The 72089-nt window shown below is 37.3% G+C and overlaps 4 protein-coding genes across 17 annotated transcripts; all 4 read right to left on the minus strand.

Moving 5' to 3' along the window:
- Positions 1-3412: 3412 nt before the first annotated feature.
- Positions 3413-8701, minus strand: LOC141691843 (uncharacterized). Its single transcript, XM_074496595.1, has 5 exons — positions 8476-8701; positions 7981-8419; positions 6804-7103; positions 5276-6725; positions 3413-4747 (listed from the first exon to the last, which is right to left on the minus strand). Exons 1-5 carry the CDS (start codon positions 8699-8701, stop codon positions 3413-3415), a joined length of 3750 nt encoding a protein of 1249 aa, XP_074352696.1.
- Positions 8702-9922: 1221 nt separating this feature from the next.
- On the minus strand, positions 9923-18629 carry LOC141693298 (uncharacterized). Of its 13 annotated transcripts, none has more exons than XM_074498355.1 (14): positions 18494-18629; positions 18142-18233; positions 17660-17716; positions 17445-17538; positions 16874-16931; positions 16075-16196; positions 15665-15956; positions 15095-15165; positions 13948-14022; positions 12706-13758; positions 11963-12262; positions 10867-11064; positions 10699-10787; positions 9923-10413 (listed from the first exon to the last, which is right to left on the minus strand). In XM_074498355.1, the coding sequence occupies exons 4-14, from the start codon at positions 17517-17519 to the stop codon at positions 10206-10208; spliced, it is 2541 nt and encodes an 846-aa protein (XP_074354456.1). In that variant the 5' UTR covers positions 17520-17538; positions 17660-17716; positions 18142-18233; positions 18494-18629; the 3' UTR covers positions 9923-10205. The 13 variants fall into 13 exon arrangements, with proteins under 13 accessions (XP_074354456.1, XP_074354448.1, XP_074354455.1 ...); XM_074498347.1 differs by having other exon boundaries at positions 17427-17538; XM_074498354.1 differs by having other exon boundaries at positions 17445-17556.
- A 777-nt stretch (positions 18630-19406) lies between these two features.
- On the minus strand, positions 19407-27087 carry LOC141690077 (protein kinase and PP2C-like domain-containing protein). 2 transcript variants are annotated; one of them, XM_074494682.1, is made up of 12 exons: positions 26859-27087; positions 26656-26773; positions 26123-26289; positions 24944-25011; positions 24562-24785; positions 23989-24040; positions 22765-23308; positions 22049-22118; positions 21726-21945; positions 21517-21621; positions 20118-20213; positions 19407-19806 (listed from the first exon to the last, which is right to left on the minus strand). In XM_074494682.1, the coding sequence occupies exons 1-12, from the start codon at positions 26965-26967 to the stop codon at positions 19612-19614; spliced, it is 1968 nt and encodes a 655-aa protein (XP_074350783.1). In that variant the 5' UTR covers positions 26968-27087; the 3' UTR covers positions 19407-19611. The 2 variants fall into 2 exon arrangements, with proteins under 2 accessions (XP_074350783.1, XP_074350782.1); XM_074494681.1 differs by having other exon boundaries at positions 26656-26776.
- A 1168-nt stretch (positions 27088-28255) lies between these two features.
- On the minus strand, positions 28256-31175 carry LOC141690168 (cytochrome P450 98A2-like). The gene is made up of 3 exons (XM_074494833.1): positions 30502-31175; positions 29231-29628; positions 28256-29031 (listed from the first exon to the last, which is right to left on the minus strand). Exons 1-3 carry the CDS (start codon positions 30986-30988, stop codon positions 28387-28389), a joined length of 1530 nt encoding a protein of 509 aa, XP_074350934.1. The 5' UTR covers positions 30989-31175; the 3' UTR covers positions 28256-28386.
- Positions 31176-72089: the final 40914 nt, after the last annotated feature.

Below are 72089 nucleotides of genomic sequence, written 5' to 3' on the forward strand. Positions count from 1 at the left end.
TAATCTGAAGCATTCCCCTAATGACTTTGGATATTTCTATTTTTCTGTCTGGCCGTGCTTTAATAAAAAGAACCTCATCCACAACGGGCCGAGCAACTCAGGGTAGTGGAAGGGCCCTTATTTCTATATCCATGAGGTGCCTCGAGTCCAGACCCATTTTTATTACAATCCATGTAAGTCTTCCCTGACCGCTCTCGTCTTTCCTACCATAATTCTTTCCTTTAACAAGAAACATTTTTATTTTTCTTATCTCCAGCCACCCCGCCTCACACTATCCTTGTGGGACAAGAAAAAATAAATGCCAACAGCCTGCTAGATCTTCCTAAGGCAGACAGGGATATTCGAAAGCTCATAACGACCTCGAACCTGGTCACGTGTGGATTTTTGAAGGCAGGGGTGAGGCAGACTCCTCAAAAGAAGAAATCTAAGAAGAGGGCCAGAAAGGGTAAGTACGTTAGGGTCGCATGCGCGAGCCTGTCTGCTCGCATGTTCGAGCTCGTGTTCCCGCATTTTTACATTTCCTACATACATCTCACCTCGCATTACACTTTATTTGTCTGTATTTATCTCCTGCTCGCATTTTCTTCTTTCCATTGAATCTTGTTGTGACTAATATATCACTTTACTGTTTTTTTCTTCAGAAATGGCCATCTCCCCTATCCCCTTTATGGAAGAGGCTGAGCAAGCCGCGGCCTCGGGCTCAGTTCAGCCCGCTGCGGTGACCACAGGGGCTCACTCTCAAGTCCCCCTTCAGCTCGCATGAAGACCCTCACTGAGCATTTCAAAGGCTCAGGGCCTTCTCCTCGGCTAAAAAAGGCATCGAGGTCACAAAGAGGGAAAAACCGTCGAGCCATACCCGAAAAAGGCTGCTCCATCTGAAGCCCCTCTCCCTACTTCTTCTTCTGCCAACATGGTCGCGGCCATCTTTGGCCGGCTCACTCAAGCTCACATCACCGACCAGGATATGAAGGATTGGTCTTCTTCTGCTCTCGTGGTTAATCAGAACGCACTGTCTCGGGCCGCAGCTGAGGTGTATTACCGTCAGCTGTCTAAGGCTCGAGAGATACGAGTCCTCAGCCAGACCAACACAAATCTCGAGTCTAAAGTCAAATCTCTTCAGAGCAAGGTCGCTGAGCATGGGCAGAAAAAAGTTACGCTGGTGAACAACTATAATCAGAAGATACTTAACCTGAACGCTGCTAATGACAAGTCTTTAAGGGAGCAGAAGGAAGCTCATGACCTGGCCACTGAGGCTGGAAGAAGGAGAAGGATAGCCTCGAGGGTAGGGTGCTCGAGCTGGAAGGGTCAGTTTCTGCCCTGACCGAGGGCCGCGAGGCCGCCCTCGCTGATGCTAGGAACCTGGGGCCAGGAATTTCATGAAAATCTTTATCAAGAAGGTTCCTGGTTTTAATTGGGCAGCTCTGGGTACGGGCACAGCTAGGCATGCCGAGAAACTGAAGCTGGAGATGGAGCGGGAGCCCAGATTGCCGAGGAGGCCCGACTCGCAGCCAAACAGGCCCGAGTCGTTGATGATGAAGTTAGGGAGGCAGAGATTGATAAGCCTTAGTGTAATTTTATTTTAGAACTAGACTTTTGACTGGGTAAGCGGCCACCCTTCTCGCCTCATATTTATATTTGAAGTATTTCGCCTTGGGGCATAACTTATTTACCTTTTGTATGTATAAAATACCAAATATTTTGTGCCTATTCCTCTTTACTATGCTATCTGGTTTTCTTTATCTTCTGTAAACTTACCATGCCCATACTGACCAAAAGTTATCATAACCCTGGCCGCGTATGGCGGGCGTTACACCTTCACAGCGGGCCTAATTAATCAGCTCACGTCATTTGTTCAATCAGAAAAAATTAACAAAGAATGCTAAGTGGAACAGGCTCGCATCATTACTAACTCACAAGTTTTGCACACGTTCTTGCACTGGAAAGCCGGGCACATAGGCTCGCCACTTGCTCAAGTATCATCTCTTCGCATAATGCGACCTGAGCTATGCTTGATGGAGGGCTGGGCTCCCTGGGTCGTATTTGTGGTCCTGCGGGCCGGGGTATAGGCTCGCATCGCGGGCCTATACCTCTTTTTATCTTCATCTTTCATCTATTTCGTGCTCATATCTTTCTAAGCGGGTCGTGGCCCAGCTCGTTTCCCATATTTATTGTCAAGCGGGCTGGGGCCCGACCTGACTTGTGATTTTATCATGTTAATAAAATAATCGTTCTATCCTCACATGGGTTCCTAAGGATGGGCTCCCCTACTGGGTATTTAATCTATTAACAGAAGTTAAAGTATCAAGTGCACAAAGTAGATATCAATCGTTCATTCATAGATAATGAAAAGTGAAAGGAGTACATATTTTTGGTCTCAGAGGCCTCCTATATGGCACTACCCCCCGAGACTTAGGAGTATTGTAAGATAGTACTAATTCTGAAAAGAATAATATTACTGATAATATTTGCGGAGGTGCTCCGCGTTCCAGGCTCTCGGGATCAACTTGTCTTGCATATCATTGAGGTGGTAGGTTCCCTCCCAGAGGACCGACTTTATCTTGTAGGGGCCTTCCCAATTCACTCCAAAGACTCCATGACTCACCACCTTGGTGTTTGGCATGACCCGGCACAGAACCAAATCTCCCACCTTGAAATTCGGGCTCTAACCTTACTGTTGTCGTGCCTAGTTGTCCTTTGCTGATATACTGCTACCCTGATCTGAGCATCCTCCCGAGTTTCTTCGATCATGTCCAAATAGAGCCGATGATTGACCTCATTTGCCTCTGAGTCATAGTTGTCCCTCCGAAAAGATCATGCCCCCACTTCAACGGGCACCATAGCTTCACACCCATACACCAGAGAGAAAGGGGTCTCTTCAGTTGTAGTTTGGGGTGTCATGTTGTAAGACCATAGGACCTGGGCAAGCTCTTCTGGCCATGTCCCTTTCTTTTCTTCAAGCTTTGCCTTCATGGTATGCTTAATGATTTTATTAACAGCCTCCGTCTGCCCGTTACTCTGGGGGTGGCAAACTGCGCTAAAGCTCTTCTGAATCCCCAACTGCTCACAAAATTCTTGCGTTTCCTTGCTATCGAATTATTTCCCATTGTCAGATATCAACTTATAAGGGATGCCATAGCGGCACACAATAGCCCTGTGTACAAACTCCCTGGGTTTTTTTGCCGTGATAGTGGCTAGAGGCTCGGCCTCTGCCCACTTAGTGAAGTAGTCTACCGCAACAACCGCATACTTGACACCTCCCCTGGCCTTCAGGAGTTCCCCAATCAGATCAATTCCCCATATAGAGAATAGCCAAGGGCTCATGAGGGATGTGAGAGAGGCCACGGGGCTGTTGTAATAATTGGCATATTGCTGACATTATCACAAGCTCGGGAGAATTCGAAGGCGTCTTTTTTCAGCGTTGGCCAGTAGTAGCCTTGATGGAGGATTTTCTGAGCCAGAGAGCTACCCCCGAGTGATTGCCATAAATGCCCTCGTGTACTTCCCTTAGGATATAATTGCATTCATCCCCATCTATGCACTTGGGGAGAGGCACACTGAACCCTCTTCTGTATAGGATCCCATCGTATATCATATAACGGGATCCTTTGTATCTTACCCTCCTTGCCTCATTCATTTCATCCGGAAGTGAAGCTTTCTTTATATATGCTAAGATGGGTGTCATCCATGTGGGGCCGAGGTCATCACTGAGGTTGCCCACCTCGTGCTCGGGCATACTAGGCTGCCTCTGTATGTTAAGGGGCACGACCCCTAGAATAGTGGCCTCACGGTGTGAGCCGAGCTTAGTTAGCTCGTCCGCGCCTTCATTCTGCCCATGCGGGATTAGTTCCAGCCTCACCTCGTTGAACTTCGCGAGTATCCTCTGCGCACACTTCAGGTAAAGCTCTGTTCTCGGCCCCTTAACTTGGTACCCTCCGTTTATCTGATATACCACAATCATGGAGTCACTAAACACATTCAAATTCTCCACCTTCATTTCCAAAGCTAGCTTGAGACCGTTGATCAGGGCCTCATACTCAGCATTATTGTTGGTTGCGTGAAAGGCCAGGTTGGTCATGCGTCTGATCTTGTGTGTCTCTGGGCTGATTAACTCAATTCCAGCTCCTGCACCATCCCCATTAGAGGCTCCATCCACAAATAGGCTCCACCATGGGGCACTATTTTGGCTCTCCAGCCCGACTTCTTTTGTTCTAGGAATGACAACAAGGGCTCCCGACTCTACTTCTTGATGTGGAGGAAATTCCAGCAAAAAATCAGTCAAGGCTTGGCCTTTGATTGCGGTCCTTGGCTTATAATCTACCTCGAATTGGCCGAGCTCAACCGTCCACTTCAGCATTCGACTAGAAGACTCCGGTTTATACATTACTTGCCTGAGAGGGTAGGAGGTTCGCACTTCTATCCTGTGCGCCTGAAAATAGGGCCTGAGCTTTCGGGAGGCCAGGATTAGAGCATATGCTAATTTCTCGAGGCTCGTGTACCGAGTCTCCGCGTCAGCCAACCTTTTACTCACATAATATACCGGGAGATAGATAGAATCCTCCTCTCGAACCAATACCGCACTTACTGCAAAGTCAGAGACGGCCAAGTATAGGACCAGAGTCTCTCCCTCCTTTGGGTTGGACAATATTGGAGGGCTGCTGAGATGCTTCTTTATATTCTGGAAGGCTTCTTCACATTTTTCTGTCCACTCAAAATTCCTCCCCACTCCTTTAATTGCGTTGAAGAACTCCTGACATTTGTCGGAGGACTTTGAGACGAAGCGGTTTAAGGCGGCCACTCACCCCGTTAAGCTTTGGACGTCGTTCACCCGTCGGGGGGATCTCATCTCGAATAGGGCTCGTGTCTTGGCGGGGTTGGCCTCAATGCCCCTGTGGTTGACAATAAACCCCAAAAATTTCCCTGACTCAACCCCGAACACACACTTCTATGGGTTGAGCTTCATCCTGTACTCTCTTAGGATCTGGAACATTTTTGATAGGTGGCGGACATGATCCTTTACTTTTTTTGACTTCACAAGCATATCATCTACGTAGGCCTCCATGGTTTTTCCCAACTGATATTTGAACATCTTGGTCACCAGCCTTTGATACGTTTCCCCAGTGTTAAGGAGCCTGAAGGGCATCCCGATATAACAGTAGAGGCCCCGATCAGTAATAAAAGAGGTGTGCTCCTGATCTAGCCCATACATGGGGATTTGGTTATATCCCGAATAAGCATCCATAAATCTAAGCAGTGCGTGCCCGGCTGTGGAATCAACCAGCTGGTCGATTCGGGGTAGAGGAAAACTATCCTTCGGGCAAGCTTTGTTCAGGTCGGTGAAGTCCACACACGTCCTCCATTTGCCGTTGAGCTTCTTGACAAGAACGGGGTTGGCCGGCCACATGGGGTAGAAGGCTTCCCTTACAAGCCCCGCCTCCATTAGTCTATCTACTTCTTCTCTGAGGGCCTCTGCCCTCTCTCCACTAATTGACCATCTCTTCTGTCTCACCCCCTTCTTTTTGGGGTCCAAGTTGAGCCGGTGGCATATGACATTCGGGTCAATCCCTATCATATCAGAGTGTGACCATGCAAAGACATCCAAATTTCTCCTCAGGAATCGGGCTAGATCATCCCTCAAGTCAGGACTTAAGTTAGAGCCTATTATGTGTACCTTGGAGGGATCATTTGGGTCCACCAAGATCGGGATTATGTCCTCTGCGGCCCCAGCCCTCTCAACCATTGGGGGCATTCTCGGGTCTAAGTCTGCTCGAGCCTCACTAGATTCTCCCACTTCCGTGATCATCAAACCTTCCGTATCCTCGAGCTCAGGCTGGTGATCTCGGGCCGGGTTTATCAAGCGTTCAGAGGTCGTAGTAACAGTGCGAGTGATTTTGTTAGGCAGATCCATAGTGGTTGTTGTTTCTTCGCGTGCCCACTTCCCTTTCCTGAGTCTTACAGCGATTTGTTCTGGTCTCTCTTCTTCATCACTTGCCTCTTCCATAATTCCTTCTTGTATCAACATGATGTGCTGAGAGGCTTCTATTAGCAAGGCCCCTGTGTGCGGTTCCACCTGAATCCCCATGTGCTCGAAATAGTTCTCGGACAATTCCTCAATTGAAATTAGGTTACAAGTCTCGTGTCCCTCAAGGCGTACTCTCTTCCTGCCCTCTGCCTCTTCCATGAGGACATCGTCTTCACCCGGTTGGACCATTTCCTTTGATGCATTTTCTGACTCAGCCACCCTGAGTGCCTGGTTGTAGCAGACCCTCGATTCGTATTGACAGCTTTTCAAGAAGCCTACCCCTGTGGGGGTTGGGAATTTTACCGTCATGTGATGGATCGAGGTCACCATCCTCATTGCCCTCATAAGGGGTCTACCTACTATAACATTGTAGGCACAAGGCCGATCTACAACCGTAAACATAGCGATATGGGTGGCCACATAGGGCTCTTCTCCTATGATAACCAGAAGCCGAATTGTCCCTTTCACCCCGATTGAGTTCCCTGTGAACCCGTATAGATGTCCACCCATCGAGGTTAATTCTCTATCCAACAATCCCAGCTTCTTGTAGGTATCATAGGTTAAAACATTAGCAGAGCTCCCGGTATCCACCATTGCTTGATGGACATTCACCATCCCAATCTTCATTTTTATAACCAGGGCATCTGTATGAGGGTAATGCACCCATTTGGCATCGTTCTCCCTAAACACGATGTCATCAGCCTCCCTTTCAAAGAGCTCCGGGGGCCTTTAGCTCAGATGGTTGACGTTGGTGAGGGGCTTGTCCTTTGCTTCTCGGGCATACCTATCCATCGCCTTCCGGCTGTTTCCGCCAATGTGAGACCTGCCTAGAATAATATGAATGCTTTCGGCCCGAGGTACCCTCTCTTTATCTTCTGGGGGTGGAGGAGGGACGGTGTGATAATCAGTTTTGTGCCTTTGAACCTCCTTGATAATCCATTCTGTAAGCTTCCCTTGCCTTATCAATGTCTCAATTTCATCCTTCAATTGTCTGCAATCAGCTGTATCGTGCTCCGTGGCCTCATGGTATGCGCAATACTTCGAAGTGTCCCTCTTGTTATAGTCTGTGAGAGGGGTTGCCTTCCTGTGTCCCTCTTGTTATAGTCTGTGAGAGGGGTTGCCTTCCTGAATACCCCCTTCCCAGCATAGGTAGCATATATGTGGTCGATAGAGGCTACTAGAGGGGTGTGTGTCTGCCATTTGCTTGTATAAGGTCTCCCCGAATCTTTGTTTGTCTCTTTATCTCGGGCAGACTTTTTGGGGCTTGAGCTACGCCGTTACGTCTTTCTCCTCTCATCAGGGCTCGAAGACCGGTCTCTCTTATCTCGATAGTTCTCACTTATTTTCAGCTCTCTCATCGACTTCTCTACCCTCTTAAAGGGTTAAGCTTGCTCATAGAATTCGGCCAAGGTTCTCGGATCACTCGCTTGGAGGCTCTTCCAGAATTTTGACCCTTCTTTCAACCCTGCAATCAAGAAATTCTTGATAGTCTCCTCACTGGCTCCCCTCATTTTGGGGACTTCGGCGTTGAACCGTCGAAAGTATTCTGCCAGGGGCTCCCCTTCCCTTTGCTTGATGTTGGCTAACGTGGCCACAAGAGGTGAGTAGTGGAGGGTGGACTGAAATTATCTGACGAACAGGTCCTCCAATTGATGCCATGTCCTTATGCTAGCAGGCCCCAACTTGGAGAACCATTGTTGGGCACTACCACTGAGTGATGCCGCGAAGAGTCTGCAGCGGGTCATCTCCGGCACCTGATAGACTTCCATCTCAGTGTTAAATTGTATAAGGTATTTCGCTGAGTCGGCTTCACCGTTGAATAGAAGGTCGGGGTTGAGCCTAAATACCCGAGGCAGGGGGGATGATCGGATGGCAACCGTGAACGGAGAAGGGGCATCCGAGCTTGGGGGTCCCCTCTTCTCTCGCTCAATCTCATCTAAGATCCTCCTCAGGTCTCTTACTCTAACAACTTCTCCCTCTCTGTCACCACCCGCGTTACTAGAATGGTATGAGCCCTGAGGTCGCTCGCGGTGTCTCCCTCCTCCTGCTCGCACTTGTGACTCCTCTTCATTATTGTCTCTGCGCCTACGTCGCTCCTCCCTCCTGGGCGAGGTGTGTTGACGTCTTTCCGGAGGAGTCGTTGTTTGTTCTTTCTTTGAGCCTCTCTGATCCACGGGTTCTTTCTCTTCTCTCTCTCCTTCTTGCAATTCTCTAATTTAAGCCTGAGATCATGCTCACTTAGCTTTTTACCCACATGGTCTAGCACGCTAGTCGACCTTGCCTTAGACGAAGCTGGCTTCTGCCCCGATCCCTTAGAGATCCGGCTGCCCCGCTCATCATGACCTTGTGGTATGTCTTTCTCTCCATGCGACGTCCCCTTCCTCTGCTTAGTCTCAGTCACTGCGTCATCAAAATCGTGGATCAACGCTGAGAGACCTTGAGGCGGCGCGCCTTACGCTTGTCGTTCTGAACCGAGCTTCTCTCTACCCTTGACATCCGGGCGTTGATCTGATTCATCTGATCAGCTAGCCCTTCGAGATACGTCATGACCGCCTGCCCATCCACGGTTGCGATTGGTGGAGGTGGCGCCTGGTTCACTGGGGGCGTGTGTTCGACCTCGTCCTGGTCCTTCTTCTTGCCCCCGCTTCCTGGTGTCGCCGCTTGTTTGCCTTCTTTGGTCATCTCTTCTCCCTAAGATGAAACGCCCTCCTTCTAGCACAAATTGTTATAGGGATAATTTCGTATAACAGTGTTGTGGAGGTTAATGGGCGGAACAAAGATCAAGGACGGTGTTTGAGGGCGGAGGAAGGTTGTTTGGTGGTGGCTGAGGTTGTATGTTGACTACTTAAGAAAGAATAGGGTTTGTTATTCTCTATCAAGTGTTGACTCATGTCTCATACAAGTGCCTACGTACCCTATTTATAGGGATCAAGCCTCACGTAGTTCTTGGGGAACAAGTCACATAGGCTAGGGTTAAGACTCTTCAGCCCGTGCAGCCCAAGCCCATGATAGAGTCAGGCCTTCAGCCAATTAGTCACGTAAATCTCAACCGGCTCCACACGCTTCCTACAATCTCGCGGCACCTCCGCAATCTTTTCCATGATTGTAGGAACAACCCGTGTCGGCCCCGATATCTACGAGCAACTCAATCATCTATGAGTTACTTTCCATGTCGAACACAAAGTCCTCTAATGCGGGCCGGCCCGGCGGCCTCGGCCCGCACCGCCTTCCTTTTCAATCAATAAATACAATATTACCTTTGATTTCATAAGATGTGGGCTCATGAGCCCAGTCCGCGTGTGGGCAACCAAGCCCAGCTCGAGTATTATCACCTGAGCCCATCTCGCATGAAGTCACCTGAGCCTACCTCGCGCGTAGACACCAGATGGCAAATGTGAGCCCATCTCGCATATCATGAGCCCAGCTCGCATGCCATGAGCCCAGCTCATATGCCAAGAGCCCAGCTCGCATGTTACAAGGTCAGCCTGCATATGCTGGCCCAAATCATATTAATCCATGATTATAGCCCACATATGGGAGTCCAGCTATTTAATGCACCTATGGGGACCTGTTTAGGGCTATGACCGAAAGCGGGCATAATAGTTTCTTTACAACATCTTTTACAGTCACAAGTCACAAATTTCATACATCATATATCACATCTATCTAAGTGTATGTATAGCACTAAATTACAAACTATCAAAAAACCTTGATCGAAACTAATCTTGTATTATGTTTGCGTCTGTCACACCGAAATGGTTTTAGAAAAAGTATTATCTTACGAGTTATACAACTTAATTTTTAATTTCGCAACACGTGTCGTGAATATTTAGTGATGATATTTCGAGTATTAGAATTATGTTAACGAGGGCACCGTGTATACGAGTTCGGATAAGTCTCGTATAAAGTAAAACATGATCTCATATATTGTCTCGGTCAACTTACAACTTAAATCATCAAATTTATATTTTTTCTAAAACTGTTACTTGATTTTTATGACATCCTTAATGCATCTTTGAGTAACATGTAGCCTTCATACAGAGCAATTGTCATAAATTTCTAATATAACATCTGATATCTATATGGACACTAAAAACCGCGCTCCTGAATTTCTAGGCTTGGGCTATATATATAGGTACTGTAGTTGATAAGTAACTGATGGAACATTACAATTTGGCATGTCGGATCACGAAGTAGTTATGCTCTTCTCCCACGTTCCTAAATCTGAGCGCAGCGATTTTCCCACTACGCCCTCGACAAACTCGGTGAAAACTGCCCGTGCTGAAGCATCCCAGATTCTAATCATCTCTTCCAGAGATATTGGGTGTGAAAGTGTACGGATTGACTGATTAAGTTTCGACACTAGCTTCTCTGACATGTCTTCGGAGGCTTCACTGCATCACAAACACAAAAACCTATATTAGCACAGCTGAAAGGCTCCCGCAGACATAGATTTTTACAGTTTCAGTTCAACTATCAGGCTAAGATAATTTCGAATCCTTATATGTTTTGATTTTTAAGCAGATAGCATCATCACGTGATTCATATCTTGCCAAAATGAGGAGAAAAGAGTTCCACTAATATCAGGTGTGATTGAACTAGTGCATTCTTGTATCTACTATATGTTTTAGGCAGTTCATCATCGGAAAGGCAAAACTTGTAATTCTATAATTTCTAACCTCCACCCGTCAGGCAACGTGTCTAGTAGCATAGGCGAAGAGTGAGGATAATCAGCAGGAACAAGCCATCGCATGATAAAGTCCGGCTGCTGAGATACATGCAAAACAACTCAATATATGGTATAAATAATTATGAAGTTCCGGATCTAGCAAACGTGTGAATCTCACCGTTTGTGAGGACGCATATTGCATTCTTAAGCATCTAGCAAGAGTGCCCAGAGCATTATATGAACACTTAATAATTGTTCCACCACCAAATCCAACAGCATCAGCAGCATCTTCAGGCAAGTGTAAGTCCACATCTAACGAGGTTTCAATTAGCTGCAAGTTTATTGCTCTAATCTCCCCTATAATATCTCTATTTTTCTGCAGAAAAGGAGATGACATACCTTCTATAAAGAAATCACCCAGCATAAAAGAAGGAAAAAAACAGTCGTTAAACAATACAACTAATAACTATATAGTAGGAAGTAGTTGAAACACTAATCTTGGGAAACCTGTTGACAAGGATAAAAGGAACTATGCATGCTTAACTGGAATGGTAGAAAAGACACCAGGAATACCAGATACTATGTCGTTACCTCACTCTATTAGAAAAAGAGAGAAAGCAGAACATGATAGGACTTGTAACATAAAAGAGCTGAATATAGTAGACATCGGCATTCTGTTTGAATAACCATGATCACTAATCAAATAGTATCACGCTATTACTTGTCGATCAACTTTCATTTTCTCTATTCCGATGCATTTAGGTTCACACTCTGTTCTTCTGATTTCAACCATGAAGGTCACAACATATTCTGACTTCTAGACTATAATATTTATCATTATATGCATGCACAAGTAAATATGTGTACCCAGCAAAAAATAGATAAATATGTGCAACATATTTATCTATTTTTTGATATAGTTTTAAAGTGATCTGCATAACAGATGACTCAGATCCATATTCTGTGACAGTGTTAAGATATACTCCAAGGATCACACTTAAAGTAATAGCTGATTTGGCACTCGTCTAGACGCCCACAAAGCAATTGACTGAATGTTCGTACTTTACAGGCTAGATCTCGAGGCAATTCCTACATAACAGTAAGATAATGCCACATCTCCTGCCCTATGTTGTCTAAATGCAGGTCCTTCGTCCATTCAGAGACATGGCAAGTAAAAATGAACAGTTTGTTAAGGTTTACTAATATTTTGTTAAGACATCAAACTCATTATAAATCATACATACATACAGCATATGTATCCCTATATATATTACCTCAATCTTTTGCTTCTTAATCTTACAAGTCGCAGTTGAATTCATGTCAGCTGCCTGGTTGCACACCCTTTTAGGATATGTACCTCTGCTGAAACTTGATATAGAATTAGAGGCTGTTGCACTTATTTGTCGATTCACTTTATCATGTGAAGAGCTTCCACTCGAGACGGGAAACGTTTCTAGTATCCGGTATCCTGATTCAGTAGAAGTTGTGGATGTAGCAATATTATCAACCAGATCGATTACTGCATTTAAGTCTTTTAACGAGGCATGTAAGGCCTCGGAAGACATTGATTTAACCTGAAACCAAATATATATCAGAAGTGACTAAAAAATTAGCATAAAATGTTATTGTGCAGATTCCCATAACAGTAAATAAGGTATGTTAAGCTAAACCTAGATATTTCAAGGAATGCAGCAATTCATCTGTCTTTTGAAAGCAAGTGATGCATGCGAAACAGTCTACAAAATAGTAGCATTTGAAAGTAGTGGCCACATTTATACGCCCTGTGTTTTATTGTAATTGTTTGTTTGATTTTTATACACTTCGAGGTGTGTAAAAAATATTCAGAACAAAATTGCATAACATGTATTAAAATATACTTTATAAACCATTAAAGTACGTGCAAGTAGGCTCTAATAATAGTTGTTTTAGAATAAGAGGAAGTGTATGTGTGTGCACTCATTTTCGTGTGTTGGTCTAATGCTTGTGCAATTTTTTGTGCAAAATATATTCCACAAACCACTTTAATCAAGCGCCTGACAGGTTGCGATTGTAGGCTACTTTCTGGATCGAATTCTATGCACAAAGGAGATGCTGATTTCTCTGGGGAGCTTGCAGCAGGAGTATAGTTCCGAATTGCTGTATGAAATTGTTCGACTGGTATAAGGGGTCTTTGAAGGTGTAATGTAGTTTCTGCACAAAAAGATTGTTTCTTCTGATCAGTAGCTGGTTGGGAAGATGGCAATGACTGAGGGGAATATCCTGCAGATTGGATGCTTAATTTGTGCTGCTGAAGACTGAATTCCTTTTGCACTACCATCTGTTGCATTTTCTTCTCAATTCGCGGCTTTTGTACCGGTTGCCACATCTTCTCAGTATGCAGTATTTGGTTTATTTCTTTTTGTTTTACGCCATGAGAAGTATTAACAGAACTTGTTAGAAGCCTGCTCATGGTAGGTACTGATGAATTGACAATGTTACTTGGCAATAGGTTCTGTTGTGAATGCGTATTCTGTTTGTGTAGAGATTTCCCTAAACCATGGTGCAACAGACTTGGACTTCCTTGCTCCACACCAAACTGACATTCCAAATTTGGTGAAGCCCCATTGTTTATTTGTATCACATGATTAGTAGGAGACTGCTGCTTTAAGTTTTTAGGACTGCTCTGGAATGAGCACAAAGCATTCCCCACAAAAGAGTCAGCGCAGAGTGAACTTATCGAATTTTCATGTAAAAGTGAAAACCCTTGCTGTATTGATGATTGTGGTGAACATGCGTGTTGGTTTGTCAAACCTTGATCCAACTGACTACATATCACCTCCAAGTTCCTATTTCTCTGCAACTGAGATAAAGAATGATCAGCAGGTGGATGATGTTGTTCAGTATGGCTCAACTCACCATGTTTCTTGATCCTAATTGCATCAAGATGCCACTTGATCAAATTCAGATGTTGCCTAACTTTATCCTTTGAGTAACGAGCTAAGTCAGCTTTCCTAGTACACAGAACCCTTATAATCATTTTTGCAACACCTATTCTTTTCTGGTATCTTGTTAAAGATGCTCCACTGAGGGTCTGCAGAGAAAAAATATGAAAGAATATTAAGATACTGCTGAATTGATTTCAGAAGCAGACAAGTAGCTGTCAGTTAATTACATAATTTTATCCCAATGCTATCAGATAATTGATTTGTTAAAGCAAACAGAATATTAATTGCTAAAGACGAGAAGGTCAGAGCAACTGATGTAGCTAAAAATTAATTACCTCAGGGCATGGATCTTTGACCATCTTATAAATTATTTCTACTTCTGATGCGTACCTCTCCCGCAACATCTGTATCTATATGCGCAAAAAAGACTAAAAAGATTAATACTATTATCTCATAATCTAATAATATAACAACTACGACAATAAGTTGAAATAGCAAGATATATAGACCACTTGCTTAAAGAGAATTTTTTTATAAATATTATCGTTTTGTTGGGGAACTTAGTACTACAAGTTGTTCAAAAGTTCATTACTGTGGACAAAGACTTCATCACCGCCACCAATGAAAACTGCGTATGAAAGAAAAAATCACCACAAATAAAAACCAAACATCCCCGCCTCATAGACCAGATCTGAAAATAAGCGAAACCCAATAGCCTAGATGCAACAACTTTTATAATCCACAACCACCCCTACCCTCCAAAAATATCATGATTTTTTAGGAGTGATTCATAGTGATACTTTGACTTATATGAATTTTAAGGTGGGCTCAGCTCTCGCCCTCCTCCCATCCGCGAAGCACGAATTTTCAAGTGGATGAGATCGGCCGAGTGGTTACCAAAATTATAAAATTACTTGAAAATATTAGTGTGCACGCCAGTTGACAAAACGGCTAAGTTTATTACGATAAATAAACGATTTTTTTCCCAAAATGGATACGAAGAATTAAAGAATAAGAAATAATTTATTGGAAAAGTAATAATAATGTTCCAATTGTATGAATGATGTTGAGTATTCCAATTTGCCACTGGCCTACTGTTCGAGAACTTCTTCTGTGGCACACAGTCAAGAAGTCGATCAAAGCATGTAATGATGTATACATCCATAGATATTCTTAAATCAAGTATGCCTCCCCTTTAAGCAGACATTAAATAATGTTTATCTATATTCTTGAATATTATGTTACTCGGACTCTTCTAGAAGTGTCCGACATAGACACCTGTCCAAGTATTGGACTCGGCAACATTTTGAAAAAATACATGTTATTTGCCTAACATAAGTGTCCAAGTCCGAGTGTCAAGTGTCCGACACGGGTACTCGAGGGTAAAATGAAGAGTCCGAGTAACATAACTTGAATATGTATGTATCCCCCTTGTTTAAAGGATTCAGACAGACACCATGTAATTTTTATAGTCAGTCTTACCTGCATGTAGGCCTCAATTAACCAATCATCCACGCAAGCATGTAGACCGGGAGATGTAGAGTCCAATGGTTCTACAAAGAAGGAATCAGATATCAATGAATCTGGTTACAAAAAAAAACTGAACATAATTTCACAAAAAAACAGTGAACAGGGCAATAAGTACATATTAATCAGTCTGCTAAAAAAAATATTTTGAACATATACAAATTACAAAACCCCGAAAATATATATTTTTTCATAAACACTGAAGATAATAAGTAGCAAATATAACTCTATCCATGTAATGTAATACTAAATTAAGTATGTTCAGATTCCTCTTGCTCCTCAGAGCATCTTCAAATTTAAAAAGAAATGTTGCTCTCCATTCAACTGATATAAGGAAAATGTTTGAATAATACCAAAAATTACAAAGTATGTATCCCCGATTTCAAAACTACTATGAACATAAGAGACATATTTTCAGAACATCGAAGATACTCATGGAAAACACTCTCGATAACATCAATGGGCCTCATTAAAATTTTGAGTATGGTGGCAAAATATCCAGAGTCTCAAGTCATTGAGGAAAACCTTCCTTTACAGCATTGGCCTTCAGAGGTGATGTAACCTCAGGTAAATGAGCAATGCGCAACAGATCCTGACATGGTTTGTTAATTCTCTGCTGCTCTTGTGGACTGTAACAAGTACTCGGTAATACTCCTTGCTGTGAGGCTGAATTACTATGTTTAATCAGCGCCAATGGTTCCTTCTCAGGGTCATTCTGTGGTATACGATACTCATCTAGCATATTGTTGCCCAGGGGCTTTCGAAATTCCCGATGCATGCTTAATTCATTTAGCTGGTGCTCCATTTGTATTTCTTCCTGCAATGTTGCGGACATTGATGACAGAGAGTATCGGCGATCAGCTGGATGTAGGTGGTGGTAATATATAAGGTATCTAATTATATAAATTAATATTAAATCATGTAATCTGCAAGACCTTTTGTTCTAGGTTCTGCAAGAGCTCATTTTTTTGAAATGGCTGGCAAACCTGTCGAAGAGGCAAACTTATTGAACACTCTTGCATGTTCATGTAACTTTTGGAAAGAATAGGCCGTCCATCTGCAAAGCACAAAAGTAATGAGATTACAGGACACTAGGGTGTATGCAGGGGGTAAAAAACCAACTGATTCTGTCCAAGTAGAATGAGGCCATGGGTCAGACCTAGAATGATGATCCCGACTAGGACATGTGTATGCTAAATATTCTGGTATAAGTGCATGACACCTTTCTTGTGCTTTAACTTTGCACATCACAAATTTGATTTACAATAAGAGAAAACTTGAACGATACAAGGGAAAAGCTTCAAGCTGTCTTTAGTTGATTAAATGTAAACAATTCCGTATTTTTAAAGCAGAGATAAGCGACACTTTTTTTCTCTTTCAAACAATCAAATTTTAAGTTTAATAATCTGCAATATAACAGTAAAAGAAGATAACTGAATCAATTCATAATTTGTCTTTCATGGTATGCATATTGAGTAGGCCAAAGGAACCAAAAAGAATCATCATAACTTGATCTGATTAAGAGCTCTATATAAACTGATCACCAGTAGAGCGTGTTTAAGATCTTTTAACTAATACATTTCCGATGAAAAGAGGTTCAGTGCTTAAATGTTCAAGCAGATGCTATTAAACACTTGAACCTCCAAGCCAAATGACACCACAAATGGAATTAAAATGTCAGACATCAACAAAGGAATTTGGATTGTTCAATAAGCTATAGCAATTAAATTTTACCTGATTCGAATGAAAAGGAAGCACTACTATGAGGATTCTTCTGCACTGGTGCCACGTTCTGACATGATCCAATAAATCATTTTTAATTAATATCCATAATTATAAAGTGAAGACATACAAGAGACCGTAATATACAACTATGATAATAAAGGAACGTACTTCATAATATAGATTCCAATAAATAGCTGGAAGATCCCTTCAAACATAATTCTCAAAGCATCTGACTACTTGATTAATTTTAGAGCCTTCATAGGTATATATAACATAATGATCAACTTAATAAATTTTCTATTGCCTAAGCAGAAATTATTTTTGCACTCTCTAGCCATGTTTAGGTAGCAGAAATTTAGAGTTTACACTTGACACTACGCAGAAAAGTTGTCACTTCATTCTCAATTTTTTCTCCCTGCCAGTGATTTTATTTGCTTTCAAGATAATTGTATAAACCACAAAAATCATAATCCCGCTAGTACAAAGAGAAACTGTAGATCACGATACCCAAAACCTGATTAATATAGCATATAAAGTTATCGTAAAAGTTTCACTTGCTTACTTGAAAGTTTGGACGTACCCCACGGGGAACATTATGGCATAGCTGTTCATTTGATTTATTTGAATAGTTTGCATTAGACAAATGAGGCTTCATGGTCCTTACTCCCTCTATACTGTTGAAGAATAATAAACTGTGATAAGAGGTAATTAGGAACTAATTTCGCTTCCATATAAAAAATTTCAATAAGATGTTAGAAAATTGAAAAATGTAATCGTGTAACATATGACACATACACAAAGATTGGTTGTACTGTAGTTGGTGCATGCTGCAATTGACTTGGTAATGATAATCTGTACACGATTATACTATATAGTCAATAGAAGGTAATGCGTGGATACCATTAATCTCAGGTATCACAGTAAGCAGTAGGGAACCAGAATTTAAACAAACACGAAAATAAGTAAAAATAAAGAATAATAATAACAATAATATCTAAATGTCCAAACTCAGACATATCCCGAAACAACATTGGAAACTGCATGAAGTTACATTTATATTAATTAAAGAAAAGGTAAACCGAATCTTGGAAATTAGGCAGTGTGACAATTGAATGAACATATATATATATTCAATTAATCCAAAATTGTAAACTGAATCCTCTTAATCAGTGAAGGAAGAACAATCAGTAGTGTAATGACAACCAAAAAAAAACATGGAACATGTAACATGCACATGCAAATGTAAAATTGAAGCACATGTATTTTGATGTAGTTACCGAGCGTAGGAGTTGAAATTGGGCTTAAAATCGGACAAGCGAACATGAGAGTCAAGTGGATGGTGATTGCTGCTGAGAGTTATTCATTTTCCCTATCAAGCATTTAATTATACAAATATTGAAATTGTGAAAAATGAAAATAAATAGAATGAAGATGGTAGATAAAAAAAGTGAAAAATAAAATACAGAGGGGAACTACTAAATAGTTAGCGTAATGAGGGGTGAGTGTGAAAAGGGAGGTGGAATTGGGAAAGGCGATCGATGAGTTGATTAGGGTGCCACTGCTTGTGTGTGTGTGTGTTACTGTGTGTGTATTTGGCAAAATAAGGTTTTTTGTACAGTATACACATACATGCTTATATACGAGGGAGAGGAGGTGATGGGAGACTGGGAGGAGAAACGCCCCTGTCTGTGGGTTGTCAAGTACTTCAAGTGTGGAGTTTTCCTCTATTTTTCTTATATTAGATGGTTACAGCAAGTTCAAGAGTATTCTAGTTCACGCCAATGTTAGTGATACCAATGAATTTATTATAATATATTAGTTAAAACAAAAATATATAAATAAGATTTAAAGAGCTTTGTCACATTGCTCTTTTTTTTTGTCAAATATCCTAAATATTAACTTAGACACTTATTGGACTTTCTTTTAAATTCAATTAACGCTACGAGATATCTCAATTGCTTAGAAATTCATCTTTCGTCATTTCTGAATTCAAATCTCGGTTCAAATTTTGCTGAAACGATTTTTTTTTTTAAACAATAATACTTAATTATAAAGCATTAAGTTTAATAAAAAAAAATATACTTTTCAAGCTTTTTCTCCGAAGGTCAACTAATTTCATTCAATTAAATTCAATCTTCTTACAGAAAATGGTAATTTTATGAGTATATAAATTTTATTAAATTAATTTTGATATCACAGGACATAATTTTTTAATATCGAATATCATATTGCAGTTTTGTTTTTCTTGTTATGTTCAATGTCTAGGTTCATAGCCTACCTGGCCACCTCCTCCATTACATTAAATCTCGTAACTACCAACTACAAAAGGTATTCATTCCTACCAGATTAGTACTATTATTATAGACGATATCTTACTGATTGAGTAATTGACAAAGATTTAAGAGATGCAATAGGATCAATTTTAGTGAACTGATGAAACCAAATTTCCCAACTTTGGGATTTTTTCTGCTATCAACGATAAAATATCCTTCCTTATTATTAACGATAAAATATCATTCCTTAACAGAGGGATGCTAATATATGTAGCAAGTCTAACGCTGTGCTACCATGAATAACCCGTACAATGCCTGTATATAAAAATGAAGTCTTAGGCTATCTTACTCTGAATAACCTCACAACGTCCTGGGTATTTTTAATTACAAGTGGACTTGATCTCACTGATAAAAGAATGCGTTTTACCTTTGCTAAACATCAATTTCCTTATACCGTGTACAAAATAATTTTGACTAGTAAATTCTCTCTGCTGTTGACACTGGTTGTAGGAAGATGACAATCACTGTAATGTTATCTTTGCTGCCGCGTTCCGCAGCTTCAGTTGCTAATCTCTTTGAGCACATTCCAGGTTCTTTCACTGTATCCTTTATCAAGCTCACTACTTCTGCATTGCTCATAACATCCCACAGCCCGTCACTAGCCATCACCTAACATTTAAGTATTTTTCCAGGTTAAACATGTTTCTTTTTTCGCCTTTTTTGGAGAATTAACCTTGATATTTTTAATTCACCCCATAATTATGAATTGTACAGGCCCCTCTATATCGAGATGGACCTGATCATTCACAGGGGGAGGCAAATTTACAACACATAGCAGATGATGATGAACCAAGTCCATATTTTCGAATGACCACTACTTGCAATTGTAATTCAGTAATCAGGCAGTAGTAATGATGCAACAATTTTAACTGAAGTCTGTTCATGCACTATCAACAAACAATTAAAATAATAGTCCTTACAAGGTATTCATCCTCCGCAGATAGTAATGTTTCAGTTATCTCAGGTTCTGCAGTTACCGCAGGCTTGAGATCATCATCACCAATTGATCGTGTAACCTGGCAACATAGAATTTTCAGTAATATAGCAATTCCTGCTCCCATGATACACTTTTTGAGCAGTACACAGTGAAAAATACCTTAACTTGCCAAATTATTCACTTAAACAACAAAGTATTCATCTTGAAATTCTTGTAAATGAGAAGTATAGACTGTCTATCCATACTTGCTAGTTGTGGCTACTTTAATTAGTGAGACAATATTTAAAATGCTGGATTAATCTGTGACAGACATCTATACAATGTGATGAGAAGCATTTCTTGATTTATAATGAAGGTTTTACAATGCTCTTTATGGTAACTCGAGATCTGTCATCTGTTGCTTACTACTAGGTAACTCTACATGCTGACTCGAGCTCGAGAATGTTGCTTACCCCTAGGTAAGATACCATCTCCATCAAATCTTGTGGTTATAATGTGACGCAGCGAAAAGAATGAAATATGTATCATATAGATTTATCTTCATCTCGTGCAGAAAAGTCCATCACTCAGCAGGATTATTGCACAATAGTTGTTAGCTTCCCCAAACAGACTAGTTACTATGAACTTATAATATAGAGAATCTCATTAATGAACCTTATAGTTGCCTGTATATTAAGTGGCATTATACTGCAGTACCACAAAAAAACATGGACACTGAAAAAAGAAAAAAAAACTGACTACACTTTTCGAAATTCCAACAGCAAAATTAAACTTCAGTGTTATCATATCTCCTAAATGAAAGCTCTATAAACTGTAAAATTGAATAATAATGAACAAAGGCTGTTGCAATTTTCATCAAAATGGTCTCTCGTGCCACTTCCGACAAGGACAAGGTATCAGTTTCCCTATTTAAACTGTCACTGTATCACATCTATCTGAATGATGTATATTTGCATGTCTATCTCTTTTTATAGTGCATTAAAGGAGCAAGTCCATATCAGTTGTAGCATATTTTACAGGCATCTAACACCTTTTTGGTTCTTGCATCTAATATTTAGGGATAAATGGTCTTAAAAGAACGAGAGAAAATACATAATAAATAATCAATGTTCAAAGTCCAAAAGGGGAGCAACAATCACTGAGCAGAAGTTTAAGAATTGTTATAGTCATATTTTTTGTTAGAACAAATGTTTGTGGTTTCAGGAGAATAGAAAGATGAGACTAATAGAAAGGACTAAAAATTGCTATCATATGCCAAGTCTTTAACTTGGGTGTATAGATCATATCAGAGTGCACAAAATTTGATCGATCAAAGAAAAGTAGCATCTACTATGTTTAACAGCATCTAAATATAGAAAGTGAAATTTCATGAAGAAGAAAACCTGAAGAGCAGCTGGACCAACTCTCCAAGTATCAATCTGCCATTTTACTTCTCCACCTGAACTGATAACACGCTCTCTCTCTTCAAGAATACTAGCAACATGATCCTGAAATATTAAACCCTCCATAATTTATATAATAACAGCAAAGAAAATTAAGTAACGCCTTAATTGGTTGCAATATATTAATCAATCAAATAATCCCTACTTACCCTACTCAAAGCATACGAATGGCCAGCTCTACATAAAATTGTCCTGCAATCACCAGCATTAGCAACATACAGCTTGTCTCTAACTATAAGAGCAACAACTGCAGTACAGCCAGGATGCCAGTCTTTCTGTTTAAGTTCCTTGGATTTACGCCTAAAGTCTAACTCACTTCTAAATGCTACATCTGCCTCAATGAATGCTTTCACTAGTGCATCAGAAGGACTGCATTACATTTAGATGCAAGATGTTTCATTGCATTAGATTATAATACTAATAGCAAATACCAGAAATTGTAGAATATTTTAAAGGACTTCACCAAAAGGACCTGTTCGAGGAGCCCAAAGTTTGCAATAGTCCTGGTAGTGCCCTAGCTGAAAACTCAGCAGCAGCTGTGCCTGAATTTTGACAATTCCAATTATGGGAATTTGTAATATGACAAACACCATAGGGTACATATCTAGCAATAGCAACAACCAAAAGAAGAAAATACCAGGGGTGCATTTTACTAAAAAGAGAATCTTTATGTTAACAGTTTCTAATACATGATGAGGAACGGGGGAGTGGAAAAGATTTATATTTGTTATTATATAGTTTATATGTATTTAATTTAGAAAGAATATTAATATTTGTTTATATGTTCTATATAAGGGGCTACTAGTTTATTAAATATGTAAGTTATTTTGAATAAGCCCAAGTGTTAATGGGCAATAGGTCTTATCATTAGGGTTTTTTACTCCTATATAAGTCATGATCCCCCACCTATTAATGATGCTTTAATTATATACTTTTCTTGGGAATAATTGACTAATTATTTTTGGATATCGTATTCATTGCTTATTATCTGTTTAGTATTTTGTCCTGCATCACCGTTCATCCTTATTGAGGAGGTTCTTTTGGTCAGCTCCTAATTGAGGAGCTTGATTATTGCTACATCTGACAATTAAACTTATCCCGGAGGATCAAGAGAAAGTATGAAGCTTGATTATTGCTGCATGTGACAATCAAAGTTATCCCGGAGGATCATGAGAAAGTATGAGTTACCTCGATGACCATCAAAGATTCCAAACGTAGAAATGTCCTTATTATTGCACAAATAGGGCATAAGGAAGTGTGTATCCTCCATTGTTTCCCTCCTTCCAGTAGTAGCAAAGGATCCCCAGGATAAAGATGGATGGTATAACTTAGTCTTATTTGAAGAATCAAGCCAAATTCCTTCACAAGAATCTGGGGCAGCAGAAACACTTCTTGAAAATTGTTCGCCCTGAGAAAACCAGTTGACGCCTTCTTGGTATGGTCGAAGAATTGTGGTTTCAAGGGCTGGAGAGATTAAGGAAGTTTCAGGAGGAATCTTCTCCTCCTCTAAAACTCTACTGATACTTTTCCCTAAAAGGGAATCAAGTACGATAACTATTTCATCAAAAGAAGGTCTATTCTGAGGATTTGTATCCCAGCATCTTTCTATCAATGACAGTACTCTTTGTGGCACACCCAACTTGTTTCCTGCAAGAACAGGTCGCAATCCTTCAGATGACACCGCTGCTGTAAGTTGTTGCTCTGTATAATTCATTTCCAGCACAGTGTGGGCCTGCCAGCATAAATTATTATTTGCAAAAAGGCACCGGTATCACAGAAATGAGCGATTATGAATGAAAGCATGAAGGAGAACTGATCATACATAGTATTTTGTTACCCAATCCACTGTAATTATTCGTCAATCGTATATAATTAAGTTTAATAAACTTGAGAGCTAATTTTCAAATTCCAACAGCATAAAGAGCAATTTCACAGAAAAAAACAATGTACCTAACAGCAAAAGTTAAGGGAAAATTTGAGACTATCACATAAATGAGCGATTATGAATGAAAGCATGAAGGAGAACTGATCATACATAGTATTTTGTTACCCAATCCACTGTAATTATTCGTCAATCATATATAATTAAGTTTAATAAACTTGAGAGCAAATTTCCAAATTCCAACAGCATAAAGAGCAATTTCTCAGATAAAAACAATGTACCTAATAACAAAAGTCAAGGGAAAATTTGAGACTATCATAGAAATGAGCGATTATGAATGAAAGCATGAAGGAGAACTGATCATACAAATTATTTTGTTACCCAATCCGCTGCAATTATTCGTCAATCGTATATAATTAAGTTTAATAAACTTGAGAGCAAATTTTCAAATTCCAACAGCATAAAGAGCAATTTATCAGTTAAAAACAATATACCTAATAACAAAAGTCAAGGGAAAATTTGAGACTAACCTGTGCTTCTGCTCGTAGATCAGTGTATGGGACGACACCAGTAAAAAGCTCACTGCAACAAAGTGTAAAGTTTGACGTTCACATAGGAGTGGATTTGAAAGGGAAATAGTTCTTTTTTTATCTTATTAAAAATCATGGATTTCTATATATATATATTTTTAAAAAGTGGTATCCAGTATTGATAATTTGATACAAGTTTATCCTGCTACTCAAATTAAATAAAAGATTGTTGAAAGAATTAACAAAAATACATATAAACAAGCAATCTGAAACAACATTTGTGCTGCTGGACTAAAGTTGTTGATATAAGGGTTCCAGGAACAAATGGTGTAGTGTGTGTGTGTGTCTATATATATACATAGAGAGAGAGAGAGGGAGGGAGGAGTGGGAGAGAGAGAGGGGGAGAGGGGGAGCTTTTTCTATACTAAAAGGTGTTAGCCTGGTTAAAGTCTATTTAAGATATCCACTGGGCTGAGATACAATTAGATAACAATCTTTTTTAAGCACAAGAACTTTCCAACTTTCCTGTAGTTTAACTGGCAGGGAAAAAAAAGGCTTACTAAAAAGTCTTACTTGATTGATATTCCAAAACTGTAGACATCTGATTTTTCAGAATGTAACTCCTTCCTCAATATTTCAGGTGCCATGTAAATGAGTGTGCCTACCATGTTTTTCTTATGGAAACCACCAGTTGGTTTTCCAGAAGATTTCCAATTGTCAACAGAAACTTGTTTAATATCTCTCACGTACTCTGCCAATCCAAAGTCTGCCAGATGTGGATTTAGGTTTCCATCAAGCTGCATAGACAATTTGCAATAATCAACATATATTCCATCAAGAATTCAAGTGTTATACACATCCAAACCAAGGAAATCAATAGTTGCTCTATTTTTACACTAGAATAAACTTCCAAAAGTATATGTACATATGACATTAATGAAGAATGGGTAGTTACGAGAATATTTGCCGGTTTCACATCTCTATGTACAATACCATGGTTATGTAGATACTTCAGAGCATTTGCTGTGAAAGGAAGGAAATCAAAAGCTTTGTGAGTAAGTATGAATATCTGTATAGTTAGTGAGTCCAAATTGGTACAAAAGAAAAACTGCATTTACAATCCATTTACGCAAAATTAAGAAAAACAGTACAAATAATTTATTGTCAAGGCAACAATATCTAATTTCTAAAATTTTAACAAATAGCAGCAAGAGGTTGCTCATGAACTGATCTGCAGTTCCTGAACGCTTCTATTTTTTCGACAGGCTTCTCTAGGCTTTGATTAATTGGAGACAGGTCCAATGAGGGATGTAATTGTCCCGTGTTACACTATATAGCATAGTCCCTATATGCCACGGTTGGCTACGACGGAGAACCAAATCAAAGTCGTATTAAGCTATATAATTTTAGTTATTTCAGCTGCCGTGCTCTAGAAGGAGCTTTTCTCGAATGGCCTCTTTTACACAAGAGATGAATGCAACTTCAGACTTACCTAGCGTAGCTCCTGCAATAACAGCTCCGGTGTATTCTTTAAGACTCATTTTATTAAGGTTCACCTCATTATTGATATAAAGTATGTTATCTTGGCGAAAACATTCTGCGATATTCTTATAAAGAAACATATCAAATACAATTAGTTTCCTCAGCCAACGTTATGTCGATGAATATTCTTATCTATTGATAATATTAATGAACATGTCACATTTAGTAAAACATGATAAAAGTTTTCTTAAGCTTAAAATATGAACAGAAGCCACAAAGCAACTTTAAAGGTTTTCACTGGTACATGCTCCAAAGTTCATAACTACCTCAAGCCCACCCCCCACCCCACCCCACCCCAACAGATTATGAAGTAGTTTGTGAAAGCTAGTCATATCCTCGCGAAACTGAAAGCAAAATTCTCCACAGAAGAAAAAAAGTAACTTATATTGACCATAATATATTACCAAACTCGATGTGGAGGCTTTCATAACGTTCAAATTTCATGCATGACGGATTAGATAATTTCGCTTGTGTCCTTATGATACCGTACTTTTCCTTTTGATACTTTATTATTTAGACACGTACAGCCGTACATATATTCTAATTTCATGTAGAAAGCAAGTTAAAATAATCGGAGTTATTCAGATTATACCTAGCTGCAATGTGATCAATAAAGCCTGATGAATACTGGGACACCACTCATCCACATGTATCTTGTCGGCAAGACTTCCAGCTTCGTAGAATTGGAAGAAAAACATGTAATTAGGAGGCTTCCCATTAGCAGCAACTAGCCTGGCAATCCCCGGGTGATCCAACTTGCTTCATTTGCCACATTATACACAAAATCAAATAAAATAACCCAAAATCATTACCAAACCAAATATTTGTAAATAACTCTCCACATAATGATCTTACTCTCTCTTCCCTCAATTCAAGAATCACCTCACTCTTCAATACGCTAAGCATAAATTATTCTCACACACTTTTTTGTAAGTTTAATATGTAATCATGAAAGATAATTAGAATTAAGGTATGAATGTTTAAATTTTGAGTTCTTCCTGTCACACATTGCAGTTCCTTCCACTTGGGTTGTACATAGATTATACATAATACAGAATTGATATAAAAAAAACATAAAAGCAGAGAGAGAGAGAGAGAGAGAGAGAGAGAGAGAGAGAGAGAGACCAAAGAAGCTGCAATTCCCTATGAAACTTGTCAATGTCTTGAGAAGTAGACAAGATGGGTTTTTTAACAGCAACCCTTTGACCATTCAAAGTAGCTTCGAAAACAATACTTTCAGCCCCTGCTACAAAAACATTGTTGATAGGAATAAACAGGGGCATGAAAAGAAACATAAATATGTATGTATGTATGTATGTAAATGTTACCTCGAGCAATAGGGGAAGAGAGAGAGTAAGAAGAAGAAGGAAGATGAAGAGGGATTGTTTGGCTGCGACAACATCCTCGGAAACACGTGTTCTCCTCCTCCCAACCCATCCTCAACTCTGGACCTTGTTTGTTTGTGTGTGTGTGGTGGGTCTTCAGTTAGTTCTCTCCTGAATAAATTATGGTGCGGATTCTATTCTTACAACTAAACATCAAAACGAAATACAGCAGCGGTTGTATTTGTATAACTAAAACCATTCATATCCTCTTTTCTCAAAAAAAAACAAAACAAAATGTATTGTGAAATTTAAAAAACCGGGGTTGACTTTTCCTTCAAAATATTTCTAAAAAGAATTATTTAATCTTAAAATATTAAAATTTATTTAATTAGGGTCTACACTTTTATTTAAAAAAAATTAATTATAATTTTTATAATTTTATAATTTAAATATAAAATATTAATAAGAATTTACAAAAGAGAAATTTCAAGTTGAATTGTATTTTTTTTGCTAATTTTAAGTTGTATTGTATTGTTAAAAACGCACTTTATTGTTTTTTGGCCTCAAAAACGTGAGAGGATGACAGAGGGCAGTGCCATGGGAGCCCCGATAATTTTTGACACAGACACAGAAATATGACATAAATGTGAGTTTGTATTTTGAGCATACCACACGAAAATATACACAATACCAGATACAAGACAAGATACACCACTAATATATTTTCTCAATTTTGTATTTATCTTTAAGTATACGACACGAGTACACGAAATAAATATATTTTAAATTAAAAATTAATATTTATCATAAATATTAATATATAAATTAAATAAATGTAAATATAAATATGCATAATCATGATATTCTGTCTCAAATTTTTTCAGCTTGTACCATTTGTGACATTCTGTCTCAAATTTGTGTCACATGGAAGTCTTTTCTCGAGAGAGAAGAAGGATGGTGGACTGGAAATGTTCTTATACACGGTGGGAATGTTTTTATACCCAGGATGAGCGAGAATCAAACCTTTTAGAAAGATGATGAATATGTTTTAACAAATTTTGGGATGAAAAAGAATCTAACCCCTAACTTAGTACCACAATAAATCTAGGGGTGATGAACAAGCCCTTACCTCAACCACATTTTATGACAGCACCGTAAATTTGATAGGTAAGCTTGAACAAACGTTCTCACATTCAACCACCACACAAGTGCCATGTAAATGTTGAGGCTACAATCAGTTTAGTATTTACTTGTAATGCATATGCAATAGATTTTGACAGATTTATACATTGAGGATTAGTGTTTCTTAGGTTAAACTTTTTTGCCGAGTTATGCTTGTGCATAATCGTCCCCCATTAGATTTAAGATGTTAAAGAAAAGAATAATGCTACAAATCTAGATACTGAAAACCTTACTGTAATTTGTACTAGTGAATATTAGCCAATTCATGCTTCAGTAAAACTTGGAAATATGAGGATTACATAAGTATATAGAAATGAATTGCCTGTTAATGGAACACAAAACTTGGTAACTATATGTCCAATGGCACGCGTTTGTACAACTCTGCTGCTAATCTGGGAGTAGCAATAGCTTGCACTGGTGTTTTCATGTAAGTCACCATTCCTGGGTTCTCACTCATGTCAACTTCCTCTGGCCTGACACCTGCTGTTGGAGTCCAAGTAAAATGGTGCAAAAGATGTCCCAACATAGATGTCACCAAGTTTATAGCAAGCTGAGCGCCAGGGCAAATTCGCCTTCCAGCACCGAATGGAAGGAGCCGATAGTCGTGGCCTTTCATGTCAACATCTTGTTCCAAGAATCTTTCGGGCCAAAACTCCAGAGGGTCTTTCCACAATGCAGGGTCACGGGCAATGGCCCATACATTAACATGCACAATGGATCCTTTGGGGACGTCGTAGCCTCCAAGTTTGGTATTGGCACTGGCTTTGTGAGGGAGCATCATAGGGGTAGGAGGGTGCAATCTTAGTGCTTCCTTGGCTACACATTGCAGGTAAGGGAGCTTGGAGAAGTCAGCTTCTGTCATGATTCGGTCCGACCCAACTACCCGGTCTAGCTCCTCTTGGGCCTTCTTCTGTACCCTTGGGTTCTTGACTAGCTCAGCCATAGCCCATTCCACTGAGATTGAAGTTGTGTCCATTCCTGCAGTGATCATGTCCTGTGCACCACAAGTTGGTGTTAGATGCTAGTGCATTGACTGCTTCATCATTAATTCTATCATCTTAGGCAAGTTGGCATCAAATGCTAGTGCAAGTAGCTGATGTTTTTTTTATATAAATTCTATCAAATGATGGTCTATGTCAACTAAACCTTATAACTAGTCCTGGAAAAAAAGAGATAAAGACTTGTGTTCTTACCCATAGGAGAGTGATAACAGTGTCGTCACTTAAATCATACTGTTTCTGAAGAGTGAGCAATGCATCAACAAAATGATCTTTGGCACCCCCGGTTTTGTTGCGTGCAAGAGTATGTTCTGCCATGATCTGTTTGGTCAGGCGTGCCCGACGAGCTTCGTGCTGGTTGAGTACATCGTTTTCTCCAGCAAACATCCAGCGAAGCCATGGCACATACTCTCCCATGAACACTTTGGCACCGATCTTGATACCATTAGAAACAATTCCCTTGAACTCTTGTCCTTGCTCATCAATTCCACCTTCTGAGTTGACAAATCTTTTTCCAAATGACAGTCTTGTAATGTTGTTAAATGCTACTGATCCTAAGTAAGGCCTTAGCAACAAACTCTTTCCCTGCTTATCTGCACATATATAAAGGGTCCTCGGTGATTAAACTTTTTGTTCCTAAATCTTGGATTAGACAAGTCTCCTAATCATATTATAAAAATTGCAAAAGGAAGTTCCTAATACAAACCACCACATAAAAATCCAGAAGGCACTGAAAATAAAAAGAGTGTAGGGACAAAAACAGTCCCAGTGCACAATTGCAGAAATTGCTGGTACAACACATAACTATGACCACTCCAACAATTACATTCCATAAAAAAACAACATACTCACAGTTTAACTCTTGTAACTTGATTTCTTCATTTTTCCATTTTGACAAAGCCTCACAGACCTCAACATGAGTAATAATTAATACGCAATAAATATATTTTCTTTTAATGTACAAGAGCAAATATATATACTACTTGCCCACTGTCCTACTCACAAGAACTCACCACTCACCAGGCAAGTGCAGTTACATCAACTTGGAATGATATTAAAACTCACTACACGCTACTGATTTTATGTACTTCTTTTCAGTGGACATGTATAACCCACCTAAACCATATCTCAAAAGTCAATTTATAACAAAAAAACAACCATACCATACCCCTCTAAAATGCTAAAAACAGCATGAGACCATGAGCACTAAAAATATACTCACAAAACTAAATATATCTGCTGAATGCAGACCAATGACCTTATTTAGACAGATCACAGATTCAAAGCATTCATGTATAATACATAAAAACGTACCCCAACACCTCTTAGTGCAACGGTTTCTCCCTTGCTCCATTTACAGGACGGCGATTGTTCGAACCTTGTTAAAGACGCGTGGGTGTGTGCGTGTGCTTAACCAATAAAAGAAGACTTATTATGAGTAAAACACGAAGGAAAAGAAACAGTACCAGAAGCAGTGCAATCCTTGAAAATGGACTCAACCATAGCAGTAACTTCATCTTCTCTAATGGGCCTCAAAGCTTCAAGTCTCTTGGGAGTAAAAAGCTCAACATTACAAACTTTCCTGACCTTAACATAATGAGGCCCATAATCAGCCCATATCAAATCACTCCCACCTCTACTAAATATATCAGTAGCTTTGTTCCTGTGCCTGTCAGCCAACTGCTGATCATTTTCCTTCAACACTTCTTTAGCCAACTCAGCTGTTGTAACCACAACATTAAGCCTGGAGTCTAGACGTAGACAAAAGATAGGGCCGTACAGTTTTGCAAGATCAGCAAAGCAACGGAACTTGAGTGGCTTGATGTCGTAGAGATTTCCTACAATAGGTAAGGGTCGAGGACCGGGAGGGAGATTAAATCTCAGCCGTTGATAGAAGTTGTAGAGAATGATGAGAATGAGGAGAGATGATGCAGCCAGCAGAAGGAGAGCCATGGGGAAAGAAATGGGTAGTAGGTTGGTTTTTGTTTGTTGAAGTCAATTGTGGAGAATAATATAAAGAAGGGGTAGGTAGAGAACTAGAGATTTGACTATGTTAAAGGAAAGGTTTGTGAACTTGGAAGAGTAGCTGGAAGAGTAGAAGATCATTTTGTGCTGTATAACTACAACATTGAATTGTAACAACACAACATTCACATGGTTTGTAATGCTGTATTAAAATCGTACTCCTGGTTAGTGTTAGCTGCCTATTCCCCACCATTTAATTTAGTCATTCATCACGGGCCTGAGCACTTTGAGATTCAGCATCCACCACATATCACACAGGTCTCCTACGAAAAATCTCTTCACGTCCGGAAAGAATAAGCCCATAACAAATTATTATTGCATGTCAAAATAAAATACATCCATTTATGTGAAACATTTTCTTTTTATAAAGTCCCTGAATCAACCTCTTTTTTGGATTTAATTGAAGATTGTTATAACCATATGTTATTATTCATTTCATTTGTGTGGCTCTAAATGAGGTGTAATACTAAGTAATCCTGATTTCTCGATCATATATATACACTTGAGTTCTTATTTTATTGTCAGGAATTTGTCAAGTATGCACGTTATACATCAACATTTGGTAACTATTTTGAAAATCCTTTTAGGAACTCTACCATTTTTTTAAAATAAAATTTAGTAAAGTTAATTTCATTTTCTTAAATAACATGAAATTTTGATTAGCTCGTATAAACCAAGACCGATGAAGTAAATAACATAGGTTTCATGAAAATTTTGAATCATAGTGAATTATACTAAAAAGCAGGTGTATAATTATCCACCTGCATGGCAGCTGGCAAGTTGACTGGTAGGCAAACTGACACTACTTTAGGAGGTAAGAAGTGCTTTTACAAACAGAAAAACTAAAATAAGAGTCTCGTATACCACTAAAATATTAAATTAATAATAATAATAATAATAGGAGTCTATTAAATAAAAACTGAGAATAAAATAACCTAAAAGTTTATTAGAAGAAAATGATAATATAAAAAAATTATACAAACCCCCTTTATTATCATACCGTGGAAGTATGTAAATAATATATCACATAAGAATTTTAAGTAATATGATAAAATAAAATAATCTAATAAAGGTTTATTAATTTTCGAGAATGAAAGTCGAGAATATAACATTATTTATAAAAATTTCAAATTAATTTACTAATTTAATTAATATAATAATAATAGTGTTAGAAATTTTATAATAGGAGTCTATTAACTACAAAAGTAGAAGAAAATATGAGAATTATGTAATATCCCGTATTTTTAGAAATTATTGGGATTTTCCGATTTAGAAGGAATAAAATTGTAGATATAATATTCATGTTTGATGAGGTTGTGTTTTATGATGTCCTAATATGTTAAATGATAGGTTGTATCGATCCCTGTCAGTTATTGTGTGTCAGTTATTGTGAAATTATTTAATTAATTTTACAATTTTCAAATTTTATTTAAAAACCGATTGTTTTGTCAATATCGGTAAATTGAGTTCATTTTAAATTTTACGGATCAAGATGATTTTTTACTGCCGTTAAATATTTTATCTGGTATTTTATTCGGTTTCACCCTAGTAGCGGTTGAGTTGTCAAAATATTAAAAAGTTATATTTAACGACTATTTTGCTACATGTTAAATGAATTTTTTACGTGTTTATTTGAAATTTAAAATGCCTTTTGCCATGATTTAACATGCGATAAATATTAGTCGCGGTCCTATAAGAACTAGACTATTTTTTGAATAATTGTTACGGCTTTAAATTAATGCAATTGTATGCACTTAATTGCTATATGCAATTAATTATGTTAGCATGTATCTCATATGTCATGTTATGTGTCGTTTTCCGAGCGTCGGTATATTTTACGTTTGTTTTGGGGATTTATTTTAAATTTAGAAAATATTTCATTTTCAAAATGAGATCGACTGGGACCCGACTGGCACGTCAAATACCACAAACTTCGTGTTTTTATATTTATAAAATCAAAGATCTTTCGAATATTCAATTTTTTTGTATTCTTGAAATATTTGTAATTTTTGAAGAATTTTAGTATTTTTTTTGTATTTATTTAAAAATAATAATTTTAAAATTATTCCCCGTAATTTATCATTTTTGGGCTACTTATTTTAGTTACGGGATCAAGACATCATTTATTAATATTTGGGGTATTATTTTTTTATAATTATAAATTCCCAAAAATGGATTTTTAATTTTCATAAAAATCCAAAATTATCAGATAATTATGAGAAGATATTTGGGGTTGAAATTCGTTCTTGAAATTCATCTTATGATTTCTGGAGTTTGGATCATCCGTTGGAGGTATTCTAGTAATTAAATCGAAGCCCTAATTGAGCATGTTCTTTTAATATAAACATCATCAACAAATGTTGAGTATCCTTTTAATTTCATATTAATTTTTGGGGTTCGAATTGGGTTCTTGAATTCCAGAGTGTTTTGATGTTTTCGATGTTATAATTAGCTTTAATTTGATGGTTACAATCGATTAGAGTATAAATATGCAGTGTTTGATTACAGAAATGTTATAGTCTAGTTTATTAGTTTGGTTTGTTTCTATTTTTTATTTTTCATGATTGTTGGTTACTAGTTTGATGCTAAAAACGATATGAACCGACCTTTTCGTGTTCAGAGCTTCAATTTAGTATGTAAATTATTTAATATTGTTAAGAATTGATCGAGTTTGTTGGTTGCTCGGAGTTCACGAACTTCGTTGGCGTTAATGGATTCCTTTACCGGAAAAGACGAACTACGATTCGTCTGTGAGAATGGTTGCCTGTTCCGGAAAAGACGAAATTTTGTGGGCTTTTATCGGAAAAGACACGAGGAGTGTGTTGGGGCAGAGTTACGATTCAAAACGTATCATTTTGTGCCATTTTTTCTTGGCCGGAAGGTTCGCCGATGCCGAAATAGGTGACCGTAATCTGGAACACCTAGAATTCGGGAACCTAATCTTGGTCTACTGTAATAACTCGAATTTTTGAGACCTTGTAAAATGTTAGATATATTTGATAATGTCATGACTAATATGTCTTATGTTTAGCTTTCAGATCTTGTGTGAACAGGATAGATCAGTACTTAACTGTTGATCAGTGCTTATACTGGAAGTCAGGACTTAAGGATATCAGTACTTATATTATCAGGAGATAATCATCAGAAGATAGATATCAGAACTTAAGTGCTGAAGGACGATCAGATAAGGACAGTAGCTGATTAAAGGAAAGAAGATAGAGATAAAACATAAGAAGAGATATGCATGAAGAAGGAATTCCGTGAAGAATGGAATACTTGGAATAGAAGATATCTGATTGATATATTTTAGGAAGCAGAATTATATTCCATATCAATTAGCGATTATCTTGTAACTGTGTAATATATAAACACAGGCATAGGGTTTACACTATAAGTGTTATCATTATCGAAGTTATTAATATATATAACCCTAGCAGCTCTCGTGATATTTGTTCATCACTGAGAGGTAACAGTTCCATATTGTAACCGAGTTTATTGTTTCAATAAAGTTTGTTTTCTGTTACTCAAGTTCTTTAAGTTCGATTTGAGTGTACTATACACTGTATTCACCCCCTCTACAGTGTGTGTGTGACCTAACAATTAGTATCAGAGCCTATCTGTTAACTTACATACAGTTAAAGATCCAAACACAATCATGTCGGACACAGAAACTCCAACTAAGCCTACCACAACTGAGGAACCACCAAAGACACAAATTCAGAGTCGGTATGAGACCATCAGAGTTCCCATACTGAGACCATCTGAATATCCCATATGGAAGGTAAGGATGACCATATTCCTGGAAGCAACAGATCCAGAATACCTGGATAGAATCAAGGAAGGTCCTCACAAACCAACCAAACTCGCTGTTGTAGTTGCAGGTGAAGCAGCAATGACCGTACCAAAGGAGAAGAGTGATTATACTGCTGAGGACATAGCATCAATTGCTAAGGATGCTAAGGTACGATACTTACTACATAGTGCCATTGATAATGTAATGTCAAACAGGGTAATCAACTGCAAGACTGCTAAGGAGATATGGGATGCTCTGGAAACAAGATGTCAGGGAACTGACACAATTAAGAAGAACAGGAAGACAATACTCACTCAAGAGTATGAACACTTTGACTCAAAGACTAATGAGTCATTGAATGATTTATATGATAGATTTGTCAAACTTTTGAATGATTTGTCATTGGTTGATAAAGAGTATGATCTTGAAGATTCAAACCTTAAGTTCCTGTTAGCTCTTCCTGAATGTTGGAATTTGAAGGCAACGACAATAAGAGACAACTACAATCTTGATGAAACAACTCTTGACGAAATCTATGGAATGCTCAAGACACACGAGCTGGAGATGGAACAAAGAAGCAAGAGGAAAGGAGGAAAGTCAAGAACAATTGCTCTTAAGGCTGAAGAAGAATTCCCCAAAGCAGCTTCCTCAAAGAAAGACAAGGGTAAAGCTCTTTTCATAAAGTCTGATACTGAGTCATCAAGTTCTGAGAGTGATGATGACTCAGATTCTGAAAGTTTGCCTGAGACTGATGCTGATGAGGAGATGATGAAGCTGTGTGCTCTTATGGTGAAAGGAATCACAAAGATTGCATACAGGAAGTTCAGGAAGGGAAAGAAGGTTTCCAGGAAAAGCATAAGTTCTGATAAGAAGAATTTCAGAAGATCTGAAGGCAGAGGAGGAAAGTCTGACAGAGGAGATTACACCAATGTTAAATGCTATAACTGTGGTGAGAAAGGCCACATATCTCCTGACTGCAAGAAGGTAAAGGGTGACAGAGGCAAGGCTCTTGTCACAAAGTAGAAAAGCTGGACAGACACTTCAGACTCTGAAAGTGAGGAGAACTATGCATTGATGGCAAATGCTGATAAAGAAAGTGCTGAGAGCAGTTCTGAAGCTGCTGAAATAAAGGTACCTCAGACTACTTATGCTTTTCATACTGATGATATTAATGAGTTGAGAAGATATCTTAAAACCATGTTTGTTAGCTATAGAGATCAAACTTTAACATGTGAAAGATTAACTTCTGAAAATCTTGCATATAAGAAAAGAAATAATTTCTTAGAAAAAGAATTAGTCATATTCCATCAAACTCAGAAGGATAGAGATGATGCTTTTTATGTTAGGGATGAAGTGCTAAAAATGAATGAATCTCTAAAAACTGAGTTAGAAAAGGAAAGAGAAATAATCAGGATTTGGACTAACTCTGGCAGAACAACTCAAAATTTGCTAAGTAGTAAAAATTGGAAAGAGGGCTTAGGTTATGGAGAAAATAAGAATGATAAAGGAACTGAAGATTTTAAGCCTGTTGTTAAGCAAAAGCCTAAGTTAAAACCTGTTAAGTTTGTAACTGTAAAGTCTGATAATGAGAAATCAGAAGTTAAAGAGGAATTAACTTCTGACAAACTAAAACAGGAAAAGACAGCTGAAGTAAACATAGGCTTAATGACAAAGAAGCAGCTTAAGCATAAGCTGAAAGATGTCAAGAATGCAAACAAGGTAAAATCACCTAGGAAAAATAGGAATGGAAAGGAAGGTGTGAATAAAAGCAATGATTATAAACCTGTTCCTGATGCACCTAGGAAAACATGTCATAACTGTGGAAGTTCTAACCATCTGGCTTCTTTTTGCAGGAAAAATAAGAATATTAACTCCTTACCTTCGAAATCAGGAGTTAAGAGTCAGTCAGTTAGATACAAACCACAAAATCCTTGTTTTCATTGTGGTAGTTTATGGCATTCCATTTATACTTGTAAGGAATATCATAGTCTGTACTATGATTATTATCAAATAAAACCTTCTTTGAAGAAAGTTTCCATTGTTCCTTCTAGTATAAATTCTGATTCAAAGTCTGATAATGTAAATTCTGATAAGAAAAATGTTAACATAAACTCTGATGCTAAATCCGCTGCAAATGTTAACAAACTTAATAAGACCAAAGGATCCAAGCAAGTCTGGGTCCTTAAAACTAATAATTAGTGGTCCTTATGATTGCAGGGCAACAGGAAGAATATTCTAGTTCTGGACAGTGGATGTTCAGGTCATATGACTGGAAATAAGGCCCTGCTATCAGACTTTGTGGAGAAAGCTGGCCCAAGTGTTTCTTATGGAGATGGCAACATTGGAAAAATATTGGGATATGGCAATATCAATCTTGGGAATGTCATCATTAAAGAAGTAGCTCTGGTCTCAGGACTTAAACACAACCTTCTGAGTATAAGTCAAATCTGTGACAGAGGTTATCATGTTGATTTCTTTGAAGAACACTGTGAAATTGTGAGTAAATCTAAAGGCAAAGTTGTTCTGAAAGGATATAAACGTGGTAACATTTATGAAGCTAAGCTTTCAACAAGTGCTGATGGCTCTGCAATCTGTCTGTTAAGTAGAGCATCAATTGAAGAAAGCTGGAATTGGCATAAGAAACTCTCTCATTTAAATTTTAACAATATAAATGAACTGGTCAAGAAAGATCTTGTGAGAGGATTGCCAAACACAGTATTTGCTCCTGATGGTCTTTGTGATTCATGTCAGAAAGCCAAACAAAGAAAATCATCATTCAAGAGCAAGACTGAATCATCAATTCTTGAGCCTTATCATCTTATACATGTTGATCTATTTGGTCCAGTAAATGTCATGTCTATTGCAAAGAAGAAGTATGCGTTGGTCATAGTGGATGAGTTCACCAGATACACATGGGTGTATTTCTTGCACACAAAAAGTGAAACTGCATCTATCTTGATTGATCATGTCAAACAGCTGGATAAAATGGTCAAAAATTCTGTGAAAATTCTAAGGAGTGATAATGGCACTAAGTTCAAGAATCTGATAATGGAAGAGTTCTGTAAAAGCCATGGAATAAAGCAGGAATTTTCTGCTCCTGGAACTCCACAGCAAAATGGAGTTGTTGAAAGGAAGAATAGAACTCTCATTGAAGCTGCACGTACAATGCTTGAAGAAGCAAAGCTTCCAACCTATTTCTGGGCTGAAGCTGTGCAGACTGCTTGTTTTACTCAAAATGCAACACTCATTAACAAGCATGGAAAAACACCATATGAGATGGTGAAGAAAAAGAAGCCAAATCTGAAATATTTTCATGTATTTGGATGCAAGTGTTTTGTTCTCAAGACTCATCCTGAACAGCTATCAAAGTTTGATCTAAAAGCTGATGAAGGAATCTTTGTTGGATATCCACTTTCCACAAAAGCCTTCAGAGTCTATAATTTGAGAACAAAAGTGGTCATGGAATCTATCAATGTCTCTTTTGATGACAAGAAGATCACTGGTCTTAAAGATTTTGTTGATCATGATCAGCTGAGATTTGAAAATGAAGACTCATATTCTGATACTGAAAAACCTGACAGTCTAAGTCCTGATACTACAAACTCTGACGGATTAAACTCTGATGTTATTGAAACTGTGGTGACTACGTTAAAGGAAGATGCACCTATGCAGGGGGAGCATACTCAAGATTCTACCATATCTCAAGAAACATTAGAACATGCATCTGGCTCTTCAAGTTCTGATTCGTCAAGTTCTGATAAGCCAAGTTCTGATAGTTCTGAAAATCTAAATACTGAAGAATCCAACACAGAGAGCATAGTTTCAGGGGGAGCATCAGAAAATGAAAATGAAGATAACATGGATCATGGGGGAGCATCCAATTCTAGAGAAAACATTCCATCTGCAAGGAAGTGGACAAAATCACATACACCTGATTTGATAATTGGAAATCCTGATGCAGGTGTCAGAACTAGAACAGGTACTTCAAATGAGTGTCTATACAATTCTTTTCTCTCTCAGACTGAGCCAAAGAAAGTAGAAGAAGCTCTTCAAGATGCTGATTGGGTGCAAGCAATGCAGGAAGAGTTGAATGAATTTGAAAGAAACAAAGTCTGGACCCTAGTGCCAAGACCAAAGAATAGATCTGTTGTTGGTACAAAGTGGGTATTCAGAAACAAAACTGATAGTGATGGCATAATTATAAGAAATAAGGCAAGGCTGGTTGCAAAAGGATATTCTCAACAGGAGGGAATTGATTATGATGAAACATTTGCACCAGTTGCTAGGTTAGAAGCCATAAGGATATTTTTGGCTTATGCTGCTCACAAAAAGTGTATTGTCTTTCAAATGGATGTGAAAAGTGCTTTTCTCAATGGAGAATTGGAGGAAGAGGTATATGTTGAACAACCTCCAGGTTTTGTAGATACCAAACATTCAGATTATGTCTACAGGCTTGATAAAGCACTTTATGAACTTAAGCAAGCTCCTAGAGCATGGTATGAGACTTTAGCTCAGTTTCTTCTGGAAAGTGGATTCAACAGAGGGACAATAGACAAAACACTGTTCTACCTCAACCATGGAAAAGACTTACTTTTGGTCTAGATTTATGTTGATGATATCATTTTTGGATCTACAAATGACAAACTTTGCAAGAAGTTTGCCAAACTAATGCAGTCAAGATATCAGATGAGTATGATGGGGGAACTTAGCTATTTTCTGGGCCTTCAAGTCAAGCAGAATGAGGAAGGCACTTTTATTTGTCAAACCAAGTACACCAGAAACTTGCTAAAGAAATTTGGAATGCAAGATTGTTCAAGTACATCCACCCCAATGGCCACTGCAACAAAACTGGATAAGGATACCGGTAAATCAGTAAATATTACTGACTACAGAGGTATGATTGGCTCTCTACTCTATCTAACTGCTAGTAGACCTGATATCATGTATGCTACCTGTCTTTGTGCAAGATTTCAAGCAGATCCAAGAGAACCTCACTTAACAGCTGTAAAAAGAATCTTTAAGTATCTTAAAGGAACAGCTGCTCTGGGATTATGGTATCCTAGAGAATCAGATTTTAAACTAATAGGTTACTCAGATGCAGATTTTGCAGGTTGCAAAATTGACAGGAAAAGCACAAGTGGAAGCTGCCAATTTCTTGGAGGCAGATTGGTTTCTTGGTACAGCAAGAAACAAAAGTCAATTTCCACATCAACTGCAGAAGCAGAGTATATTGCTGCAGGAAGCTGTTGTGCACAGATTCTTTGGATGAAGAATCAATTACTGGATTATGGGTTAACATATTTCAAAATCCCTATTTACTGTGATAATCAAAGTGCTATTGCTATGACATGTAATCCAGTTCAACACTCAATGACAAAGCACATCAGCATCAGGTACCACTTCATCAGGGAACATGTGGATGAAGGTACAGTGGAATTGCATTTTGTTCCCACAGATCAACAGTTGGCAGATATCTTCACAAAACCATTATGTGAAGCTACTTTTACAAGATTGGTAAATGAACTTGGAATGGTTTCAGGTTCTTTCTTTAAATCTGCTTAGACTTGTTCTGTGTTATCAGACTTTATGCTCAGTATTTACAGAATTAATATCATTGTGTATTCTGTGCTAAATTGATAAATGTCTTTAAGTACTGACTGTTGTCTGATATATGTTTCTAAACTCTGATAAGTGATATGTTTGTTTTAGTACCTATTCAATCCTATGAGGATAACTGTGCTAGATACTGACCTAGTAGTCTTCAATAAACAAATGACTCCATGAAAGAAATAATTATTTCAATGGAAATCTTATGACACTAGCAAATTCTGATAATTGAGCTTAGTTAAGTTTACTTTGTATATCTTATTACTAAGTCACAAATTAGAATAATGCTACTCATCTGTTAAGTTCTGATACTAGTAAAACTGCTGAGTGCACTAAGTGCTGATAGACCTCTCTTATCAAAAGAAAACGCAAAAAGATTAAAGAATAAAATCAGGTACTCCTTTGAGATCTAGAGTAAAATTATGGAAAGGACGACCCAAGTGCATTGCTGGTATTAAGTAAATATGCATTAGAAAAGCAAAATATTTTCTTGGTGACTTTTCACACTCTATGATTACTGGAGAAATACTCTGATAATAGCATAAATTCTAATAAACAGTCGTGACTCACTTACACTGAGAAGCCACTGTAAAATAGAATTTCAAAAGATGCATAAAATGAGCACAAAACAGTTGAGGTGGACTCAAGCATGAACTCATTCATCAGTAGGTTTCATGACAATGACAGATCTTTAGCAAAATTTTAGTTATGCCTTATTTCTAAGATATACTGAAGTGAATCAGACTTTACTCTTTGTCTGTTTTTAGCTTAATGCACACACTAATCACTCCATCTGAATGATGAAAATTTCTGTGGTGGTCTATGTTATTTTAGATAAACAGTCATTGTGTCATTTTTGCACAAATTCTGAGGACAAGTTCTAAGTTACACGTTCTGATGATTAAGTTCTGACGTCCATAGCTCAAAACTTGTATGAGTATTTACTAAGATGGGCATTCCTTTTTCGAGTTAAGAAATTATGTTCTGATGACTGTTAAGTTCTGGTATAGGTCTAAGTTCTGATTTCTCAGTCTAATCCTTTACTTGGCTTATCTGTGAATAAAATTTGATAACAGTCTCAGTTCGAACTTGAATATGTTGAAGTGGAAGATTAATAGTCACTATGATTAGGATTAATGGTATTTGTACTTGTACAGTCCATTATTTCTTGTGTCTTGTGCAGTCTAGACCATGTTTCCTCTTTCCAATGACTGTTACTCTTTTTCAAAGTCTAGGGAGACGAGGTAGAATTAATTCTACCTGTCAGCATTAAATATCTTTGCGTCTCTTGGCATTCTCTTGCCTATTTAAACAACCACTTCACATCAGTCTTTCCATCACATTCTTCTCACACACTTATCCTCCTTCTTCTGTCAAAAACACAATGGTTCGATACAACATGTTTTTGAACACACAAACTTTCACAATGGAGCTCAGTTGTGCTGACTGGCAGCAGGAGTGGCATGTAACAGCCATTCCTGAGGAGATCTGGGACTCTGTCCCACAGGAGGTGCTAGCTCACCTTCTATTCTTCGAGATGGATTATCATCGCCATCTGGAGCGCCTGGAGGAGGAAAGGCGGGAAGCTATCCGTCAGCAAGAGCGAATCATACGACTCGCCATCTTGTTCGTCGAAGATAGGAAGAGGAAGATGACTTAATCTCATCTTCTTCCTGTTCTTCTTCATCCTCAGCTTTGTCAGGCTTCTTAGCTAGGACTAAAGCTGTTGACGTTAGGATTAGGAGCTTAGGGAAAATCTTGTATAAGTACTGATGTAATTTTCATTTCATCAATGTATTGTCTTGATATATTAATAAAAGTTGTTTTTACTTCAAGATTTTGTCTCTGAGTTATTTTATCTTGTGTTGTTAAATCTTGCTTGATATTCTGATGACCATTTAAATTTTGTCTTTATTTAAGTTCTGATTCTTTGTCAGCACTTATTCATCGAAATTATCTCGGTCATTTTTAACATGATTCATTTTCAGAATATTAATGTTGCAGTGAAAAATACTTCAATCAGTGCTAACGGTTTAAATTTTGAATTAAAACTGTGTCTCTTGATTGTCTTATCAGAAGATACTGATTCTCTAAGTTCTGATGCTGCAAATGTTGGAGATACTGGTGAGGCTGCTACAACTGTAGATGCTGATGAAGCAGGTCCTTCAGGACATACTCCTCCACTGACTCTTCCAAAGTCTGAACTGGTAAAGGAGTTTGTTATCGGGGATGCACCAGTACCTTGGAGTGAAACTCCTGCAGGTCAGGAGTGGACTAAGGAATGGAACTTAGTTTCCTGTGTTCCAAATGCTTTACATCTTGCTGAGCACTTGACTAAAGCTGATGAAATGTTACATTCTGATGATTTTAAAACCCAGCTTAGAGTCACTGCATTGAGTACTAAACATTTACAAGGTCTTCATTCTAACACTCATGCAGAGCTACACAAGATTCAGGAGAACTTTATCAAACAGGAACAAGTTTGGAAAATTGATAAGAAAAAGTTCTTCCAACCTACCATTGACAGGGTTGCTTATATTGAGAAAACTCAAGAGAAGCAACAAGCTCAGATTGATCAAATTCTGACAAACCAAGCTTCTCAGCAATCGCAACTTACTGAAATCCAGACCTCAGTGGAACTACTTATCTCTCTTTTATTACCTGCTGATGCCAAAAAGGGGAAGAAGGTAATTAAGTCCAAATGCAAAACCAACAAGACACTGCAAGGAAAGGATGATGGAAAAGATGACCAAGGAAACTCTGGAATGGGTACTGGTCATAGTCAAGGTAGAAGGTTTACATCAAGACAAGACAGTCACAGAACAAGTTCTGATACTGGGAAAAGAATAAGTTCTGCTGCTGGTAAAAGGATAAGTTCTGATGAACTTCTAGATCTTGATGAGGAAATGTCAAGACAGTTATTTCTTCAAGAAAATCCAGGGATGGACTTGGAAAGTTTAAAGAAAGAAGAAGCCAGACTTAAATCAGAGAAAGTCACATCTAAATCTGAAGCTTCTGGTAAAAAGTTACTTCCAAAACCTAAAGGCATTGTGATCAAAGAAAGGATACATACTGAAGAAACTTTGACTAGATCACAACCACAGATAGATCCAAGATCCAAGGGTAAAGAAAAGGTTGGTGAACCTATCAAGCCTTATGTACCTCCTGAGAAAGAAGAAATTACTGATGGAAAAGATGATCTTGCTCTGACTTCAAGAAAAGTTCTTAAAACAACCTCTGACATGGCTCAAGTTGTTCAGAGTCAAGAAATTGTAAGTTCTGATATTCAGAAGAAGCAAGTAACCTCTGACAGTGCTCAAGTTAACTTGATATCAGAAAATAGATCTAAAACACTCCTACCAGGATTCACTAAAGCAAAACAGACTCAATCTTTGAAGACTACTCCAAGTATTTTTGAAGCAAGAGTAGTTTACTGGAAAGGAAGCTAGAGATAAAACTGGATTGGGAAGTGCTGATGAAAGAAGAGTACACAACACTACCGATGATCCAACTTCCTTGAGTGAACCAGGTATTGGAGCAACTCCTGAGAGATTGAATCAACTAGAATCTGTACAGATGGTTTACCATACCTACTTGAAAGAATACATCATGTTGTATTTCATGACAGATGGTAGGGTTTATCATATAAGAAAAAATACCATTCCTTTGAAGTATTTTGAAGAATTGGAGCATGTACTTTTCTTACTTCAAGTGGATGACAGAATAACAGAGACTACTGCAAACTACTTAAAAGAACAGATTCAGAGACAGAAAAGGCTTTATTTTGTTAAGTCTGACAGCAGATATGTTCCAAAGTACAGAGATCACAATGGGGATATTGTTGATATAAAGCCTAATACTGCACAGATCAGAACGTATCTTGGTATTAAGGGACTTGAATTCAATCTTGAATCTGACAAAGCTTATGTCATAAGACTAGACCAGGAGTTAAGGAAAGCAAAGATTAATGATCTCAGAGCTGCAATCTTTCAAACTGGTGAAGATACTGCAGAGCTTAAAGGTGTTAAAAGGAGAATGATTGATGAACTAAGATATGCTGAGAAATGTTTGTTGAAGAACTATCTCAGAACAACTCCTGACATCAGAGAGATCAGAAGTTGATGAAGCCAAGTCGAAGATCTACAACTGCTTAAATTCTGATATTTATGCAGATTGAAGTTGTTATCAGAAGTTGAAATTGGTAAAACTTTAAGGACTGTAAGTTGTAGTTATCTAGTCTATTTCTCATGCATTTGTACTTAATGTTTTTGACATCATCAAATATCTGTTTAACTTGTATATTTTGTTAATTTACAAGTTGGGGGAGATTGTTAGATATATTTGATAATGTCATGGATAATATGTCTTATGTTTAGCTTTCAGATCTTGTGTGAACAGGATAGATCAGTACTTAACTGTTGATCAGTGCTTATACTGGAAGTCAGGACTTAAGGATATCAGTAATTATATTATCAGGAGATAATCATCAGAAGATAGATATCAGAACTTAAGTGCTGAAGGACGATCATATAAGGACAGTAGCTGATTAAAGGAAAGAAGATAGAGATAAAACATAAGAAGAGATATGCATGAAGAAGGAATTCCGTGAAGAATGGAATACTTGGAATAGAAGATATCTGATTGATATATTTTAGGAAGCAGAATTATATTCCATATCAATTAGCAATTATCTTGTAACTGTGTAATATATAAACACAGGCATAGGGTTTATACTATAAGTGTTATCATTATCAAAGTTATTAATATATATAACCCTAGCAGCTCTCGTGATATTTGTCCATCACTGAGAGGTAACAGTTCCATATTGTAACAGAGTTTATTGTTTCAATAAAGTTTGTTTTCTGTTACTCAAGTTCTTTAAGTTCGATTTGAGTGTACTATACACTGTATTCACCCCCTCTACAGTATGTGTGTGACCTAACATAAAAACATTTAATGAATAGTAATCCTGACATACGGGAAAAACATTTTAGCCCACAGTATATAGTGCATGAGAAAATGAGTTTCGGAGTTGATATTATGATTATACGTACCAAATGAGTGTATGTAAACGCTATTAGTTTTCGAAGAAAATGAACTTTGAAAAACGACCGTATTTACGAATCATCGAGGATTACGGGAATCACAATATAATTACGAATTTAAGACCCTACAGATTTATATCCAAGTATGATAATTCAAAACATAAGGAATAAATACGAGAGGAATTACAACGAGAACCATTTACGAGGCAGTATTACATAAACATTTAAGCGACCGAGCAAACGCGTAAACGATTAAATAAACGTAACGCACTAACTAACCATGGTAAAAAAGTAACCATGGTTACTTTATCAAATAGTGAGCTAGAGATATAGGATGATCAACCAAGGGCTAGAGAATAGTAAGCTAAATGGCTAAGCTAATTAGGTTAGCTTGTAAACTAGGAAGTCTAGCTAGATTTGTCCAAGGATTTGGCAACATGAATAAATCCTAGGATATATACTAAAGAATAAAAAACAATTACAAGCTACCACTTGCATTATTTCCAAGAAGCAACCAAGAATCAAGCATAAATACTCTCCCTCTCTCACAAAGAAGCCCCATTCGGCCCTTCACCTTCAACCAAGGAAATCAAAATCAAACCTTCAAACTCTAGCCATGGATAAATCCTCCCATTAATTCTCAAGCTTCCCAACAACCAAACTAAGGTAAGATAAATCTTTGAGCTCTTTTTAGCAAGGTTTGATGGGTGAAATAAAATCAAGAAAGTTGATAATGAATAGTATGAATAGTGACTCTTCTTTGGTTTCTTGATTTTGATGGTTGTTTTAGGTTCCAAAAACCATACTAAGCACTCCCAAGACTTCACCATCATCAAGAACACATCTCAAGCTCTCAATAAAGGTAAAAATCTTTGACCCAACTTTATTTAAGATTTAAGTTCAAGATCCTTTTAGTATGTAGTTGTAAACATAGTTTTGGTGGGAGTATTGTGGTAATCTTGATATTTAGCTAAGTAGATTTAAGGTTGATTGTTGTTACCTCAAGAACATGATGTTCTTAAGAGGAGTTAGTGTGTTGATGATGATATGTTGATTGTTGGTGGTAATATAAAGATTTAAGGCGTAAACGAAACTCTGATCGTAACCGTAATCTCGTTAAAACGAACAAGACGTAACTTTAAGTTTCTGCAGAAAGTCCCGAAGATGTAAACTGTAGTTTCTTGAAAAATAACCCTTGATTATGATAGAAAATGTTATAAGGATCGTTTAGGCGCTTGAATCGCTTGATTCCGATTTACGGATCAAAAGTTATGGCCGTTTTACTAAAAGTGATTTACGCGACAAAAACTGCTACAAATTACGAATTTTGAAAATATAAATGATCGAATTAAAAATGTTCATAAATCATGAAAATTTTACATAGAGTATTAAATTGAGTTTCCTAACCGCCATAAAGATTTCAAGTGAAAATAATAATTTTTTAGTTTTATAAAAATATCGGAGCCGAGACCGCGCGATTAGAAACCGTAGAATCCATAAGCGGAGCCGATGACGAAAATGAAAATGGACTTAAGATACTTTGAAAAAAAAGGAAGCGACCATAATGTGAATAAGGACTTAAATAAATAATAAGGATAATATAGGTTGAGAGGGTGCATAATGATTAGCGCATGAGTGCGGGTAGCCGTAAATTAGAACGGGACCTAACAAAATGACTTGTGTTTATGATTATAGATTTCCGAGCGGAACCTAGAGCATCCTCCACCTCAAGATACCCAGGCAAGTTTTCAAACCCTACCTTTTAAGAAATGTTGTGTTGTGAATATTTTACAAAACTGTGATATATGCATGAGATTGCTTTAAACTATTTTACGAAGTTTGAGATGTATTACATTACTCAATTGTTGATAATTTCTAGTATATGTTCGTACCGAGTTCGAAATGTTATATTTAGACCGAGAGTCGGTCGGTGTAAGCTTATAAAAACCCGGAGGTATCCCGGAGGAGTTTATAATTGAGAACGTTAACACTAGCGAGTAGCGTGGCGTGTATATATTTTAGACCGAGGATCGGTCTGTAAAAATTTATGAAAACCCGGAAGTATTCCGGAGATGCTTTATTTAAGAATATTAGCTCTATAGTAAAGCGTGATGTATAAGTTGTAAGACCGAGAGTCGGTCAGTTTTGTTTTTATAAAATAAAAACTCGGGAATCATTCCGGTGATATTTATAGGACGATTAAAGTCCATAGTAGTTACGTTTCAAGGGACTCAACGTCCATTTACGAAATACTAAACACCTCGAACTTTTATTAAAACGATTTCCAAATATCGCATTCCCTCAACTATACTTTATCGTTCGAATAATAAAAATCTATTTACTATTCATTTATTATGGGAGAAGTATTCTCCAGTGAATATTTATTTCAGACTCGATTAAATATTAAAGATTATTATATTACTTAAATATAAATTAGTTGAGGAATATTATTTCAAATATTTTTTTCAAGTAAACTCATTCGAGGTTTAATTATTTGTCGATTAATATTTAATTATTTATTATTTATTAAAGGATTTATTTATGATTTAAAAATCATAAAACCTGATGTAAAATACTTTCTGATTTTCGGAAAATCATCCGAATAATTTCGAATCGTCGAAAAATGTCATCTCGACTTAATTTAATATTTTGAATATAGTTACAAAGAGAAACCCCCCTTATTTAATTATCTGTTGACAACGGTCAACTCACATCCTTAGTACTTCCTCCGAAAACTTTCGGAAGTACATATATATATATATGAAGTAAAGCTATGCCTATTAACAAGCAAAACGCTTGGGGGAACTTCGATGTGGTTCGAGTTCTCAAGATATGATAGGATTTCCTAAAGGACAAGGGAGGGGTAGGATCCAAGTACTTCGTGTATTGGATAGACTACTGGTACCGTAGGAGATGGTACAATATGTACCTAAGGACCTGTGAAGTGTGTGTATACCCGAAATGAGGACACATAGCCCGTATGCGGCAAGGGTGATAATCGGGATACGAAGGTATCGTCCTTCTACTAGTAGAAAAGGTTACTTTTATCGTAGTACGACTGATCATCGTATGCGGTGGCTCCAACGAATGTCCTATTCTTCCAATTGGAATTGTGATGCAATACCGTAACCCAAGCCTATGTTAGGAGTTGTCCCACATCGTTTGTGGGAGGGGCAGTTTGCTAGAATATAAGCAGCCAGACAACTCCAATTAGCATGAGGCCTTTTGGGAGTGACCCAAAAACAAACCCGTGCGGGCTCGGCCCAAAGCGGACAATATCATACTAATGTGGAGTTAGGCCTGCTCAGCAAGCCTGTTGAGTATACAACAACGAAAGGAAAACCCAAAGCGAATAAACAAGAACAAGAAAATAAACGACAATCACACAAGACAAAGATTTACGTGGTTCGGAAATTCCTACTCCACAAGCCGCACTAATTTTGTATTGATCTCTCACAATTTATTGTGTTATGATTTTACAATTACATGAGTATTTATAAGAGAAGAAACTAGGCCTAAATCAAAATTATAGTCCAAATCTGAAAAGTAGACTAATCCATAAACTAATCTGAATCTGAATAATCTATTTTCATGAGCTTAATTAAAAGACTCCACAAAACCCAACAATCTCCCACTTGGAGTCTGGCCAATCTTCACTTCACTCTTGTAAGTCTAGTAAAATCAATTCTTCAATCAATAACTCTAACTAGTGTAGCGCCTTCTCATCAATCAATTCTGAAGGCCAATTGAAGCTACGCAAAGCTTCAACTTTTCATTCGTAACCACCTTAGTCAACATATCTGTAGGATTCTTTGAACCAAGGATTTTCTTCAAGGACAAAGTACCATTGCTTATCAACTCTCTTGTAAAGTGATATCTCAGCTGAATATGATTCGTCCTAGCATGAAACACGGGATTCTTCGCAAGATGAATAACACTCTAACTGTCACTATACAAAGCACTATCCGCATGTTTCTTTCCCAACTCCTTAAGAATATTCTTCAACCAAATCATCTCATTGCTAGCTTCAGAGATAGCCATATATTCTGCTTTGTGGTTGAAAGAGCAACACTCTTTTGAAGTTGAGACATCCAAATAACTGCGGTGCCACCCAAAGTGAAAATATAACCCGTTGTACTTTTTCTTGTGTCCAAACATCCACCCAAATCTGCATCAGAGAACCCTTCCAAGATAACATCTTTCTTACTGAAACATAGTGCAACCTTGGATGTGCCTTTCAAGTAGCGTAACAACCACTTGACTGCTTCCCAATGCTCTCTTCCTGGATTAGACATAAATCTGCTAACAACTCCCACTGCATGAGCAATGTTTGGCCTTGTACACACCATAGCATACATTAAACTGCAAACTACAGATGCATAAGGAACTTTAACCATATCTTTCTTGCCTTCATCCATTTTAGGTGATTGCTTCTTTGTGAGATTAAAATGACTCGCCAACGGTGTACTTCTGGTCTTCGCATCCTGGACACTGAATTTCTGTAACAATTTCTCAACATACTTCTCTTGAGATAATTTTAAAGTACCTTCAGTTCTATCCCTTATGATGCTCATACCAAGTATTTGTTTTGCTGCACCCATATCCTTCATCTCAAACTCCTCAGACATCTGTCTCTTTAACCTGTTGATTTCCCTCATGTTTGATCCTGCTATCAACATGTCATCAACATACAACAACAATATGATATAAGATGAATCAAACTGTATAAAGTAACAACAATGATCCATAGCACTCCTCGTGTACCCATTCTTCATCATAAAGCTGTCAAATTTCAAGTACCATTGTCTCGGTGCTTGCTTTAAACCATACAAACTTTTTATAAGCTTGCAAACAAGGCTTTCTTTCCCAGTTACCTGAAATCCCTCTGGCTGAACCATGTAGATGTTTTCCTCAAGATCACCATGTAAGAACGCGGTCTTAACATCTAGTTGCTCTAGATGTAACTCCTCTGCAGCCACAATACTTAGCACAATTCTAACTGTAGTCATCTTAACAACGGGAGAAAATATATCGGTATAGTCAATACCCTTTTTCTGTTGATAACCCTTGACTACTAACCTTGCCTTGTATCTCTTGCTGCCATCATGTTCTTCTTTGATCCTGAACACCCACTTATTCTGTAAAGCCTTATTTCCTTCTGGTAACTCTATTAAAGACCAAGTCTCATTTTTCTCAAGAGTACTCATCTCCTCATCCATGGCTGATTTCCATTGAACTGAATCATCCACTTGTACTGCCTCTGAATAACACTGAGGCTCCCCGTCCTCGGTCAATAACATATAATATGCTGAAGGAGAATATCTTCGTGGTGGCCTCACACTTCTGCTAGATTTTCTTACCTCAGTTTGTGGAGTTACTGGAACCCTGTCATCAATATTCTACGAACTTCCACTATTTCCTGCAAGATCTGTTTCTGTAATATCTTCAAGCACTGCTTCCTCTTTCTCAGGTTGTTCCTTTGTAAACTCAGAATCGACTACAAGCTTATCCTTATACACTGCATTCTCATTAAAAGTAACATCTCTACTTCTAACGACCTTCTTAGTCAGTTCATCCCAGAAACGGTAACCCATATCATCTGAGCCATAACCAATTAAGATACACTTCTTTGCTTTCGGATCAAGCTTGTACATGTCAGAATCTTTAACACGCACATAAGAAACACAACCAAAAACTCGTAAGTGTGAAAGATTTACCTCTTTTTCCTGCCACTCTTCTTCAGGAATCTTGAACCCCAAAGGACTTGAAGGTCCTCTATTTATGAGATACGCAGTTGTGCTAACTGCATCAGTCCAAAACATCTTTGGCAACCCTGCATGTAATCTCATACTCTTGGCCCTCTCATTCAAGGTTCTATTCATGCGCTCTGCAACACCATTCTGTTGTGGTGTCTCCGGAATAGTTTTAATCATTCTAATCCCAAATTCCACGCAATAACTTTTAAACTCATCACTACTGTTTTCACCTCCATTATCTGACATCAAACTCTTCACTTTTTAAACTGGTCTGATTTTCAACTTCAGTCTTCCACTTCTTGAAAGTAGCAAACACATCTGATTTATTCTTCAAAAAATAAACCCATACCTTTCTAGTGGAATCATCAATGAAAGTGACATAGTAGCGAGATCCACCCAATGACGCAACTGTTGTTGGACCATATACATCTGTATAAACTAGCTCTAACTTCTTAGCTTTGGGGGTCCTCCCTAATTTTGCAAAAGTAACACGTTTCTGCTTTCCAAGAACACATGGCTCACAGAATCCAACTTCCACATTCTTCAACTCTGGAATCTTCCGCTTCAAAGTTAATAGCTTCATACCTTTTTCACTCATTTGACCAAGCCTTTGGTGCCACAAAGTTGAAGACTCAATCTCATCAGCAACTGCATTTGCTTCATAGCTAGATTATTCAACAATGTACAAAGTCCCCCTTTTCTCTCCACGAGCAATGACCAAATTCCCCTTTATAACCTTCCACTATCCGTCTCCGAAAGTAACTCGATACCCTTCCTTATCTAACTGACCCACAGATAACAACATCTTCTTCAGTCCAGGAATGTACCTTACATCTTTCAACGTCCAGCTAGTTCCCAAAGAGGTTCTGAGATTAATATCTCTCATGCCCGCAATATCCAAAGTCTCATCATCAGCAAGACGAACTTTACCAAAATTTCCAACTCTGAAATTTAACATTAAATCCTTGCAAGGGGTAGCATGGAATGATGCACCAGAATCCATAACCCATGATTCAACTGAACATTCAACACAAAAAATCAAAGCATCGTCATCCTCCACTTCTTCAACTACGTTAGTTGAATTATCCTATTTACTCTTTCCTTTAGGAGCCGCGGGAGCCGTGCACTGATTTCTGAAGTGACCCTTCTTCTGACTGTTAGGTCCCAATGTGTTTGTAGAAGGGGGGTTGAATACAAACAGTACCGAATAATCGAATAAATGCGGAATAAAAAATGTGAAACAAAATTCAAGTTAAATAAAAATATTATTAAACTTGAAAGGTGTTACAACAACTGTATCGATTACAAGGAATTAATCTCAAATTAATTATCACAAATTTAGAATAAATTCGACATGAACTTTTTCTATTTTTGCAATAATTAGAATCAAATGCTAAACGCGATTTGAGATTAAGTTCTAGGGATTTTGATCCGCTAGATTGTTACACAAGAACAAGATAAAGATTTCTAGTTGATTGGATTTAACTTTACAATCTAGAAATTTAATCTTGAAGTATGTAGATGAAAAGATAAAATATTGCTGCTTGTTTTTCTTTTCTGCTTTGTTCTTGACTTCTGTGTTGTGGATTCAAAAAGGATGTATTCTGCTTCTGCTTCTTTTAAAACAAACAGCCGAATAGAATGAACTGGCATGACAATCGGTGAGACAATTCAATTGTACTAGCAAGACAATCTGATTGAACTAGCAAGACAATTCTCTTCCAGTGTAACTTTCGGCAAGACAATTGTTTGTACTAGCATGACTTTCGGTATGACTATCAATTGTCATACCGATTGTCATATTAGTACAATCAGTTTGTCTTGTTGAATTTAAATGAATTTTAATCCAATTTAAATTCTGAAAATTCTTAATATTAATTCTGAATTAATTAATCAATTAAATCAATTAATCAATAAATTGATCTTTGCAGATATAATTTATTTTCTTAATTAAATTATATGACTTAATTAATTAATAGAGAATTAATACTAATCTTGAGCAGCAACCATTCTTCTGAAAATCTTTTGAAAATCACTGTCAATTATGAATCAATTCCACCACTTCAATGTTGACACTCGATGTACTGTCTGGTTCATGAGTGACTAACTTCCGTGACGTTTCTTCAAGCCTTGACCTTGATACTCTTGATTTTCTTCAGACTAAATCCTTGTAATTAATTGATACCCTGACGAGATCTCTGTCACTTGATTAAATCCACAATCTTGATTTATATCACTGAGGCATGATCAATTTCTTGAACTTCTTCCAGTGAATAAATTCCTCAAGTCTGTAGATGAACCTTGTTTCTGAATCCTTTGACAGATATTACTTTGCGAGATCTCTTTGACGGTAGATCCACTATTTACTTATTACATTCTTATTTGAGTTGAGTTAAATCCTCGAATATACAAATAGGCTATGACATATGCCTTACACTGACAATTCCAACAAACAATATCCTTGCGATCTTTGGATTGTCCTTTCTTCTGTGACTTTGATCTGCTCCCCCTAGGCCCATACTGGAAGGTCCACCTGCCTTTTCCTTGAGCCCATTCTGGGGCAAGCCCATCTGCCTCCTCCTAGATCACTTCTGGAGCCCATCTGAGATTGTTATGGACCGTTTATAACCTGAAGCTCTGTACCCACTTGTTGGGCTTGCTGAGCAGGCATAACTCCACATTAGTATGATATTGTCCGCTTTGGGCCGAGCCCGCACGGATTTGTTTTTGGGTCTCTCCCAATAGGCCTCATGCTAATTGGAGTTGTCTGGCTGCTTATATTCTAGCAAACTGCCCATCCCACAAACGATGTGGGACAACTCCTAATAATCTCCCCCTTCACACATCGGGCCCGACACTTGTCGATTATGCCTCCTTAAGTGTGACCAGGCTCCCCCTCAACCCATACTGAAAGTCCATCTGGCTATCTGCTCCCCCTAGGCCCATACTGGAAGGTCCACCTGCCTTTTCCTTGAGCCCATTCTATCCGCCTCCTCCCAGGTCACTTCTGGAGCCCATCTGATATTGTTATGGATCGTTTATAACCTGAAGCTCTGATACCACTTGTTGGGCTTGCTGAGCAGGCCTAACTCCACATTAGTATGATATTGTCCGCTTTGGGCCGAGCCCGCATGGGTTTATTTTTGGGTCACTCCCAAAAGGCCTCATCCTAATTGGAGTTGTCTGGCTGCTTATATTCTAGCAAACTGCCCCTCCCACAAACGATGTGGGACAACTCCTAACTGCCTAGGTGTTGGGTTTACCATTAAGGTATTTGCAGGATAATAAATCCCTTAAAGAATTATTTTCAAAAGAAGGTGTGTATCACCAAGGAAAACTATTTTTGAATAAAACATAAATATCATATATGATGTTTTACTTAAGTTTATCATACAGTCATTTCATACTGTACATTATTATGCTGGGCATTATAGCTCACTCTTGCTTTCTTTTAAATGACACAACACAACAGATTACCAGTATGCCGATATGGGACTTAGTCACTTGAAATTGTGGGGAGAATCCCTTACAGCTTTGTCTCAGGTGGACCAGAGTATCTAAATAGGTACAAGATGTTAGTAGTAATTATTGTAACTTCATGTAGAGGTTACGAATAATTGTTTAAGATCCTGTAAAATACATTGAGTGTAATAAAAGAAGATTATATTTTGTACATCGTTTCTAAGGCTATAACTTGTGTGTGTGTGTGTGCATGAGATTGGGGTCTGTTGGATTATGGAATCAATACAGGTTACACATGAGTGAAGGATGACGTGACGACCCAGATTCCTGACCCCGGATTTGGGGGCGTTACATCTACCGCCCTCGTTCTTGATAACTCTTTTTATAAATTTCTGACCCAGAGTTTAATCCAAAAAGCTCCAATTCAATTTCCTGGAAACTGTTTCCGGATTTTTGTTTTTAAAATAATTTAAAATTCCATTTTATTCCAAAATTGATTAATAATTTCAAAATAATTTAGTTAAATATTTTAAAATAATTAATTGAATTAATTTAAATTCATAAAATTATTTTCTATATTTTCTTCAAAAATTCAGATTTGATTTAATTATTTTATTTATTTATTTATTTAATCAATTAATATATTTAATCTATTAATTTTATTTATAAATAGTAAAATAAAATAAAATTATTTATAATTAAGCCAAATAATATTTTTAAAATTATATTGAGATTTTAAAAATATATAAAGGTAGTTAATAATCAATTATTATTTTTAATTAAATTATTATTATTATTTTATTGGTAATAAATAGACCGTTCATCCGTTTAATACAAAACGAACGCGTTTAGACTCAGAAAAATATTCCGCTTCTATGAAAAATACTTTCGAGACATAAATATTTTTGTATAGAAAAGTCTCTTATTTGTAAAAATTTCTGAGTCACGTATTCACCAAAAAGTCGTATTTTGACTCAATTTTCATTTTATAAATACCGAGCTGAATGTTGTGGCGATCTGAAGTACGTGTGGCATCAATTATGTTATTACGTGCTATGTGAACTGTGTGCCTACGTGGTACGTGATTCATGTGTGTAAATATTTCTTTATATGTGGGCTGTCGTTCGTTCGGGTAGACGATACAGTTTAGGCGAGCGGTTCGTCGAGTTGTTGTTAGGAATATGTTGAAAGTTTGATGATAACTCTACAAAATACTTTAAGTAGATAAGTTAAATGATTTTGTAACAATCAAAGTGATGGAGTTGCTTATGTTTAAATAAGTCTGTAGCACATTCCAGTACACTACAATATCTTAGAAGTTTAGAAGTTGTTTCCAAGTCACGTCGACTACTAGCAAGATATGCATAATAGGCTTGTTAATTGTAAATTGATGATGCATTCTAATTCTGCATAAGTGAAAGAGTATCAAGTGTTAAGGAAACACCATCAACAGATAATCTGCAAAGCTCTCAACAGATGACTTAAGCCACCTTCAACGGATGATTCATAATTGACTCAACGGATAATGCTGAAGTCTAAAAGAACAATCGGATCTGGATAGCAGTTGAAAGCGACTTGACAGTTACATGGGTTGATTGTACATAAATGGAATGTGGCAGCCTGTAATCATGATTCTGAAGATCAAGAAACATTTCAATTTTTATGCAAAAAAGGGACATTCAAAGATGCTATATCTATCTGGATTGCATGAGACAGAGAAATGGAGAAACATGTGATTAGACCTAGATAATAGACGTATGTTCTGTCTTATCACACATGTAACTTGGTGATATATAAACCAAGAGTAGCAAGAGTTAAAAAAAGAGATTAATTTGACACAATCAATACAAGCAAGAACAAGAGAGCATTTGTAAGCTATATCTTTAGCACTCTCAAGTTTAGCTTGTAAGAACTCTTGTAAGCAGCTGTGTGCTTTTGCATCACTGAGATCTTCTACATTTATATATATCTCTGGTGGAAAAATCAATCCATTAGAAAGTTTTTAAACATCGCTGTTTATTTACTTTGTGTTTGAATACTTGAATATTTCTTATCCGCAACTGGCGTATTCAAACACTGCTATATATATATATATATATATATATATATTCGTAAGAAGTTTTTAAATTTCCAAAAGAAACCAGAATTTCATTCAACCCCTCCTTCTGTAATTCTGTTGTTAGATTGTTCGGGAATAACAGTTGTAGATGATTAAAGTGATATCTTTATATTATAGATGCGGATCGCTCGAGACGATCAAGAGAAGATGTGGTCCAGAGTGAAGTTGAATATTATGGTATATTAAGCTTGTAGCAATTGCAGAAACAACAAATTAAAGGATTAGTGGAATACAAATTGGTGATGTCATTAGTTAAAATGTTGGAAAAGCTATGTTAGTTCGATTATGCATAACTGCTAAGGAACAAAGGCAAGCATTCCTTCTCTATTCTATTATCAGAATAGTTAAATATTTTACAAATCAACATGATTACTTCCAATCATGCAAGTACTCCTTTCACTATTTTACATTTAGAATAGTTAGATGTTTTTAGATATCCAGATGTGCAGATTAAATTGGGGAATTAAATTATTAAGTATGTCGATTGATTCAGATCCTTTCATAAATTATTTTTAATCTTTGATGGTTACTGGTTAGCGTAAGTGGCCGAGACACCGGTCGAGCGCGAGCTATTATATGATAATGTAATATCTTGCAAGACGAATATATACCTTTAGGGATGTCCTATATTTACGGTATGGCTGCGGGATACCGTTGCTGTTTTAGGACTGATCATCATGAACAACATAGTGTATAATTGGTTCCAATCTAAACTATTATTGATAATCATACAAATAGATGATTTATCATAAATTATTTTTGCGTTGTTTACATCAAATATTGATATTGATATTTAATTTGCTGTTAATATCAAAAATTGGTATTAATATCTAAGTTGTTGTTGACTTCAGTATGTGATGTTGTTAGCATCAAAAATTAGTATTGATATCTAAGTTGACATTGACATCAAAATGAGTATTAATATCAGGATTGTTGTTTTGAATAAAGTTGATATAAAGTTTATGATTCAGACCATAATCACTGTTTCAGATTATTATTTACGATATTCCCGTAAATACAATTTTACAAGTTTTGATCCTTAATGAGATTCAAATTATTGTTGAAGCGTTTTTTTATCATAAATCAAAATGGTTTTAAATACGATTAAGGAAACAATTATTGGATTCCTTAACTAATTTTCTGGTTCAACAATTATTATTATAAATATTCTGCTCCATTGTAGATGTCGGTTTTATATCAAAAGACCATAAATATGTTATACAAACTTGCTGAACATTTTTTTCGCTCATACTTGCCTCTTTTATATCTAACCTTCAAGAGAAAAGTAGACTAGCGCTGGTTAGCCGCATAATTCGAGAAAAGCAGAGAAAGATGCAGTTATAAAGATGGTTGAATCAAGGTTTGCAGTATTAAAGTAAGTTCTATTATGTAAATTTGTTTGTATATATATATTATAGTTGTGTTATCGTATAATCGGGCTTAGTATACTTCTTTTTGAAGTTATGCTAGGGGGTTTAGTGTTGAGTTTGGAAATTGTTGAAAATAGTGTTCAAAAGAAAGAAGAAAATTTATTTGTTAAATGCATTTTTCGGAGTTGCTGGATCAAATAATGACATAAATGTCTTGGATCGGTCACCAGTATTTGATGATGTGCTACAAGGTCGTGCTCCAGAGGTAAATTATACTATCAATGGAAATAATTATAATGTGGGATATTACTTAACAGATGGAATCTATCCGGAATGGTCAACATTCGTTAAAATAATACCTCGTCCACATAGTGAGAAACAAAAATTATTTGCAAAATATCAAGAAAGCCAACGAAAAGACGTTGAACGAGCGTTTGGTGTGTTACAGTCCCGTTTCGCAATTGTACGTGGTCCGACACGCTTTTGGGACAGAGCAGATCTTGGGAGAATCATGAGAGCATGCATTATCATACATAATATGATTGTTGAAGACGAGAGAGACACATATGCTACTCAATTTGGTCCATTACCAACCTATGATGATACAACAAATGGTTTACCAGAACTAAATTTAGGGGAAGAATCATTTGTCCCGTACGAAACATATATCCAAAACAATATGCAGATGCGTGATAGACAGACACATCGTCAGCTAAAAAATGATTTAGTTGAGCATATCTCGCAGTTTCATAATAATCGTTAATTTTTTTTAAGTTGTAACGTTTAAATTTAATGTATTTTTATTTCATGTTCTTAATAATATAATCACTTTTATTTATATTTTTTTCTTATTTAATTAACATAAATAATATCTTAATTACTTTAATTTGATTATTATAATTTTAAATTTATTATTTAATTTAGAACTTTAAACTAGTACAATCGAGTTATTTTTAGAAAATAAAAAAATAAGTTTAGTGTTCAAGTTAATAAACTAGTGCAATCAGATTAGTGCAATCCGTGTGAGAGTATAGAATATTGTGAAAATAATTTTGAAAAGCGTGCTGAGGAGACCCTGCGTTGGAGACATACATGTACTTCTTTTCCCCGAGTCACTTTTTCTTACGTGGATTACAAGTTGGGCTCATCATATTTTAAAACAGGCACCAGCTTTGTGGGTGCTCTCATGGACGTCGAACATGGCACGCATCGACGACTTAGGAAGGAAACAAGTATACTGAACAACAAAAGCTCACTCCTTAATGCAGTTCATGCAACTATTTATATTATTATTCTATGCTTCAGTTTCAGTATTCTACTGTACCATAGGCTATAAGTTGGTAAGCAATTTTAGGTTAGTTTAGCCTGTTAGCTTGTTAGCCTTTATTGGCTTCACCAACTCTAAGTCTCAATGTACCAATTTTCTCTCGGCTATTAATATATCTCCTCGTTTTTTTAAAAAAACTACATAATTATAGAAGATTTATTTATTTAACCATAATTTCGGCTTCGATTCCCAATAATTATATAATATAATTAAATAAAATTCATTACTAATAATTACATACTAGGAACCTAATAACATGACTACTCATTCTCGGCCCAGGGGTATCAGCTAGTATTAATTATTAATTACAATTTTAATATGTTGCTGGTGAGATTCGAACTTTATATTCTTTAAATTATAATTTTTAAGATCGTATTTAACCGTCTTCGTCAATTTGATCTGACGACCCTAAATTGAGTGACGAAAGTACCAACAACCAAAATTTAATATTTTATTTTAATATAATTTTAATATAATAGCATGCATTTAGTAGCTTTAATTTCTTTCTTTTTATTATTAATTTGTTTGTCTGAGCCGTATTTTACATTTTCGTATTATATCGTTGATATGTGTCATACACGTAAATAATGACAAAGGACTATTAACTTATTCAAGGAAAAAGTGAAACAAAAGGGCAAAAATGTCCAAGTTGGAAAAAAAGAACTACATGAGTCAAGGGGTAAAAGAGTAATTGAAGCTGAACATGAGAGTATAAAATACGGGAAATGATTATCCGATTATTGTATCTTTTCAATTAAGCATTAGAAGAGAAATTGACAGATCTGAACGAGACTTTAACAGAAATGGTATCGAAGGCGATGAGAAACGCAATGGAGGCTATGCGCCACTCGTTGATGGAAATTCTCATGGAAGGGCATAATCGAGTCTCCACTATTTTGGGAGCCAATATTGAAGCACTAGTTGAACAAATGAAAGGGCAAATTAGTAGGAGTGATGAGTACCACGAGACTCTGATTAAATATGTTAGGAACGAGCAAATCAAGTTTCAAACAGAGGTAAAGAGCACAATAACTGAGATGCAGTCTCTTAAGGTTCCAACAGGGATGCCAAAATAATTCGATCTGACGGATACCCGATCTGAAACCCAAAACTTGGATTTACCGAACCCGATTTTTTTGATATGGATTTAATTTTTAAACCCGAAATTTTTTGGATTTGGATTTGGATATTAGGTATACCGATTCGAAACCTAATCCGAAATCTGAAACTCTATCCGAACTCGATCTGAACCCGAAATCCGAAAAACCCTGAATTATTATATATATAATATTAAAATTTTATATATTACACATTACAATATATTATATATTATTTCATATAATATTCATTATACATATTATTATATAATTTTTAGAACATATAGTATATTTTTATATTTATGTTAAAAATTAACTAATAATAAAGTTAAATGAAATATAATAATTCAATCATTTAAACATGTGATAAGATTGATAAGGTTAACAAAACATCATTGTTAGGAGTATATGTGCATTAGTTTGATGATATGTTTAACAAAACACTTAAGTAGAAATCTAGTGTTTGTAGCCTCAACGGATAAGACCACTTTGGCTATCCGTTGATGGTGTAGCTTTACTTAGAAATAAGTCTAGTGTTGTAGCACATTTCAGTCTCTGAATTTGAGATATAATTCTTAAATGTTGAGGGAAATTATAAGTCATGTTGACTACTAAAGGATATGCAGATAGGAAGGCCAATTGTAAATATTTCATGCCTTGTAATTTTGTATAAGTGAAATGGTGTCAACGGATAACTTAAAGACCTTCAACGGATGAGAAACAAAGCTTCAACGGATGTCTCTAAAGCTTCAACGGATAACATCCTTCAACGGATGAGTGCATCAACGGATAGAGCTTCAACTGCTAACACATCAACGGATAAAGCCATCAACGGATGAAGGCTTCAACGGATGTTCTGTTAAATAGCAGTTGACAAGTGGTAGTTGTACCTACAAACAGAGGCACATGGGTTGACAGAGACAACTGAGATGTGGTAGCCTATTTCAGGAACATCAGAAAAAGCAGCCGTTCTACTCTAGTATAAAGAGGCAATAGTCAACAATGCACTGGAGTAAAATGGAGAAGAAACAAGTGGAGATTTTATTTTATTATTGTACTTTTTATCTTTGTCTTCACTTGTAAACTTGGTGTTATATAAACCAAGTAGCAGCTAGTAATTAAAAAAAAGAATTTTTCCAGAGCTGTTTAGAAAAATCTTGAGAAAAATTATCTAGTTTGTACTAGGATGCAGCTGTGATCAACTTCTTGAATCACAGATTTTCTGAAATACCATCTCTGGTGGAACAACAAATCCACCAGAAAAGTTTTTAAGGTCTGTTGTGTTCTGTACTTTTGTGCTTGAATATATATCTGTCTGTATTAGCTTAAAGCAATTCACACACTTGTTTATCTTAAACACACAACCTTTGAAACTGCTCAAAACTTGAAAAAGTTTTGAGATTTACATTCAACCCCCTTCTGTAAATCTCATTGTTAGTTCACTAGGAATAACAATTGGTATCGGAGCAGGCTCTTGACACACAAAGAGTTTAAAGTTCTTGGAAACTAACAAAGATGAGTAAGAAGGATATTGGAGTAAAAATCCCAGTTCTTGACAAAGACAGTTATCACCATTGAAAGGTGAAAATGCACCTTCATCTACTCTCCCAAGATGAAGATTATGTAAACTGCATTGAGAATGGTCCTCATATTCCCCACAAAGTAGCCACAGTTGCTACAGCCACAATTGTTGTTGGTCAATCCATTCCAAAACCTAGAGCAGAATGGACAATGGAAGACACAGAAGAAGTCCACAAGGATAAGAAGGCTATGAATATTTTGTTTAATGGTCTTGACAAGGATATGTTTGATAATGTGATAAATTGCACAACTGCTAAAGAGGTTTGGGACACAGTTCAGCTACTGTGTGAAGGTACAGAACAAGTAAAAGAAAACAAAATGCAGCTTCTCATTCAACAGTATGAGTATTTTCATTTTGAAGAAAATGAATCTTTAAATGACACATTCAATAGATTCCAAAAGCTGTTGAATGGACTGAAGCTGTATGGTAGAGTGTACTAGGTGAAGGATTCAAATCTTAAATTTATGAGATCCTTGCCAAAGGAATGGAAACCCATGACAGTCTCCTTGAGAAACTCTCAAGATTATAAGGACTTCACTCTTGAAAGATTATATGGAATCTTGAAGACTTATGAACTAGAGCTGGAACAGGATGAGGTATTGGAGAAGGGAAGAAAGAAAGGAGGTTCAGTTGCCTTGGTAGCTGAAAATGAGAAAGAATGCAGACAAGAAACTGTGAGATCAACATTAAACTCCAAAGATGGCACAAGCAAATCAGAATCAAGCAAGGGTAAAGAGCAAGTTGCTGAGAATGAAGACAACTCCAGCCAAGATGACTCTGATGGTATTGATGAGCATCTTGCATTTCTGTCCAGAAGATTTGCAAAGATGAAATTTAAGAAAAACACTAGAGCCACTAAACCTCATAAGAACATGGTGGACAAATCCAAGTTCAAGTGTTTCAATTGTGGTATAAGTGGACACTTTGCAAGTGAGTGCAGAAAGCCAACTTCTGAAAAGAAGAAATTTGACCAAGTAGATTACAAGAAGAAATATTTTGATCTGCTCAAGCAAAAGGAGAAGGCTTTCATTACTCAAGAAAAAGACTGGGCAGCTGATGGAGAAGAAGAGGATGAAGATGTGGAATATGTCAACTTGGCTCTCATGGCTGATTCTGAGGAAAATGAAGTTAGTTCATCAAGCAACCATGTAATCACTACTGATTTAACACAGCTTACTAAAGAAGAGTGCAATGATGCTTTTAATGACATGTCTACTGAATTGTATCACTTGCGTGTGTCTCTTAAATCTCTTGCTAAAGAAAATAGTAGGATTAAAGAGAACAATCTGTTTTTAAGTAATAGAAATGCTGTGTTAGAAGATAAGTTGATTGACCTAGAGAAAACTAAGCTACATTGTATATCTCTTGAAAATGAACTAGCTGAATCTGTTAAGAAAGTAGAAATACTTTCTAATCAATTAGAGAGAGAGCAAGAGGTGATTAAAGCCTGGAAGACATCTAGGGATGTTAGTGCTCAAATTATCAAGGTCCAAGGAATTGAATCATTTTGTGAAACTGCCTGGGATAAAAACAAAAAGAAAATGGAATTAATTGATGGGCTGTCAACGGATGTGGAATCAACGGATGATGAAAATTATCCGTTGAAGGAAGAAAAGGAGCATCCGTTGAAGGTTCCTCAATTAAAACAGGCAGATGTTTCTAACAGTGAAAAACTAAAGAAACTCAACAAAAAGTTTGGTTCAACTTCCAAGAACTTTGTCAAAGAAGAAGCAAGCACATCCAAAGATTTTAGTAAGGTGAATATAGGACACATGACCTTAGAACAGTTAAAGAATAGGCTCAAAGTGGTTGAGGATAAAAAGGAAACTAAAAGGAAATCTAATAGAAATGGGAAGGTAGGGGTTAACAAACATAACAATTACACACCTGATAAGTATGCTCCTAGAAAAAGCTGTGTGCATTGTAATAGTGTTAATCATCTATCTGCTAATTGCAAATCTATTAAGAAAACTCCCATACCTGTACCCTCTTCCATGCCTAATATGTCTGCATCACCTCTGCATGCTATGCCTGTTATGTCTCAACAGAATCCTTATGCACATTTTGCAAACATGCCATATTTTAACAATCCTTATCTTGCTGCATTTAGTATGCCTCAAATGCCATACAATATGCCTATGTGGAATAACATGTTTGCACAATCCATGCCTTATCAAATTCCAAATGTGCTAAATGATTCTGTGACTAACACTACACCTCAACCAACTACATCTAAGATCAAGGTTGACTCAAAGTTACCTAAGTCTAAAGATGCAGGAGGAATGAAGTCTAGGAGAAAGGCTAACATGAATGGACCCAAGGAAACTTGGGTACCAAAATCAACTTGATTGATTTTATGGTGTGCAGGGAAACAGAAGAAATCTATGGTACTTGGACAGTGGCTGTTCAAGACACATGACAGGAGATTTCTCCCTGCTCACAGAGTTTAAGGAGAGAGCTGGCCCTAGCATAACCTTTGGAGATGACAGCAAAGGGTTTACTATGGGATATGGCTTGATTTCAACAAGGAATGTCATCATTGATGAAGTTGCATTAGTTGATGGTCTCAAGCACAACTTACTGAGCATCAGTCAACTATGTGATAGAGGGAATACAATTTCCTTCAATTCTGAAGCCTGTGTTGTCACCAGTAAGAAAGACAACAAAGTGGTTCTAACTAGAGTTAGAAAAGGAAATGTGTACTTAGCTGACTTCAACTCTACTGATGCAGAATCTATTACTTGTCTCTTCAGCAAAGCAAGTCCAGTTGAAAGTTGGCTGTGGCACAAGAAGCTATCCCATTTGAATTTCAAGACAATGAATGATCTAGTCAAAAAGGACTTAGTTAGAGGAATTCCTCTTGTTGAATTCTCAAGGGATGGTTTGTGTGATGCTTGTCAGAAAGGCAAACAAAGGAAAGCATCATTCAAAAAGAAGCTTGAAATAACAATTGATGAACCATTACAGCTGCTACATATGGATTTGTTTGGACCAGTCAATGTATTGTCAATTGCAAGAAAAAGATATTGCTTAGTGATTGTAGATGATTTCTCAAAGTTTTCATGGGTCTATTTTCTTGGATCAAAGGATGAAGCAAGTGAAATCATTATCAATCACATCAAGCAAGTCAATAATCATCCTGACTTGAAGGTTAGGAATATCAGGAGTGACAATGGAACTGAGTTCAAGAATTTGACAATGAGGCTGTTCTGTGAAGAAAATGGAATCATGCATGAGTTCTCAGCTCCAAGAACACCTCAACAAAATGGGGTAGTTGAAAGAAAGAACAGATCTTTAATTGAGGCTGCTAGAACAATGCTTGAAGAATCAAAGTTACCAACATATTTCTGGGCTGAAGCTGTTAATTGTGCCTGCTACACTCAGAATATTTCTTTGATCAATCAAGCTAAAGGCATGACTCCTTATCAGTTGTTCAAGAGAAGAAAACCAACTCTAAACTTTCTTCATGTCTTTGGATGTAAATGCTTTATACTGAGAAATCAATCTGACCATAAAGGGAAGTTTGATGCAAAGGCTGATGAAGGAATATTTGTTGGTTACTCAGCTGGAAAATCTTATAGGGTCTACAATCTAAGAACCAACATTGTTATGGAATCTGTGCATGTTGTGTTTGATGATAAAAAGATTGATGGACTAACAGATGAGGGACACCATGAGAGACTCAAATTTGATAACATTGAGATATATTGTGATGATAGTGAAGAGGAGACTGATAGAGATAACACTTCAAAAGGGATTCAAAACATGCCCTTGGATAATGCACAAAATTCTGCATCCGTTGATAGAGGCAATGCAGTATCCGTTGAAAGACATAGTGCATCATCCGTTGAAGTACAAAATGAAGCATCCGTTGATCATAGTTCATCAACGGATAATCGATTAACATCATCAGTTGATAGAACTCCAAGTTCCCTGCAAAGGACCAACAACTCAGGGGGAGTTTCAACTAATCAACACTCTGTCTCACATCATGACAATACTGAGGCCACCTCATCTAGAGTATATCTTCCACCTCAAAGGAAATGGACCAAGAATCATCCCTTTGAACTGATCATTGGTGATGCATCATCTAAAGTGCAAACAAGAAAAGCTACTCAAGATGAATGTCTGTATAGTAGTTTTCTATCTCAGGAGGAACCTAAGAAAGTGGAAGAAGCTTTATTGGATCCAGATTGGATATTAGCTATGCAGGAAGAGCTGAACCAATTTGAGAGAAACAAAGTTTGGAAGCTGGTACCCAAACCAAAGAACAAGAGTCCTATTGACACAAAATGGGTATTCAGAAACAAGATGGATGAAAATGGCATTGTCATAAGGAATAAAGCCAGATTGGTTGCTAAAGGCTATTCTCAACAAGAGGGAATAGATTTTGATGAGACATATGCTCCTGTTGCAAGACTTGAAGCCATCAGAATTTTTCTAGCCTATGCAGCCCATGCCAATTTCAAAGTCTATCAAATGGATGTCAAGAGTGCATTTCTAAATGGGAAATTGGAGGAAGAAGTTTATGTAAGTCAACCTCCAGGGTTTGAAGATTCAAATTTTCCAGACTATGTGTATTATCTGTTGAAAGCACTCTATGGACTGAAGCAAGCACCTAGAGCCTGGTATGAAACCTTATCAAAATTCCTTTTGGAGAATCACTTCACTAGAGGTACTGTTGATAAAACTCTCTTCTTTAGGAATGTTAATGGCTCTAGTATACTTGTTCAAATTTATGTAGATGACATAATATTTGGATCTACAGATGATAAGCTTTGTAAAAAGTTTGCTAAGCTAATGCAAAGTAATTATGAAATGAGCATGATGGGAGAACTAACCTATTTTCTTGGTTTACAAGTTAAACAAGTTAGTGATGGAATTTTCATTAGTCAAACTAAATATATTTATGATCTTTTAAAGAAGTTTGACTTAATAGAATGTTCATCTGCAAAAACTCCCATGGCCACTGCCACCAAACTTGAATTAAATAAGACTGAAAGGTCTGTGGACATTACAAGTTATAGAGGCATGGTTGGTTCACTTTTATATTTAACTGCCAGTAGACCAGATATAATGTTTTCTACATGTCTCTGTGCTAGATTTCAAGCTGACCCTAAAGAATCTCACTTAGTAGCTATTAAAAGAATTTTCAGATATCTCAAGGGGACTCCAAATCTAGGAATTTGGTACCCTAGAGAGTCTGGTTTTGATCTAATTGGCTACTCAGATGCAGACTATGCAGGTTGCAAAATAGACAGGAAAAGTACAACAGGCTCCTGCCAATTCCTGGGAAACAAGCTTGTATCATGGTTTAGCAAAAAGCAAAATTCAGTCTCTACTTCTACAGCTGAGGCTGAATACATTGCTGCTGGAAGTTGCTGCTCTCAAGTGTTATGGATGAGGAATCAACTCCTTGATTATGGACTACATGTTGATAGAATTCCCATTTTTTGTGACAACACAAGTGCCATAGCCATAACAGAGAATCCTGTGCAGCACTCAAGGACCAAGCACATTGATATCAAGTACCACTTTATTAGGGAACATGTGATGAAAGGTACAGTGGAACTTCATTTTGTTCCAAGTGAACAACAAATTGCAGACATATTTACCAAGCCACTTGATGAATCAACATTCACAAGATTGGTAAGTGAGCTAGGTATGCTTAATTACTCTTAAAATTCATGTCCTCATTGCAATTTGAATTGAAGCCTGAAATGTATTAGCTGCAAGAACAAATTTGATTTTTAACATAGATTATTCCATCAACGGATATTCCCTATCCGTTGAAAGTCAAAATTGTTCTGTCAACGGATGTTCATTATCCGTTGAAAGTCATATACATTTCTGGAATTTTTATCCGTCAACGGATAAAACTGAAGTGCTCTTCAACGGATGACAGTTTACCTTATCCGTTGAAATATCACATCAGTCGATTCAAGTGTTTCACAGCCGTTGATTCTATTGTCTTAACCGTTGATACTCATACATACAGCTGTATGTATTTGTTTTAAAGGTAGTTTTTAGAATACTTACAATTTATTCTTAAACGGCTGAAATTCACTTACACATATTTATTGTTTAATCTCTTATTTATTTTTTTTAATTTAAGAAAGTATATAAGCCCTTCTGATTTTTCATTTTTACTTTACGCTTTCTTGAAATTTCAAAGCTTTTACCATTTTCTCTCTGCAAAACCTTCAAGTTATTCTCTGCAATTTCTACTCACAACAATGGCACCAGTAGTAAAGATTATGTCTCAATCCGGGTTCATCTATGAGAAGAACAATTTCATAGCTTTGGTAGAAAAGAATGAAGCCCACTCAGATTATCACAAAATGATGGACTTCATCAAAAACTGTAAACTTAGCTATGCAATGCTGGAAGCCCCAACGATTTACTGTGAAGTAGTTGAGGAGATTTGGACATCTGCTGAGTTCAACTCCATAAATATGACTATCTCCTTCACTCTCAAAGGTAAAAATCACTGTGTTAACTGTGATGACTTACTAGCATGTTTTAAATTACCTGAGAACAATGCCATGACACCACACACTGATAATGATGTATCCAGCATGTTAGATTCCATAGGTTATTCTCTTAACTCTGCTAGTTTAGGGAGTATTAGAAGAAAAGGCCTTAGGAAAGAATGGAGTTTTCTTGGGGATGCCTTTATCAAGGTTTTCTCTGGGAAAATTAGCAATTTTGATGCCATAACTTCATCTCTTGTTAATATGCTCTATATGCTTGTTTCTGATAGGTATTTTAATTTTAGCAACTATATTATGCTAGAATTGGGTACTAGATTAGGTAACAAAGCTAATAGACCTAATAACATCTATTATGCTAGATTCTTTATGTTATTGGCTAACCATGTTGCTGAAGGTTTGGTCATTACGAATGAGAATAATAAACTCAAGTGCTGGGCACAAGAGAAAAGAGTTCTTGCAGATTTATTGAGAATGGATCTCAACAGCAGTGTGCCATTGGTATATTTACCAATCATGAATGCACCACAGGTAGGTGAGGTAATTGCTTCTACAACTCCTACTTCATCCAACCCCTCTATTTCTTTATCTTCTAGTGTGGCCATGGAATCTGTGACAATGCCCCAACAGATACCTACCAAGGTCACCAAAACTAAACTTTCAAAATCAAAGACAAAGAAAACCACCTCTGTTGTTTCTCAAAAGACAACAGTTGTAACACCTACCATTAACCCTGAGGGGAGTGAACAGGGTGTGAGTGGTGAGGGGAGGGGTGAACATCAAAGAAACCCCCAGGATAAGGAAGGAGAGAAAAGTGCTTCCCAAGCTAACCAAGCCACAGTTTCTCAAAAAGCTGTGGTGGTTGAAAAGGTTACTAGCATATCCCTAGCTGCATCCTCCCAAAAGGATGTAACTATTGAAAATAGTTCCCAACCAGGAACACACAAACGAGGGAGGGACACTAAAGCCAAACACTCACCAACAAAAGCCTTTATTAGAAGAAAGAGAGCTAGAACCCAATCTTCTACACAGGGTGCACACACTGCACAGATACATCCATCTGTATCTATGCCTTCTCAAACTCAGTTTGATGTGGCTCCAACAAATGTGGAGTCACAGCCCCATTCTCTCACAATTAACACACATCAATCACCACACACTTCTTCACCATCTCTAGATGTGGATATGCTATTCCCATCAATTCCTAATTCTCCCTCTTTACAACTCAGGGAGGAGCCCCACTCAAATATAGGTGATCATCATCTTTTAGATGATTTGTTGGATCACCCGCAAATTCTTTCAGATGTAATTGAAGGATCTGTGTCGCCAAAACTCATATCAATCTACACAGATTCAACAGTTATATCACTTTCAAGTTCTACTTCTTTTCCTTCTTCAACGGATATCACTCATCCGTTGACAAGTGGTTGTTCTTCAACGGATAAGCTTAACAACAGTTATCCGTTGATACCATCAGTTTCACCTTCAACGGCTATTCATCATCCGTTGATAGTCTCTACACACACAACTGAAATAATTCCAAGTGTAGAAGACTTGATTACTGTACAATCACTTCTAGGACTGAGGGAAGGGAGTGACAATTTGAGTGAGAGGCTGGGTTGCTCCCAGGCAAAAGGAGAGATTGAGAGCTCAAATATGCATGCTATTTCTTCCAGCATGGCAAAAGTAAGTGAGAGGAGTACCACCTTAGTAGGTGAAGGTGAGGGAGTGAGTTGTGTGAGCCAGGGGGAGCCCCTGATGCAAGAACATAGAGAAAATGAGAGAAAGGCAGGTACAGCAGATATAAGGATGGATCCAGCCATTGCTAGTGAGTCAATGATTGTGAATGATGCTGAAAAGGAAAGACAATTTCAGCAACATTACAAAGCTGTAATTGATAACATTTCCTTGGATGCTGACACTTTTACTCATCCTGTTACAGCCTATCAAGTATTGGCTGCACAGGGCAATGTGGAGGCAGAAAAGACACTACATCTAGTACATACAACAGCATCTCTTCAAAGGGACAAAACTGCTATTAACAAGATGCCTTCAACAGCTGGTGAGTCATTTGAAGAATTTGGAGTAAATTCTGATGATGATGACTTTGTTTCTTCTGATGGAAGCATGAACTTAGGGGGAGATGAAGGCCCTAGTTCTATTCCAAATCTACCTGAATGGGCTTTCACAAAGGAGTCTACAACAGGGCAATTCAATGTCTCCTTAGTCAAACAAATCAGTACTATCAAACAGGCCATTCAGAAAACTTCTCATGCTGGTACAAAGGCTATCCTTACAGCTCACTTGGACTCACTGCATCTCATGAAGTTGCAGCAAGTAAAACAGAATCTGAGTGTGGATGAACTCAGAAAGGATATTGCTGACTTGAAATCCTACAATTCTGAAAAATTGGATTCAGTCATGCCCTTTGGTACAATTCAGGACATTTTGTTGAGATTGAAAAAGGAATCACATACTGAAAAGAGGCTGGCCAAATTGGAAGACAAAGTTCAAGTTATTGAAGATTCTGTGGCCACCATTCTTCACAACCAACAATCTCAAACAAATCTACTTATGCAGCTGGCAAAAGCACAGGGCTTGACCCCTCTCCTTGATGATAACAAAAAGGGGGAGAGTAAAAGGGAAGGGGAAGGAGAGCCATCTACAAAAATCCAAATATCTAAAGTGCTAGTTCCTGCCATCACTACTTCTCCAATCATTCAAATCAAAGGAAAGCCTGATGGAATTGATTTAATCCAGCTAGCAGCAGCTGAAATTCAAGTGAAAGAGCAAAGGAGGAGAATTGATGAAAGGATGCAACAGCTGTTTGGTTCAACACAAGATAAATCAATATCTGTGAAACATAGCACAAAGGTTGAACCAATCAATATGGAGCACAAGCCAGAAAGGAGAAATAAGGTTGGAGAGACTTCTTTCAAGAATCTAAAACCTATGGTTCTCAAGCCCAACACCAGATCCAGCAAAGACTCCACAAAGAACCCTCTAGACTTTGCTCAGATGAAAGAAGTGGACTTTCCTCTTCCAAAGCCTGATGAAGACAAAGTTTTGGGTACAAGCATCATAAAACACAAGGAGACCATGGATGAGGCAGTAAGGAGAAATATGGCTATTATCTTTAGAGAGGGAAAGAGCATATGTGTGATGCAAGGACATCCCAAATTCTCAATAGCCAAGAGGGAAGAAACCAAAAGGTTAAAGAAAGAAGCTGAAAAACTCAAGGCTGACAAAAGAGCACAAGCAAAGCTTGAACAAAAGCTAAAGTCAAGTCTAGTTGAAAATGAGAAAGGAATTGAAGTCAGGGGTGAAGACAAGATTGCAAACTTAGATGAGGTTTTTGGGAGTATATTTGGTGAAAGCAT

The sequence above is a fragment of the Apium graveolens genome, chromosome 10 (genome assembly GCF_009905375.1).
Source record: "Apium graveolens cultivar Ventura chromosome 10, ASM990537v1, whole genome shotgun sequence".
Taxonomy (NCBI): domain Eukaryota; kingdom Viridiplantae; phylum Streptophyta; class Magnoliopsida; order Apiales; family Apiaceae; genus Apium; species Apium graveolens.

Excerpts from the sequence above, each read along its gene's own strand:
- LOC141691843 (XM_074496595.1), bottom strand. The coding sequence starts at position 8,701 with ATGACCAAAGAAGGCAAACAAGCGGCGACACCAGGAAGCGGGGGCAAG. Across the intron at positions 6,726-6,803 it reads AGCCGGAAGGCGATGGATAG|GGAGGCTGATGACATCGTGT; the intron begins GTATGCCCGAGA and ends GCTCTTTGAAAG. Across the intron at positions 4,748-5,275 it reads TACCCCGAATCGACCAGCTG|GAGTTCTTCAACGCAATTAA; the intron begins GTTGATTCCACA and ends GACAAATGTCAG.
- LOC141690077 (XM_074494681.1), bottom strand. The coding sequence starts at position 26,967 with ATGGGTTGGGAGGAGGAGAACACGTGTTTCCGAGGATGTTGTCGCAGC. Across the intron at positions 23,309-23,988 it reads ATCTACGAGCAGAAGCACAG|GCCCACACTGTGCTGGAAAT; the intron begins GTTAGTCTCAAA and ends TTATGCTGGCAG. Across the intron at positions 22,119-22,764 it reads AATCTTTGATGGTCATCGAG|GCACAGCTGCTGCTGAGTTT; the intron begins GTAACTCATACT and ends GTCAAAATTCAG.
- LOC141690168 (XM_074494833.1), bottom strand. The coding sequence starts at position 30,988 with ATGGCTCTCCTTCTGCTGGCTGCATCATCTCTCCTCATTCTCATCATT. Across the intron at positions 29,629-30,501 it reads CAAGGATTGCACTGCTTCTG|ATAAGCAGGGAAAGAGTTTG; the intron begins GTACTGTTTCTT and ends ATATATGTGCAG. Across the intron at positions 29,032-29,230 it reads CTGTTATCACTCTCCTATGG|GACATGATCACTGCAGGAAT; the intron begins GTAAGAACACAA and ends TGTGGTGCACAG.
- LOC141693298 (XM_074498351.1), bottom strand. The coding sequence starts at position 17,519 with ATGAAGCCTCATTTGTCTAATGCAAACTATTCAAATAAATCAAATGAA. Across the intron at positions 14,023-15,094 it reads TAATTGAGGCCTACATGCAG|ATACAGATGTTGCGGGAGAG; the intron begins GTAAGACTGACT and ends TTGCGCATATAG. Across the intron at positions 10,414-10,698 it reads ACGTTGCCTGACGGGTGGAG|TGAAGCCTCCGAAGACATGT; the intron begins GTTAGAAATTAT and ends TTTGTGATGCAG.